At 35.6% G+C, this 72,089-nt stretch overlaps 4 protein-coding genes and 1 pseudogene across 4 annotated transcripts; 2 read left to right on the forward strand and 3 right to left on the reverse strand.

Annotated features, from left to right (window-relative positions):
- Positions 1-6,634: 6,634 nt before the first annotated feature.
- On the forward strand, positions 6,635-19,615 carry LOC116131404 (annotated as a pseudogene).
- A 3,568-nt stretch (positions 19,616-23,183) lies between these two features.
- Positions 23,184-24,589, reverse strand: LOC116131405 (floral homeotic protein PMADS 2-like). Its single transcript, XM_031417050.1, has 2 exons — positions 24,406-24,589; positions 23,184-24,118 (listed from the first exon to the last, which is right to left on the reverse strand). The coding sequence occupies exon 2, from the start codon at positions 24,108-24,110 to the stop codon at positions 23,184-23,186; it is 927 nt and encodes a 308-aa protein (XP_031272910.1). The 5' UTR covers positions 24,111-24,118; positions 24,406-24,589.
- Positions 24,590-26,546: 1,957 nt separating this feature from the next.
- Positions 26,547-27,297, forward strand: LOC116131406 (WAT1-related protein At1g68170-like). Its single transcript, XM_031417051.1, has 3 exons — positions 26,547-26,699; positions 26,796-26,947; positions 27,168-27,297. The coding sequence occupies exons 1-3, from the start codon at positions 26,547-26,549 to the stop codon at positions 27,295-27,297; spliced, it is 435 nt and encodes a 144-aa protein (XP_031272911.1).
- A 3,236-nt stretch (positions 27,298-30,533) lies between these two features.
- LOC116131347 (floral homeotic protein PMADS 2-like) lies at positions 30,534-32,070 on the reverse strand. The gene is made up of 2 exons (XM_031417007.1): positions 31,888-32,070; positions 30,534-31,600 (listed from the first exon to the last, which is right to left on the reverse strand). Exon 2 carries the CDS (start codon positions 31,590-31,592, stop codon positions 30,666-30,668), a length of 927 nt encoding a protein of 308 aa, XP_031272867.1. The 5' UTR covers positions 31,593-31,600; positions 31,888-32,070; the 3' UTR covers positions 30,534-30,665.
- A 790-nt stretch (positions 32,071-32,860) lies between these two features.
- LOC116131457 (WAT1-related protein At5g64700) lies at positions 32,861-36,251 on the reverse strand. The gene is made up of 7 exons (XM_031417108.1): positions 35,876-36,251; positions 35,722-35,784; positions 35,508-35,624; positions 33,758-34,013; positions 33,491-33,649; positions 33,253-33,404; positions 32,861-33,132 (listed from the first exon to the last, which is right to left on the reverse strand). The coding sequence occupies exons 1-7, from the start codon at positions 36,049-36,051 to the stop codon at positions 32,967-32,969; spliced, it is 1,089 nt and encodes a 362-aa protein (XP_031272968.1). The 5' UTR covers positions 36,052-36,251; the 3' UTR covers positions 32,861-32,966.
- Positions 36,252-72,089: the final 35,838 nt, after the last annotated feature.

A 72,089-nucleotide genomic window follows, 5' to 3' on the forward strand; every position in this document is an offset into this window, starting at 1 on the left:
ACCGGTTCCTACCTCCACAAGATGATTGCTTCGCAGCCATATGCTAGCGAAAAAGGGGTTTCTGAGGTAGAGATTCTTGGAGTTGTCCTGTAGGCTCACAGGAATTCAGGAAGGTCGTCGGCCCAATTTCTCTTGGTTGCACCAAGTTTTGCCTTTAAAGTGTGCTTGAAGGTTTTGTTGACAGCTTCAACTTGATCATTTGCTTGCGGTCTTGTGACTGAGGCGAACTTTTTGTGGATACCAAGCTCTCACAAAACTGCTTGAATTTCTCGTTATCGAACTGCTTCCCATTATCAGATATGAGGGTATGAGGAATCCCATAACGACACGTAATGTTTTTGAAGACAAAGTCCTTGAGCTTTTTGGTGGTGATTACGACTAATGGCTCTACTTCAACCCATTTGTTGAAGTAGTATATTACGACCACCACATACTTGACTCCCCCTTTACCAACTGGCATGGGACCAATGAGATCGATTCCTCACATGGAGAATGGCTAGGGGCTGGTCATGGTTATCAGTTGGTGAGAAGGAGATCGCGGTATGTTCTCAAACCATTGGCACTTGTCACACTTTTTGACAAAGTTGTACGCGTTCTCTTGGATCAGGGGCCAGTAATACCCTTGACGAACAACTTTGTTGGCGAGAGATCGTGCAGCCGTGTGATTACCATAGATCTCTTCATGTATCTCTCGCATGATGTAGTCTACTTCTTCGTCGGTTATACATCGGAGAAGGGGGGCGCTAAACCCTCGCCTGTACAATTGGTCTCCTATTAGCGTGTAACAAGCAGCTCTTGTTTGCAGGGTCCTTGCTTCGACTTTATCGTTGGGCAAGAGCTCATCTTAGAGATACTGAATATAGGGGTCATCCAGGAAACTGATTCTACTGTATTCATGGCCTGTTCGATCAAGCTGATACTAGGAGCCTCCATGAACCGAACATGAATACTTTCCGGTGTCTGAGTTTAGCAATGAGGCTATCTTTGCCAAGGCATCTGCCATAGAATTGCTATCTCTAGGAATCTGTGTGATCATGAAGTACTTGAACGGCTCGAGTGCGGCCTTAGCTTTCTTCAGATAACTGATCATATTTTCTTCCTTGGCCTAGTATTCCCCCAAAATTTGGTTGACAACTAGCATGGAGTCGCTGTGGATGCTGATCACGGTTGAACCCATTTCTCTGGCCAATTGCAACCCAACGAGCAGAGCTTCATACTCAACCTCATTATTGGTCGCTTTGAACCCAAACCGGAGAATGCCATGAATACGAGTCCCCTCAAGACTTAAGAGGAGAAAACCTGCCCCGACCCTCTTCTTGTTCGATGATCCATTGACGTATAGGCTCTAGGTCGACAGATTCTGGACAGTATCCTGGTTGATTTCGCTGGCTTGTTGCTCGGATTTGCTGGTCGAATGATATGAGAATTTCGAAATAAAATCAGCAACAGCCTGCCCTTTGATGGTTGCTTTCGGTCTATATTGTAGATCGAACTGACTTAGTTCCATGGCCCATTTAAGCAATTTACCCAATGCCTATGGTTTCTGGAGGACCTGCTTGAGTGGGTAACTTGTCATTACATTGATTGTATGGGCGGGGAAGTAAGGTCGTAACTTTCTGGAAGCGATCAGCAGGGCATAAGCTAACTGCTCCATTTCTAGATACCGTATCTCGGCATCCAACAGGCGCTTGCTTGCGTAATACACTGGCCATTGAACCTTGCTCTCCTCCCAAACTAACGCTGCACTGACCGCGTACTGAGAGACGGATAAATACAGAAGCAGAATCTCTTGCGGGAGAGGCTTGAATAGAAAAAGTGGCTTTCCGAGGTACTCTTTAATGCTCTGAAATGTTTGTTCGCATTCGGAGTCCACTCAAACTTCTTATTGGCCTTGAGAATGTTGAAGAACGATAAGCAGTGATCTGTTGCCCTCGATATGAAGCAACTAAGCGCTGCTATTCGCCCATTGAGACTTTGAACCTGCTTTTTGCTGATCGGGCTCTTCATGTCGAGGAGAGCTTGGATTTTCTCGGGGTTGATCTCTATTCCTCGCTGGTTAACCATGTACCCTAGGAATTTTCTAAAGGATACCCTGAATGATCATTTGAAAGGATAGAGCTTCATTCTGTATTCCCAGAGGATGTCAAACATCTCAACGAGATATGTTATAGATTTGAAGCCACATGCGACTTGACTAGCATGTCATCAACATAGACGTCGATCGACTTCCTGATCTGCTCAGAAAACATTCGGTTAACCAACTGCTAGTAAGTTGCACCAACATTCTTTAGGTCGAAGGGCATAACTTTATAGCAATACAGCCCCCAATCTGTTACAAAGGAGGTATGTTGTTCGTCCGATGCATACATAAGAATTTGATTGTATCCCGAGTATGCATCCATAAAACTTAGCAGCTTGTGCCCGGAGGTGACATCAACGAGCTGGTCGATCCTGGGCAAAGGAAAGCTGTCTTTTGGGTAGGCTTTGTTGAGATCAGTGAAGTCAACACAGGTCCGCCACTTGCCATTGGGCTTCTTTACTAGAACTGGGTTGGCAACCTAGCTCGGGTAGAGCACTTCTCGGATGAATCCATTCTGAAGGAGGTTATCTACCTCGATTTTCAAGGCAGCATACCGCTCTGGATCCATCGCCTTTTTTTTTTTTACGGGCCAGTTTGGCTTCACTATCGATGTTTAAGGCATGGCAAATGATGTCCGGGCTGATCTCGACCATATCGACATGAGTCCATGCGAACACATCAATACTTTCTCTAAGGAAGATGATCAGGTCGTTAGCAAGCTAGGGGTTGAGATTGCTTCCAATCCTCAACACTCTGCTCGGCTCGCTCTGGTCGACTGACACTTTCGTTAGATCCTCAACTGGACCATTGGCAGGGCATTCTTGGATACAGAGATCCATATTATCCTCGGTTGGGCCAAGCTGTGGTTCGATCCGATTGATTGCCATTACCTGTATGGGAATGCCACGCGAGATGCCTTTCCCCTTTCACGCCATCTACACTACCTTCACATAGCAGTTGCGAGATGCACACTGAGATCCACTTACTTCCCATATCCCCGTCGGGGTAGGAAACTTCATCTTGAGATGGTAGATCGAAGTGACTGCTTTGAAGTTTCTCAGTAGAGATCGCCCTAGAATACCATTGAATGCGGATGGGCAATCCACTACTAAGAATTCAGTTATTTTGGTCACCTCGTCAGAGTTACCCAACGTGACTAGAAGCGAGATCGTTCCTTTGGGGATCAGGTGATCCCCTGTAAAACCATATAGAGGGATCGAGGCGGGCTTCAGGTTGGCCTCGTCCAACTTCATTCTTTTGAAAGCTGCCTAAAATAGGATGTTCACAATGCTTCCGTTGTCCACCAACATTCTGTGGACGTCAAAGCGCCCTATTTGGGGTGTGATGATGAGAGTATCATCATGAGGATGGTGCAATCGGACTGCATCCTTTTTGGAGAAAGTGATTTCCTCCTCCCTGTGAACCTTTGGTGGTCGCTGTGTCGTGTTCATCACACTGATGGGGTCGTGATGGGCTGCGCAAGCATATCTTTCTTGGGCACCTTGCGAGTTTCCTCCAAGGTGCGGTCCTCTAAAGATTATCCCCATGCTACAGACACCCTTGCGATCACGACGCTTCTTACTCGGTTCCTTTTGATTTTTCTCCCTTGCGGGAGCAGAGTCATCAACATACTCTTTGAAATGCCCCTGCTTGATAAGATTTTCAATTGCCTACTTAAGGGCTCGGCACTCATCGGTGTGATGCCTATTGTCCCTATGATAATGATAATATTTTTTACTGTTTCGAGATGAAGAGAGACCTTTCATGGGCTTAGGCTCTCTGAGCAGACGGGCCTCTTCTGATTTATTAAGAATGGCCGAAACAGATGCATTCAAAAGGGTATACTGAGTATTGTTGCGATTGCGACGAGGAACTGGAGCCTAAGACTTCTTAGGCTCGAACCGAGATTTCTTTCCTTTTTGTTGATCGTCATTAGCCCATCTGCTATCAACTCTCCTGTTTTCCCCCCGACCTAGTGCATTGCCAGAAGTGTCGGGGTTCACCGCCACAGAGCTCTCAATACGGAGGTATTTCTCCGTAAGATTGTAAAAGTGAGTCAGAGAAACATCGTCCTTTGATTGCAGCTCCTTCCACAGATCTGTCTATGGATGAACTCCCACTATGATGTGAGTCCAAACGGACTCTTCGGGAGTGTGAACTACTTTATGGAGCTCTTTGTGGAACCTATGGATGTAAGATTGAAGGGATTAATTCCTCTCTTGCCTTATGTTGCTGAGGTAGCTCAAAGGCATTGAGAACTTCCTGTTCGCCTGGAAGTGTCTCAAGAATGTTGAGCTCATCTGGTTCTACGAGCTGATTGATCCCGTCGAAAGCGACCTAAACCACTGCTTGGCATGAGATGTAAGACTTATTGCCAAGCATTGTCATTTTGCCAAATCAGAAACTTGATGAAGTTCCATCAGGTTGTTGAATTCGTATAAATGATCCTACGAATAAGAATTTCCATTGAATGCCCGCATATTGGGCATTCTGAATCTGGACGGGAAAGGGGCAGCTAGCACAGTCGGAGAAAATGGAGACGCTTCCGCGACCTGCCCTTGCTCATTTTGCTGAGCTTTTAACTTATCCAGCGCTCACTGTAACTCCTCAATCTAAGGCACCGGAGCCATCTGGGGATTACTTTCCCCTATACGGGTTCGACCCTCGCGATTGCGGTTGAGAAAAGTCTGGAGGTCAAATTCCTCCTCGCTTTGGCCGGTAGTTCTAGCTGCTCTCGACACACACTGGCTAGAGCCGTGTGATGGCGATGAATGGTGCGGGGAATTTTCACGACCTTCGCAGTGGTACGAACCGCCCCGCGGAGTGTGGGAACCTCTTGCACGATGATGATCAAGATCGTTATTCTGGTGGTGATAAGAATTGCCCCGTCCAGCACTTTGGTGGGAGTGCTCGTGCGATGTGGCATGGGACAGCTCGGGATGCGACCTGTTACCGAGCCTTAATGCCACGGGTATTCTACTCGGGACGTGGTCGGTGTTCGCTAGCCCTTTGGAGCCCTTAGGCCATCTGTTTGCCACTTGCTTACCCTTCTGTTAACGCACTACAGTGCGCGTAACATGGGCTATCGCCTTTTTTCGCGCCTTCATGCAACCTGCAGGCGATTTAGGCGATGACACCACCTCATTCGATTCGGGTGGTGCAGCCCGATCCAAACAGTCCAACCTTTGGTTGACCATTTGGAGAGTATCGTTGAACCTCTCCAGGTAGCTCATGACGGCTAGGTCAAGCTGTGAGCTTGAAGGAATATCCCCCATGAGGTTTTGCGGAACTAGGGGGACTTTGGGAGAAGTGCCCTCTTGCACCTAGGGGACTTCCTCATCACCATGATTGGTTTGCTCAGATTCGAGTCCGTGAGCCATTTGCTGTTGTAGGACCAGTTAGTTAGAGATTCTCCTGATGAAGGACGAATACTAAATCAGGCCTTCTTTCTAGCTTCAAACTGTTGATGCGTGATTTTGATACCAATTAAACGCACGTGTGAAATGCTAAGTTGACTCAGAGAACACACACGATTGGGGGTATGATAATGGATAAAAGATGGAGAATGATGCTTAAAGTGGTTTGGATGCTTTAACAAACGACTCCTATGCCCACTGATATTGTATTAATATACTGAGGTCAGGTCGCGTTCAGCGAGCTGACTTACAAGTGATTACAAAGAAAAAATAAATAAGCTATTACAGAGAAAGATTAGCTAATCCCACAAACGGAAGAGGAGCACTCTATTTATAGTGGGATGAAATCACGTAATGATTAATAAATCCGTGAATGGGTCAGATTGCCGTGCAAATCCTTCCTTGTGCCCCGTTATTCACCTGCTTGCGTAATTCACTCCAGTTTTGCAGGGATTGGACACGTGGATCACCTCTAGCCTTTCGTTAGCATGAAGCGCACCTACTACACTGGTAGGAGCACGCTTCTTGCGTTAGCGCGCGACGTGGCTGCACCTGAACGGCACCTGGACTTACCTAAGCTCTGACCACTTGCGCTAACAGTGTCCTGCGTCAGCCCTACTTTTCCAAGCATAACATTTCTCAGTGACAGACATCTGCATTTATTTTTTAAAATCCTGATTCAGTGTTCATGATAAAAGTTACTTTGAATAAAATATATGACTCTATAACAAACTTACATGTATTTATATAAATGTTTAATATATAAAGCTCTTAAAATTCAAAATTCATGAATTTCATTAATGATATATATCTTCATAGTGAGTTTATAAAACTCATTCATGAACTTTATAAATAAAAACAATTCATGTATCTTGTTTATTATATAGAGTAATATAATAATATAACTTCTAAATAACCGCATAATTTAATTTATATATAACGAATCTAGAAATTGTGAAATCCAAGAAAATATTATCCTCTAACAATTCTCTTATGCATCGAGCCTTAGAATTCCTTTTATATATGGCAGTAAATTAAATCAGTGCACACGGTCTGAATGCTGATACATGTAATCTTTATACAAAATATATATAACTCAGACTTTTGCCTTCTCTTCCAAACACAAATTACGGAGGCAATGGCTAACGAAGTTGTTGGTGATCTGAAACCAACGATAGTAATGGTGCTAGTTCAATTCATAATTGCATTAGTAAATATTTTCTACAAACTGGCCTTCAATGATGGGATGAACGTCAGAATATTGATAGCTTACAGATTTATATTTGCTACGGCTTGTGTTTTACCACTTGCCTTGATCATTGAGAGGTAATTTATATAATTTTTTGGTGGATATAAGATATTTTAATTTACGCTAATTTTCTAATTAGAATGTTTACAATAATTCTCTAATCAAGGCATTGGAATATAATTTTGTTAGGTTCATACATATATATCATTTTAGTTCAATGAGATAGACTAACAGTATACAAACAACGTCCTATAAAATTAATATCAGGAACTAGAGAATTACCGTTTTTAATTTAATTAGAGTTGTAAATATTGGAAATTTGTAATACGAAATTATTGATCTTTCAGTGATTGATTAAACTTTAATGTTATCATATGTATCTTTAAGGAAGAAATTGTCATGCTCCAGGTTTTCTTTTTTCGTAATTTAAAAAAAAAAAAAATTAGATCAGAAACATTTAGAAAATAGAAAATACTGGGAATCCAGTTTAGGCCTAGCCTTAATGAGTGGCTCCTTCTTAAAATATCATATTAAATATTATATATATGCAAAAAATTAACGGACTTTTTATATACTGGTCATCCCAGATTTTAAGTTATTAATGATACAGTGTAATTTTTATTTTAAACTAATTATTTTAGATTCCAAGGTTAGAAACACGTTTTTAATATAATACTTTCCTTTTATTTGCCACTTATTTCTCTTTTCTCTGTCTCAATTTTTTAAAACCTAAATCTTACTAATTAAAACTTTGTTTTAATATGTAAAACTAATCTGTGTTATTTCTTGTCATATATTATTAATAATAAATGATGTCAGATTTTTTTTTTTTAATATATAACTTTAAATACTATGTTTATAATTATATAATTTCCAATTAATATTATGTTTCGGCTACCTTTCAATCATGATTGGATCAAGGTCTAACTTCATCTTGATTGGCTATTAATTCATGTATACTGATTTTGTATTTACAGGAAAAACAGACCGAAATTAACATGGACGATTGTATTTCAAGGGACTTTATGTGGGCTATTTGGGTGAGAAATGATTAATGATTATTATATTTTTATATATAATAAACCGAGAAAGCATTGGCTGATGCTTTGAAGAATTAATTTCTTTTAATAATATTTTTACAAATACCATGAATTCATAATATATTAGTCTCATGGCATTCAAATTAAATAGATGATTAATGCCACATGTGTGACATAATTTACACAAATGTTGGTAGATCACACGATTCTTAATATTTTCATGTTGTGTTGCAGGTGTTCTCTCTCTCAGAATTTAATGATCGAAAGCATTGCCTTAACATCTGCAACATTTGCTACTGCCATGGCTAACCTTATTCCTGCTCTTACATTCATATTGACTCTCTTGTTCAGGTGATTCTCTTAAACTTAGAAATAAAATGAAAGTTTTTAACAAGCAAACAAGAAAGATCTGGAAAAACAAGAAATAAACCAAAGAAAAAAAAGGCGGGTTAACGATTCACCAGAAACACGTGAATGTATATTATGTTTTTGTTAGTTTGTTACAAAGGAGAACGATGACTTATATAACAGATATTTTGTTATATTACACAAATCTAAAACATCATCGTTTCTTTATTATCTTTTTTCTTTGTTTTACAAACACAACCCTTCTATGTTTCCAACATTACAAACTCAACCCTATGTACATCATATCAGTATACTGAACTTCAACAAGCTGTCTTCTATACTAATATCCTCCCGTAAACTGAACGGCCTTCCTTCAACTACCAATTACCAAGCTGACTTCTTATACTAACATCCTCCAGTAAACTGAACAATCTTCAAGCTTTCCACTCCTAATTCTGTCAGTACTGTACTTCTAGCATTTGATCACAAAAAATACAGAAAAGCAGAGTAACACTAGTGACTCTTCATATCACCTTTTCATGAACACCTTGCAACTAACACTCCCAAGCTGACTTCTTAAACTATTATCCTCCCATAAACTAAGCAGTCTTCAAGCTTATCACTTCTAATTCTGGCAACACTATATTTCCAGCAATTGAACACGAAAAACAGAGTAACACTTCCGTCATATCACATGTTTCATGAACTCAGTTAATTAGAGTTCTTCATTTAGACACTTCAGTACTAGCACTAGTGTCATCACTTGGTAAAGTATTTGTAACATTTATCTTGTCCTGGAGCATAGCAAATCGAGAACTAGGAAGTGCTTTGGTTAATATATCTGCCATTTGACATTCTGAAGCAATATATTGAACCATCAACAATCGTCTTGTAACCAGCTCTCGGACAAAGTGCACATCAATTTCAATATGCTTTGTCCGAGCATGAAAAACGAGATTAGATGAGAGTGCTCCAACACTCATATTATCACACCAAATCACTGGAATGTTACTGATTTGAATGCCAAGTTCCTTAAACAAATTTTGAATCCATACTACTTCAATGGCAGCCTAGCTAAGTGACCAATACTCAGCCTCAGTTGAAGATAAAGAAACTACTTTTTGTTTCCTAGAAGACCACTGAACAAGATTACCTCTTAAACAGATAGTATATCCACTGGTGGAAAGTCTATCCATTTCATCTCCAGCCCAATCTGCATCAGCAAATGCTTCCAAGGCAAAAACCTTCTTCCTGGTGAAAAGAATACCATATGTCAGAGTGCCTTTCACATATCGTAGAACACGTTTACAGGCAGTCCAATGAACTTCAGTGGGCTATTGTAAATATTAACTAAGTTTATTTACAGCAAATGCAAGGTCTGGCCTGGATAAAGTCAAATATTGTAACCCCTCGACAATGCTTCTATATAGAGTGGGCTGATCAAACACTTTACTATCTGTTGTACCAAGTTTGTGACCAGTGGCCATTGGTGTAGAACAAGGCTTAGAGTCTGCCATCCCTGCCTTTGTGAGTAAATCTTGAGCATATTTGGTATGTGTAAGAAGTAAACCAGATGAATTTCGATTGACTTCAAAGCCTAGGAAATATTGGACTAAACCTAATGTCTTTAGAGCAAACGTAACATTCAAATCTGCTATTAGTTTGGAAATCAGATGATCATCATTGCCAGTCATCAATATGTCTTCCACATACACAAGTAAATACATAATAGTAGAACCTTGTTTATAAAAGAAGAGACTGACATCGGATATTGAATTAACAAAGGCCCAACCAATCAGCATAGATTTGAGTTTATCAAACCAAGCTCTAGGAGCTTGCTTAATGCGTTATTCACATCTAGCTACTGAATATCCCACCTTTGATGAACTGCCAAGGACATCATTACCCTAATAGTAACTGCTTTAACCATTGGAGAGAAGATGTCAAAATAGTCTAGTCCAAGAGTCTGTTGAAAGCCTTTGGCTACCAGCCTGGCTTTATATTTTTGGAGGGTACCATCAGAGTTTAATTTGGTCTTAAAGACCCACTTACTTCCAACAACATTCATTCATTCTTCATATGGAACCAACTCCCATGTATCATTTTTCAATAAGGCTTGATACTCAGATGGCATAGCTTGTCTCCATTCTGGAATTTTTAATGCCTCAATAACTGATCTTGGCTCTGGAAAAATGGCAGTTGAAGACAACATAGCTGGATAAGCAACATGCCTTTGGATAGGTCTAGTACCAGTCTTTGACCTGGTTAGCATAGGGTATACATTCAAGTCTGAATTTGAATCAATAGGAACCAGATCAGAGGTAAAATGATTAGGAGCTGAAGTTTCTGCAAGAGACAAATTATGTTCAAACACGTCCTCAATAGAATGGACAAAAGCTACTGAAGAGTGTAAGTTAGGCTCAGACGGAGGATTATTTGGAACTGATGCTGCTGCAGGAAATACATTATGCTTAACCACGTTTTCAATAGATTGGTCAGTAGCTACAGAAGAGTTTAAATTATGCTTAGAAGTAAGACTAAGTGGACCTGATGCTGCTGCAGGAAACACATTATGCTGAACCACGTTTTCAACAGACTGGACAATAGCTGTAGAAGAGTGTAAAGTAGGAGTGCCATTATACTCTAAAGAATCATCTGTTGGATTAGAACCTGACAACTCATGTGAGACCACTGGTACTTCAGGTAAGTCAACTGGTTGATCATGAGAACAAGTAGGAAGAACAACAGATCTAGAAAAAGCTTCTGGCAACTCAGACAAACCTGCTGGATTTAGTGGAAGGCTCCAGGATGAAGAAGGTGAACTTGCAACCATAGACTCACTCTCTGCCAGTGTCACATTCTCAGAAGTAAAGCCACTTTTGAAAGGGAAATCAAGCTCATTAAATCTCACTTGCTTGACAATATAAATTCGACCTTTTGAGTTTTAGGCATAAGTAACCTTTGTATGTGAGGCTATAACCAAGAAAAGCACATTTTTCTATGTGAAACGCAAATTTGTGCTTGTTATAAGGCTTGAGATAAGGCTAACAACTGCAACCAAATACTTTGAGTTCATTATAGTCAGGCTCTTTATTGAACAAGACAGCATATGGAGATGCAAAATCAAGGACTGACGTTGGTAGTCTGTTGAGAAGGTAGGTGGCTATACTAAAAGTAGCCCACCAATAAGTTAATGGCATCCCAGTATGAGCCAAGAGTGAGAGACCGAATTCGGTGATGGATCTATGCTTTCTCTCCACCCTTCCATTTTGTTGGTATAGATATGGGCAAGGGTGTGTAAATAAGGTTCCATGATGTTGAAGATAACCAGTAAAAGCTCTGAATTCACCTCCCCAATCAGTTTGCAGTGCCTTTATTTTGCGGTTTAATTGCTTCTCTATAAAACAATGAAATTGAACAAAGGCTGTGTAAGCTTCAGACTTGCGTTTTAAAGGATATATCCATGTAAAACGACTATAGTCATCAACAAAGATAATATAGTATTTATAACCTTCTTTGGATGTGGTAGGAGTTGGTCCCCGTAGATCAGAGTGAATTAACTCTAAAGGAGCTGATGCTTTGGAAGAAGATGCAGGAAAAGGACATTGTTGCAGTTTTCCATACTGACAAGCCTCACAAAAAAAACTGTTATTACATTGCAACTGTTGTTTTACATCCAATTTGTCTAGCACAACATGAAGAGTTCGACTATTGGGGTGTCCTAACCTTGCATGCCATAGCAAAACTAAATCTACACTTGTAGATTTATTTAATTTTGCAGCAGTATAACACGCATCAGTAGAGCTAAGAACCTCATTATTTGATTCAAAAACATTCTCACTATTATCAGTATTTGAAACAGAAACTGCACCAACTTTATTCAATTCTTCAGTAGCATTACATACACCAGATTTATTTAATTTTTCAGCAGTATAACATGCAACAATAGAGCTAAGAATATCATTATTTGATTCAGAGACACTCTCACTATTATCAGTACTTGAAACAAAAACTACAACAACTTTATTCAATTCTTCAGCAGCATTACATACAGTAGTAGACTGATAACTAGCCACATTTGAATCTAGAGCAGCTTTATTATCATCAACACTTGAAACAGAATTAGCTTCTGATGAGGATAGAAACGCAGTAGCAGTAGAACCAGTGAATTATGGAGTGGAGGTGACAGATGAGAAAGTTCAAGTTAATACAGTCGATCCTTAACAGTGCCATGAAACAATATCACTCTACTACTTTTGTCCTTTACCAAACAATAATCGACATGAAATTCCACAATAACATTATTGTCTCTAGTTATTTGTGAGATGCTTAGCAAATTCTTTGCAATTTTGGGAACACATAGATTGTCTCTAAGATGAATCAATCTATGAGTATCAAAAGAGGGAATCAATAACATACCTGTTTGTGTAATTGGAATAGCTTCCCCATTACCTACTTGCACCTTGGAATTTCTAGGGTAATTGGACTTAACCATCAAGTTAGATCCATTAGCTACCATATGATTGGAAGCTCCAGAGTCGATATACCAGGACTGATCACAGAGTGTCTATGGAGTAGCTGTAGGTTGCAGATGAGAAGCTGAACCAGAGAAAATATCTTTGACATTTTGCAGTGGTAGATTACTAAAGGCATCAAGGTTGAGGTTATGATAAGTAGGTACAACCGAGGATTGATTTCCTACAGTTGATGGATAGAAACCAATAGAATTAGGTTGTATTAGTGGACCTCCTGACGCAGATTGATCATGAAACAAACCAAAAAAGGAAGAGTTCTGCACTTGTGGATTATTGGATGTGTAACCAGGAAAGTTAACATGATTGGATGCATTTGCAAACAAAGCCTAAGCTGGAGCATTAAAACCTTCATTAGAGACATTCGAAGGAGGAACAGATGAAGTGTAGCCAATTGGTTGTGGTTGAGAACCACAGTTTGAACCAACAAATCCCTGATACTCTTGATCAAACCGATGATAGCATTGTATGGCAGAGTGTCCTGTTTTCCCACACACTTGACACACTAATTTTGGTTTGAAAAATCCTCTACCTCTACATCTTCCCCTCATTGGATTGTTATTCAGCTGAGCACCTCCAGTAAAGAACTGTTGTGCATTAGGGAAGTGGTAAGGTTTACCAAAAACTTGGTGGTTATGAGAACTGTTATTCCCAAACTCAACACCTGTTCCTGTAGAATAACTCGGTGCTCCTACTATAGTGCTATTATTAGTACCAAGCTGATAACTATAGCCTGATATTTGAGGATAGTTGGATAGCAGTGGCTTAAGTTCAAATACAGGTGCAAGTGAGTTACTGGATTCCTGTCTAGAAGCAAATAAAGTAGATGTCATTTTTTCATGAAAATTGGTCAGACTATTGTGCTGCCGTTCCAGTCTTATCTCATGCTTATGAAGCATAAATTGAGCCTCCTGAATACTTGCTGTACTACTGTTGTAAGTCAAGTTAACAACCACTGCATCATACTCTGGACCAAGACCATTTAGAATATACAACAAAAGCTCCTCATCACTAAGATTAACACCACTAGCTACTAGCTCATCTCCTAACTCTTTCATTTTCAAGACATACTCGTTGATGCTAGATGAATCTTTCTTAGTAGTTTGTAACAAGTTTCTTAGATGTAAAGTCCTAGCCTTTGAAATAGATTGAAAATATAACTCCAAGGTGTTCCAAATTTCATAAGAGCTCACACATTTTGCTACATGTCTGAACATAGCTTTAGATATTGACGAAAATAACCAGCTTACCAAACATTGATTAGTTCGTTTCCAATTAAAATACTTAGGGTTTGGCCTTTTTATAATATCTTCAGAATTATTAGACTTTTCAATAACAAGCATAGGTGGACATATTTTCTCACCAACTGTAAGTCCATCAAGATCATGAGATGCAAGTGCTGGAAGAATTTGAGAACGCCAGTGACTGTAATTCTTTTCTCCAAGCTTTATTGGAATCGTGGGAAGCGATGACTGTATATTTGAATTGACTCCAGTTCCAACACAGGTTGTTCTATCTCTGATTTTGAAGTGAAATTAGAGGATTCAGGAATTGATTGAGCCATTGACGTTTGTTTATAGCTTTGATACCTTGAAAGTTTTTAACAAGCAAACAAGAAAGATTTGGAAAAACAAGAAATAAACCAGAGAAAAAAAAAGGCGTGTTAACGATTCACCAGAAACACGTGAATGTATATTATGTTTTTGTTAGTTTGTTACAAAGGAGAACGATGACTTATATAATAGATATTCTGTTATATTACACAAATCTAAAATGACATCGTTTCTTTATTATCCTTTTTCTTTGTTTTACAAACACAACCCTTCTATATTTCCAACATTACAAACTCAACCCTGCGTACATCATATCACTATACTAAACTTCAACAAGCTGTCTTCTATACTAATAAATATAGAAGGACGGACTTTTAAAACACTATTTTAAGTTTAGAATGAATTAAATAACCACGAAATTTTCATCGCTTAAGAGATAAACTTATAGATAAACATATATCGCTTAAATGATGAGCTTATATGGCTTAAACGAATGGTCATTTTGTGAAGAATTTCGAACTTCATGACTATTTAATTAATTCCAAACTAAAATGGTATTTTAATTAAATTTTTCATAGATTCAAAAATTAATTCTTGGCAAGTCTCAGTTTTATGGTTCACACATTAAAAACCTCTACACATGAGATTGATTATATGTTTTATACATAGAGGGCCTTACATTCCTGGTCATATGTATTAAAATTAATGTTTTAATCCTCTTAAATAATCTTCAGGTTGGAGAGTTTATAAATAAGAAAAATGTCCGGAATTGCTAAGGTGTTGGGGACTGTGGTGAGCATATTTGGAGCGACAGTTCTCATTCTTTATAAAGGAATGGAGATTAATATATGGTCAACCAACATAAACATGATTCAAAACAATACAAATCACGTACAACCTTCACACTGTAAACTTAGTAATCAAATTCTCGGATCATTATTGGCCATCGCTGGTTGTTTATCCATTGCCGTTTGGTACATAGTTCAGGTAAGTTTCATCTATATATACACTCCTTTTTTCAAGTTTCTGAGAACAATCTATCCATTTATTTCATCCATAAATAATAATATTCTAATGGTATAGCCTCACCACCTTATTCTACTGATATGGTGAGATCGTCCATTAAAGCAAAGACATATATGTGTTGTTAGTCTGCGAAACCATCCATTATGATGAAAGTTATTGATGAATGATATAAGGTAATTACTGAGGAATCATTAATGATAGTTGGATGAAAGAGAAAATTTTGTATGTGTGTCAATAAATTGAGGTGGAAAAACTTATTAAGCTTGAGAAGAAGAAGAATAAATTGAGGTGGAAAAACTTATTAAGTGCGAGAAAAAGAAGAAGAAAATCTGTGACGAAGAGAGAGAAGGAAGAATAAACTGCTTTATTTATCTTGAGAATAACAAAATAGAAGCAGGCTATATATATAGCCACTATTACAATGAATTAATTATAACATAAAGTGTAATTAGTGAAGCTAACTAACTAACTAATCTGTAACTAATCTGAAGATTAACAACTAATCAGTATTTACAATATTTACACATCCTAATACTCCCCCTCAAGGTGGTTGGTAAATGTCTTTTACAGCCATCTTGGACAACAAAGAAAAAAACTGAGTAGAAGGAAGGGGTTTAGTAAACAGGTCAGCCAATTGGTATTGAGATCGAATGGGCAGCAATTTGTGAACTCCCAAAGCAACTCTTTCATGAACAAAATGGCAATCTATCTCGATATGCTTAGTGCGTTCATGAAAGGTTGGATTAGAGGAAATATGTATTGCAACTTGATTGTCACAATATAGCAAAGCAGGAGAATCAACTGTGACCTGAAAATCTTGAAGAAGTTGCTGCAACCAGATAAGCTCACTGGCAGTAGAGGATAGAGCTCGATCTTCAGCTTCATCTGAGGATCGAGAGATGGTGGTATGCTTTTTTTCCTTCTAAGAGACTAAAGAGTCTCCAATAAAGATACAAAAACCTGTAACGGAGTGTCGAGAATCAGGAGATGATCCCCAATCAGCATCAGAGAATGCTTTATGCTGTAAGGAAGAATCAGATGAGAACAACAACCCTTGACTAGGACTGTTCTTGAGATAACGAAGTAGATGATGCACCGCCTTGAGATGAGGAAGGCGAGGTTGGGCCAAGAATTGAGTGAGCTTGTGAACTGCAAAAGTGATATCTGGGCCAGACAAAGTGAGGTAAAGAAGTTTCCCAACAAGTCGTCGATAGTGTGTTATATCAGGAAGCAATTCACCTTCAGTAGCAGTCAAACTGAGTTTTGGATCCATGGGAACAGCAGTAGGTTTACAAGCCAAGTAACCTGCGTCCTCAAGTAATTGTAAGGTGTAATGACGTTGAGAAAGTGCAATACCCTATTTGGACTTAACAATCTTAAGACCAAGGAAGTACTTGAGACAACCAAGATCCTTTAACTTAAACTGTGTATGTAGAAACTGTTTGAGCTCATCAATAGCTTGAGATGAAGGGCTAGTAAGGATGATATCATCCACATAAACTAGAAGAGCAATAAACAACTTTGAGATGGAGAAGACTCCCCCTGTCTAGGATAGCCTAGAAGGAGAACCATATAGACTTCCTCAAAAAGATCACCATTTAAAAAAGCATTATTGACAAAAGCATTGGAAATAGAATTCAAATAATGAACATTAAGAACATAGAGATCTTGAACTTTGTCACCCCTGCCAATCATCCTCTTGGTGGATAGATCCTGGATAAACAAAGCAATCAGGGAGGAAACTCACCGTAAGGGCAAATCCAGTTACTAAAGCACTGACTGAGATCAAGTTGAATTTGAATTGAGGAACAACCAGTACATCCTTAAGTACAAGGTCAGAATGCAATTTAACATCACCAGCAAAATGAACCAAAATCTGAGAATGATTTGGCAAAGTAACTGTTGTGTGATGAATAGAATGCAGGGAAACAAAAGCATTGGCTTGTGAATAAATATGTCGAGTAGCTCCTGAGTCTACAATCCAAAACTAATTGGATGAAAATAAAGGACTCAAAGAGACAGAGAAGCAAATATCTGCGAGATAATTGGTTTGAGCAGGATCAGGAGCATTGGTGACCTTTGCTGAGCTACTCAAATGTGTAGAAAGCATGGACATTAGCTGCGGATATTGATTGGAGTTCAGATTCTGTACAAAACCTCCAAAAGAATTAGAGTGATCTGATCTATTATCAGTAGTAGAAACTTGATTAGGCAGTATTATAATTGTTGTTGGATCTGAATTTATATCCAGGAGGATATCCATGGATCTTGTAGCAACGATCCACAGTATGTCCAAGAATCTTGCAATACGTGCAATAAGGCCTATCTCTTTTCTGATTCTTAGGAGCACTGGAATTAGAATTCTGAGAATTTTGAGCTCTAAAACCACCAGACTTAGCAACATCTATTTTAATAGCAAACGCCATTGTGCCAGTAGAATTATTAGAGGAAGGATTAGTCCTCCTTTGTTGTTTCTCTTGAACAATAAGAGAGAAAACACGATTGATAGGAGGCATCGGATCCATGAGAAGCAACTGACCACGAACTTGAGAGAAAGAATCATCAAGTCCCATTAAGGACATTATGTACTCCGTTTGATGATGATTGTTAAGATTTTTAACTCCATCACAAGTGCACTTTCCACAAGAACAATTAGGTCGGTAATTACTCAGTTCTTCCCATATAGTTTTCAACTTTGTGAAGTAAATGCTAACAGAACTCTATTCTTGACGCAGATTCATCAATTCACGTTTAAGCTAAAAAATTCTAGGTCCGTTCCTCTGTTGAAAACAATCCCTAAGATCTAACCAAATCTCTCGGGCAGAAGAAGCAAAAATAATATTGGCAGAAATTTCCTTTGAAACTGAATTTAAGATCCAAGATATAACAATATTATTATTGTGAATCCAAGAATTGAGTAGATTATTGTTAGTACCTTTAGGTTCAAAAATAGAACCATCAACAAATCCCAATTTGTTCTTCATAGATAGGGCAATTAACATCGCGCAACTCCAGCTGGTGTAATTTTCATCACTGAGCTGTTGCGAGACAAGCACTTGCCCAGGGATGTCAAAATGATGAAGATAGTAAGAATTCGAAGGTTCATCAATGGCAGAGTGATTCGAATTGGTACGCTCGTCAGAATTGGAATCATCAACGTTCGAGGACAAAGTGGCCATATTGAAGAGGACAAGAACAATCAACGTAGGAAGAAAAAGAAACAAGCAAATTTGCAGTGGATCAAATACGCTCTGATACCATATTAGGCTCGAGAAGAAGAAGAAGAAGAGCTGTGACGAAGAGAGAGAAGGAAGAAAAAACTGCTTTCTTTATCTTGAGAATAACAAAATAGAAGCAGGCTATATATATAGCCACTATTACAATGAATTAATTATAACATAAAGTGTAATTAGTGAAGCTAACTAACTAACTAATCTGTAACTAATCTGAAGATTAACAACTAATCAGTATTTACAATATTTACACATCCTAATAAAACTATGTCATATAAGTTTTTTCTTTTTCATATCAATGTTTATGGACGTTACTGATGAGGTGATATGACCGTTCCTTAAGATATACTCTTTTATCCTAACAATATTTGTGTGTCACAGGCCAAGATGGTTAAGAAATACCCTTGCAAGTACTCTAGCACTGCATTGATGTGCACAGCAGCAGCAATCCACTCAACAATTTATGCCCTTTTCACTGAGACAGATCCATCCAAATGGAAACTCGGTTGGAACATCAGGCTCCTTAGTGCTGTTTATACGGTAATTAAATTAATTAACATTGCACTTCAGTAATGTTGATGCATTTACCATTTGCGATTGATTAATTTTATTCTATCAATTTGCTTGTGCCTCCAGGGAGCTGTGGCCACTGGACTAATGGTTGTGGTTATGGCCTGGTGTGTTCGAATAAAAGGGCCATTATTTGTGTCAATTTTCAACCCTCTTTCGCTTGTGTTTGTGGCACTGATTGGCTCTTTGATCCTGAACGAAAAACTGCATATGGGAAGGTTAATTTATTAAATGCACTTACCTAGAGTAATTCTCTAATCAGGACTCTTGAATGCAGGACCATACTTAAACACCATTAAATTCATTTATTGGACTGAAATGATATGATAAAATTAATATCAGATGCTCTCACTACTTCTTTATATCTTCATGCAGAACATAAAGGATCGATCTATGTGTAAAGTATATAATATTTGTTTTCTCTTCTTCTGATGACAGCATTATAGGATCTGTTTTCATAATAATTGGTTTATACGCGGTGTTATGGGGAAAAGGCAGAGAGATGAAGAAGAAGACTGATCAACGAGCTTTAGATTTAGAATTCAAAAGCTGCAGTTCCGGCGTTTGAAATTCTGGAGACTGATAATATGACACAATCTGGTGATGATGATGATCAAGTTATTACTTGTAGTTCAGTGTTTGTAGTTCATAATGCTCAAGGCATTGAAGATAGGACTAGTATTGAGGCATCCATAGTTGCAGAGAATCAAAAATATTTAGAAGTGAGATTCAATTGTTCAATTTCACTTGACCGTGGAGCTATGATTTCGTAGTTTGTTTTGGTACCCTTATACAGTAATTAGAAAATGACCATCCGGTTATATTATATATTGTAATTTACATGTAGACAATTTGAAATTTTGTTAAAGATCTTTTGAAATTTACATGGATTAGTTATTCATCCATCTGTATTATATTACTAAGATTTTATCGAATGAATATATGACAATAATATGATTTGTTAACTCCAGGGGATTGGTCTAGCGATTAAGGAGGTTTGCTTCATTCCTTGAGTTCCTGATTCAAACTTTGAGGCCATTTATCACACTCTAACATACCTGATCCTTTGGGCTTGAAGGGTGTTCAATAGATTTCAGGTATTAGTTGAGGTGCGCACAAGCTGGTCCGGACAACCTAGTTACCAAAAAAAATTATTAGTAATAACAAATTATTCATTCCTTGAGTTCCTGATTCAAACTTTGAGGTCATTTATCACACTCTGACTTATCTGATCCTTTGAGCTTGAAGGGTGTTCAATAGACTCCAGATATTAGTTAAAGTACGCACAAGCTGACGCAGACACCCTAGTTACCCAAAAAAATTATTAATAATAGTAAAATGATGTGTTTATCTAAGTGTATAACAATATATGTTAATGGAGTAGAATGACTGGTTTGTGCTGTAACTCCCGTTAACTTTTTGAAAAATATTTGTTAATTGTTCGAGTTAAATATATAAAATTTGGATGTAGGGGAAATAAAAATTTAGTCCGTGAGGTTTGGGTTAACTAATTTTAGTCTTCTAAAATTTTTTAGTAATGTTTTGGTTACTGTCACTAACTACTTGGTTCATGTCGTTAGCAAACATAACTATTTTAGGGACCAAAATGTAACTGACAGAGACCATAACGTTATTAAAAAGTTCTACAAAACTAAAGTGTTACTTAAACCAAACCTTAGAACGGTATCGTTATTATCTTGGATGTATGACACATTGTAAGCACATTATTTAGAAACACATTATGAAAAGAAAAAAAAAAGGAACCGAAACACGTGACACTGTTCCATGTGAATTTTTCTCTAAAACTAGACTTTGGTTGACCCATATGAAAAGGAATTAATTCATAATAGAAAAAGGGAATTATTATAGGCAAAAAAAATCAATTTTGATTTCATTTAAACAAAGAGTAATTATAGGGATTCTCATTAATTATTTAAGTTGACACAAAATTGATAATAGGAAAATATGATTCATATGTTGGATATGATATATATTTCTCTTAACCTTGACAGGTTGTCTGCCTACAATGACTCATTCGGGGGTCCCAACAGGTTGGATCTGTGTTGGCGGGGTGGCGAGACTAGGCACTTCACGTCTACGAATGGTGTTGGATCGATAGAGGGTTTACAAAGTCCCAATTTAGGGTTTCTAGTTATGTCCTAATTCAAATTCGATTTTTACATATTTGGGAATAAAGTTGTGTTTGTCATTTTTACAAACTAGTAATTTTATATAACCCCAATGGTTGTAAAACTATCACATACCCCCTTTCCATTCGAGGTTGTTGACGCTCATGAGCTTGAAGATGGGACTAGTTTTGAGGCATCTATAGTTGCAAATATGGAGAATCACATATATTTAGGAGTGAAATTTAATTGTTTGGTTTTAATAGACCATGGAGCTATGATTTCGTAGTTAAATTTTTTAGCCTTGTAATTAGAAAATCATTCGATTATATTATATGATGTAGACAATTCAATGTTTCGCAAAAGAGTTTTGAAATTTACATGTATTAATTATTCACACATCTATGATATATACTAAGATTTTATTGAATGAATGATATAACAATATTATGATATGTTTATCTTAGTATATAAATTAATGTGGGTTTGACTTTTATTTTGACTCCCTTAAAAGGGGTTAAATAGTATTTTAATAGTTTGAATTACTTTGTGCGGTTTTGGGTTTTGGACCAAACTTTTTTATTGTTAAAAATTAATTGTCACCCAGTTTGAAAAGAAATTATTATAGGAAAAAAAGGAGATATCGATATTGATTTCATTTAAACAAAGAGTGATTATCGGGATTCTCATTAATTATATGAATAATAATATTTCAGGTACAATTTTAATATAGTTATTTTAAAAATAAATTAAAAGAAATTACATAACAAGTATTCAAAATTGTTACATCAATTTATATATTTATTACTAATACAGTAAAACCTCTCTGTAGTCATAATGGTGAGATTAATTAATTTTATCTTTATAGGAAAGTTATAACTTAATAGAGGTGTAGTTAAAAAAATTATTGTTTTGATTTATTATTTTATAAGTCATGTTTTAGTAATACAGTATTAGGATTTCAATTCATATTTTAGTAGTATTAGGATTTCAATTCAGCGCTTCAATTGCCTACTTTGAAATGGATAGAAGATCATGTGTTGGAACCAGCAAAGATAAGTGTCATTGATGGAACTGTAAATACAGTTGATGCATGATCAATTGATGTGAAATCATAAACAATTACCAATAGTTTTAAGCACTGCAAAATTAAGACCCCCGAACCTGATGTCGATGAATTGTAAGTTACAAATGAAGTGGATGAGGAGAATAAAAGAGTCATTGCAAAATTGAGTGATCAGATTCGACAACTTCTCTATACTAATCGAATGGATATTAATTTCTTCCTCGATCATCCAAATGAGCAACAAATTGTATATGTTTTAGCTAAAGAAGAAAATATTGCTGTAATTAGACAAGAAAAGAAAGAAAATAATCCTGAGGATAATGGTACAGAAATACAACAAGTTTCGCGCCTTGAGACTCTAAACATGTTTGAGAAGCTAAAAATATTTTGGCTTCAACAAGAAGGTGTCAATGCTAGCGAATTATTACGTATTCGCAAATTAAAATATGTGATAACAACTCTAAAGCATAAATTATTGTCCCAACAATTTTAGAAAAATATTTTATTTCATCTTAAACCTTTAATGTAACATAAAATATTTTTTTTGTAATATACATATAATTATTACTATGTTGAGATAATTTTCCTCAAGGCGAGAATTAAAAAAATTATGACTTATTACAATGTGGAGTTTATTCTTATTTATAACTATCCCAAATTTGGATTATAATTTTTATTACTATGCAGAGCTTATTCTTATATAGATATAAAATATTACTATAAAACCCCTGTATATATCACCATATATTTTATAAAAGAAAAATAAAAGAAGTATTTCTTATAGTAATAATAAAAATCATTATAGGGTGAACAACATCATCCATTAAAGACAATCAACAGTTAATAGTTAATTAAAATCCTTATAATTGTAAACATAACTACAAGAATTAATCAAACCTTAATTTATTACTTCAATAGTTCATCGAACCTGGATCTTTCAATATCTACAGCCTTCTTCTGTTGCTATTGGCATCAAACTGATTCATGTCAAAATGGAACTCAGGATTAAACTGAGAGGTATGTTGATGCTGCATTTGAGATGAGTTATTTTGTAGAACAGGAAACCGCTCAAAAGGCGGCAATGGCTGCAAACTTGAACCAAAGAAATTCACAGGCCTTGGATTTTCTAGCAATGCAGCCATTGGGTCATAGTAAATTGGTTTCACTGATTGAGTGTAAGTATTATATTGAGGTAGAGATAAGTCACCGCCGTTCATCATCATTAAATTCATCGAATTATCGAGAGGATGAAGATCGAACGGTCGCATTTGGAGAGCCTGATTGGTAGGATAATATGGAAGATTAATTTGCCTGTTATTAATTACTTCTACTCCTTCCATTTTATTGTTCTGAAACAAAACCTGAGCATTGTTGCAGCCGTCCATCAAAGCTTTTTCTTCCTTTAAAATTGCAATCTTTCTTCTAGCAACTTCAAGAATGGTGTCGAATTTGGCAAGAAGATGATTAAGTTGATCGTCGGAACAATTTTCTAAACGATCACTCCAGCCACAAGGGAACTTTGCTTCCAAATTATCCTTCCGAATTTTCTCAATTTTTTGTTCAAGTTTTATTCTCCGATTAGCGAAGAAATCAAACAAGTTTAGAGTTTTCATCTCGCGATCAGATAAAGTTGTTTTCTTTCTAAACAAATCGAGAACTTTCAGAAATTCCTCTCTTTTCTTCGGAAAAGTTTCCATCTCTGCCGGGCGATTGTTGAGCTTTGGCATATAGATTATCATGCACGTAGGAACTCCGCAAAGAGTTGCAAACTCCTGAATTTTCTTCTCCAATCCCTTCTTCCTTTTTTGATAAGTTATCATTCGAGACTTTTCTTTTTTAATCAGTTCCATTGTTAACTTTCCGCGGCCCATCGTTTGATCTACAGTGGTAAAATTTAGCCTAACCCAATTTAGAGAAATTATGGAGACAAACAGCTTGAAATCCTGAGAAATTGTCTCGAAGCATTTTTTTTGGTACAAAAAATATTGGTTAAAATAAAAACCCTATTCAACATAGGTTTGTCATTGATATGCATGAAAACAAATTAAAATTAGAGACTAAGAAGAACAATAATAAAGGAAAATTTACAGGAAAAATAAAGGCAAAAGCATTAAACAAACAAGTTTTTACTATAAATTAAGAGGATAATTAAGACTGAGGAAGTACCTTAAAGGTAATGGCTTCTCACAAGGCGACTTTGATCTGGAGCAAGAACGGTAATAATAATAATAATGGAGTTATTTGATTGACCTTTATAGAAGTATGGGATTGAGTTGCCATGAATTAATTCAAAGTTCTTCTTACAAATATGGAAAGCAAATAAAAAATATTCAATTTATTAATTACTTGCATTAATAAGAATCTTAAATAATCCTAATTTTACTTATTTGGCTTTTGAGTAAATAGGAAAGTGGTGGGAATATAAATTCATTATATATATATGTATTTGAAATTTTTTAAAATATTACACACTTTGATTAATTAATATTACCTTCTTATAGGAAATTTTATGCATTAAGGTCCTGCATTGAGTTAAACTTGTAAGAATATTGTTAGTTTATTTCAATGAAGAATAGACATTACGAAAATTTATTCTTTTTATAATTTTTCGTCAGTTTTATTAATCAATATTTTATAATTTTATGTGACATATTATAAGTCCTCACATTTTATTTTAGTGTTACTAATTTTAAGTTTTCTATTTTTTAAAAATAAATTTTTTTAAAAAAATGTGAACTTTTTTTCTGCTCCTATGTTGAGTTGGGCCGCCTGGGGTTTACACAAAATTTGAATCAAAGCCCAATGGTTCCTATCAGCTGTAGCTAGAAACCCAAGCCCATAAATTAAATTACATTTACAAGTAAAAAAAATAATAATAATAAGGCGCTCATGAGCTTGAAGATGGGACTAGTTTTGAGGCATCTATAGTTGCAAATATGGAGAACACTATATTTAGGATGAAATTTAATTGTTTGGTTTTAATAGACCATGGAGCTATGATTTCGTAGTTAAATTTTTAGCCTTGTAATTAGAAAATCATTCGATTATATTATATGATGTAGACAATTCAATGTTTCGCAAGAGTTTGGAAATTTACATGTATTAATTATTCACACATCTATGATTATACTAAGATTTTATTGAATGAATGATATAACAATATATGATATGTTTATCTTAGTATTAATTAATGTGGGTTTGACTTTTATTTTGACTCCCTTAAAAGGTTAAATAGTATTTAATAGTTTGAATTACTTTGTGCGGTTTTGGGTTTTGGACCAAACTTTTTTATTGTTAAAAATAATTGTCACCCAGTTTGAAAAGAAATATTATAGGAAAAAAAGGAGATATCGATATTGATTTCATTAAACAAAGAGTGATTATCGGGATTCTCATTAATTATATATAATAATATTTCAGGTACATTTTAATATAGTTTTTTAAAAATAATTAAAGAAATTACAACAAGTATTCAAAATTGTTACATCAATTTATATATTATTACTAATACAGTAAAACCTCTCTGTAGTCATAATGGTGGATTAATTTTTTATCTTTATAGGAAAGTTATAACTTAATAGAGGTGTGTTAAAAAAATTATTGTTTTGATTTATTATTTTATAAGTCAGTTTTTAGTAATACAGTATAGGATTTCAATTCATATTTTAGTAGTATTAGGATTTCATTCAGCGCTTCAATTGCCTACTTTGAAATGGATAGAAGATCATGTGTTGAACCAGCAAGATAAGTGTCATTGATGGAACTGAAATACAGTTGATGCATGATCAATTGTGAAATCATAAACATTACCATAGTTTTAAGCACTGCAAAATTAAGACCCCCGAACCTGATGTCGTGAATTGTAAGTTACAAATGAAGTGGATGAGGAGAATAAAAGATCATTGCAAAATTGAGTGATCAGATTCGACAACTTCTCTATAATCGAATGGATATAATTTCTTCCTCGATCATCCAAATGAGCAACAAATTGTATATGTTTTAGCTAAAGAGAAAATATTGCTGTAATTAGACAAGAAAAGAAAGAAATAATCCTGGAGATAATGGTACAGAAATACAACAAGTTTCGCGCCTTGAACTCTAAACATGTTTGAGAAGCTAAAAATATTTTGGCTTCACAAGAAGTGTCCTAATCAGTATTTACAATATTTACACATCCTAATAAAACTATGTCATATAAGTTTTTTCTTTTTCATATCAATGTTTATGGACGTTACTGATGAAGTGATATGACCGTTCCTTAAGAAATACTCTTTTATCCTAACAATATTTGTGTGTCACAGGCCAAAATGGTTAAGAAATACCCTTGCAAGTACTCTAGCACTGCATTGATGTGCACAGCAGCAGCAATCCAGGCAACAATTTATGCCCTTTTCACTGAGACAGATCCATCCAAATGGAAACTCGGTTGGAACATCAGGCTCCTTAGTGCTGTTTATAAGGTAATTAAATTAATTAACATTGCACTTCAGTAATGTTGATGCATTTACCATTTGCGATTGATTAATTTTATTCTATCAATTTGCTTGTGCCTCCAGGGAGCTGTGGCCACTGGATTAATGGTTGTAGTTATGGCCTGGTGTGTTCGAATAAAAGGGCCCTTATTTGTGTCAATTTTCAACCCTCTTTCGCTTGTGTTTGTGGCACTGATTGGCTCTTTGATCCTGAACGAAAAACTGCATATGGGAAGGTTAATTTATTAAATGCACTTACCTAGAGTAATTCTCTAATCAGGACTCTTGAATGCAGGACCATACTTTAACACCATTAAATTCATTTATTGGACTGAAATGATATGATAAAATTAATATCAGATGCTCTCACTACTTCTTTATATCTTCATGCAGAACATAAAGGATCGATCTATGTGTAAAGTATATAATATTTGTTTTCTCTTCTTCTGATGACAGCATTATAGGATCTGTTTTCATAATAATTGGTTTATACGCGGTGTTATGGGGAAAAGGCAGAGAGATGAAGAAGAAGACTGATCAACGAGCTTTAGATTTAGAATTCAAAAGCTGCAGTTCCGGCGTTTGAAATTCTGGAGACTGATAATATGACACAGTCTGGTGATGATGATGATGATCAAGTTATTACTTGTAGTTCAGTGTTTGTAGTTCATAATGCTCAAGGCATTGAAGATAGGACTAGTTTTGAGGCATCCATAGTTGCAGAGAATCAAAAATATTTAGAAGTGAGATTCAATTGTTCAATTTCACTTGACCGTGGAGCTATGATTTCGTAGTTTGTTTTGGTAGCCTTATACAGTAATTAGAAAATGACCATCCGGTTATATTGTATATTGTAATTTACATGTAGACAATTTGAAATTTTGTTAAAGATCTTTTGAAATTTACATGGATTAATTATTCATCCATCTATATTATATTACTAAGATTTTACCGAATGAATATATGACAATAATATGATGTGTTAACCCTAGGGGTTTGGTCTAGTAGTTAAAGAGATTTGCTTCATTCCTTGAGTAATTCAAACTTTGAGGTCATTTATCACATTGTGACTTACATGATTTTTTGGGTTTGAAGGATGTTCAATATATTTCAGGTATTAGTTAAAGTACGCACAAATTGGTCCGAACACTTCAATTACAAAAAAAATTAATAATAATAATAAAATGATGTGTTTATCTAAGTGTATAACAGTATATGTTAATGGAGTAGAATGACTGGTTGGTGCTGTAACTCCCGTTAACTTTTTGAAAAATATTTGTTAATTGTTTGAGTTAAATATATAAAATTTGGATTTAGGGGAAATAAAAATTTAGTCTGTGAGGTTTGGGTTAACTAATTTTAGTCTTCTAAAATTTTTTAGTAATGTTTTGGTTACTGTCACTAACGACTTGGTTCATGTCGTTAGCAAACATAACTATTTTAGGGACCAAAATGTAACTGACAGAGACCATAACGTTATTAAAAAGTTCTACAAAACTAAAGTGTTACTTAAACCAAACCTTAGAACGGTATCGTTATTATCTTGGATGTATGACACATTGTAAGCACATTATTTAGAAACACATTATGAAAAGAAAAAAAAAAGGAACCGAAACACGTGACACTGTTCCATGTGAATTTTTCTCTAAAACTAGACTTTGGTTGACCCATATGAAAAGGAATTAATTCATAATAGAAAAAGGGAATTATTATAGGCAAAAAAAATCAATTTTGATTTCATTTAAACAAAGAGTAATTATAGGGATTCTCATTAATTATTTAAGTTGACACAAAATTGATAATAGGAAAATATGATTCATATGTTGGATATGATATATATTTCTCTTAACCTTGACAGGTTGTCTGCCTACAATGACTCATTCGGGGGTCCCAACAGGTTGGATCTGTGTTGGCGGGGTGGCGAGACTAGGCACTTCACGTCTACGAATGGTGTTGGATCGATAGAGGGTTTACAAAGTCCCAATTTAGGGTTTCTAGTTATGTCCTAATTCAAATTCGATTTTTACATATTTGGGAATAAAGTTGTGTTTGTCATTTTTACAAACTAGTAATTTTATATAACCCCAATGGTTGTAAAACTATCACATACCCCCTTTCCATTCGAGGTTGTTGACGCTCATGAGCTTGAAGATGGGACTAGTTTTGAGGCATCTATAGTTGCAAATATGGAGAATCACATATATTTAGGAGTGAAATTTAATTGTTTGGTTTTAATAGACCATGGAGCTATGATTTCGTAGTTAAATTTTTTAGCCTTGTAATTAGAAAATCATTCGATTATATTATATGATGTAGACAATTCAATGTTTCGCAAAAGAGTTTTGAAATTTACATGTATTAATTATTCACACATCTATGATATATACTAAGATTTTATTGAATGAATGATATAACAATATTATGATATGTTTATCTTAGTATATAAATTAATGTGGGTTTGACTTTTATTTTGACTCCCTTAAAAGGGGTTAAATAGTATTTTAATAGTTTGAATTACTTTGTGCGGTTTTGGGTTTTGGACCAAACTTTTTTATTGTTAAAAATTAATTGTCACCCAGTTTGAAAAGAAATTATTATAGGAAAAAAAGGAGATATCAATATTGATTTCATTTAAACAAAGAGTGATTATCGGGATTCTCATTAATTATATGAATAATAATATTTCAGGTACAATTTTAATATAATTATTTTAAAAATAAATTAAAAGAAATTACATAACAAGTATGCAAAATTGTTACATCAATTTATATATTTATTACTAATACAGTAAAACCTCTTTATAGTCATAATGGTGGGATTAATTAATTTTATTATTATGAGAATGTTATAACTTAATAGAGGTGTAGTTACAAAAACTATTGTTTTAATTTATTATTTTATAAGTCATGTTTTAGTAATACAGTATTAGGATTTCAATTCAGCGCTTTAATTGCCTACTTTGAAATTGATAGAAGATCGTTCTTGGAACCAGCAAAGATAAGTTTCATTGATGGAACTGTAAATACAGTTGATGCATGGTCAATTGATGTGAAGCCACAGACAATTGCCAATAATTTTAAGCACTGCAAAATTAAGACCCTCGAACCCGATGTCGATGAATTGTAAGTTACAAATAAAGTGGATGAAGAGAATAAAAGAGTCGTTATAGAATTGAATGATCAGATTCGACAACTTCACTATACTAATCGAATGGATATTAATTTCTTCCCCCATCATCCAAATGAGCAACAAATTGTATATATTTTAACTAAAAAAGAAACTATTGCTGCAATTAGACAAGAAAAGAAATGAAATAATCTTGAGGATAATGGTACGAAAATACAAAAAGTTTCGTGCCATAAGACTCTAAACATGTTTGAGAAATTAAAAATATTTTGGCTTCAACAAGAAGGTGTCATGCTAGAGAATTATTACATATTCGCAAATTAAAATATATGGTAACAATTTTAAAACATAAATCATTGTCCCAACAATATTAAAAAAATATTTTATTTCACCTTAAACCTTTAATGTAAAATAATTTTTTTTTTTTTTTGTAATATACATATAATTATTACTATGTAGAGACAATTTTCCTTAAGGCGGGAATTAAAAAAATTATAACTTATTACAATATGGAGTTTATTCTTATTTATAACTATCCCAAATTTGAATTATATTTTTTTATGATTATATAGAGTTTATTCCTCTATAGAGTATCACTATAGAGGGGTTTTACTGCATATATCACCATATATTTTATAAAAGAAAAATAAAAGAAGTATTTCTTATAGTAATAATAAAAATCATTATAGGGTGAACAACATCATCCATTAAAGACAATCAACAGTTAATAATTGATTAAAATCCTTATAATTATCAACATAACTACAAGAATTAATCAAACCTTAATTTATTACTTCAATAGTTCATCGAACCTGGATCTTTCAATATCTACAGCCTTCTTCTCTTGCTATTGGCATCAAACTGATTCATGTCAAAATGGAACTCAGGATTAAACTGAGAGGTATGTTGATGCTGCATTTGAGATGAGTTATTTTGTAGAACAGGAAACCGCTCAAAAGGCGGCAATGGCTGCAAACTTGAACCAAAGAAATTCACAGGCCTTGGATTTTCTAGCAATGCAGCCATTGGGTCATAGTAAATTGGTTTCACTGATTGAGTGTAAGTATTATATTGAGGTAGAGATAAGTCACCGCCGTTCATCATCATTAAATTCATCGAATTATCGAGAGGATGAAGATCGAACGGTCGCATTTGGAGAGCCTGATTGGTAGGATAATATGGAAGATTAATTTGCCTGTTATTAATTACTTCTACTCCTTCCATTTTATTGTTCTGAAACAAAACCTGAGCATTGTTGCAGCCGTCCATCAAAGCTTTTTCTTCCTTTAAAATTGCAATCTTTCTTCTAGCAACTTCAAGAATGGTGTCGAATTTGGCAAGAAGATGATTAAGTTGATCGTCGGAACAATTTTCTAAACGATCACTCCAGCCACAAGGGAACTTTGCTTCCAAATTATCCTTCCGAATTTTCTCAATTTTTTGTTCAAGTTTTATTCTCCGATTAGCGAAGAAATCAAACAAGTTTAGAGTTTTCATCTCGCGATCAGATAAAGTTGTTTTCTTTCTAAACAAATCGAGAACTTTCAGAAATTCCTCTCTTTTCTTCGGAAAAGTTTCCATCTCTGCCGGGCGATTGTTGAGCTTTGGCATATAGATTATCATGCACGTAGGAACTCCGCAAAGAGTTGCAAACTCCTGAATTTTCTTCTCCAATCCCTTCTTCCTTTTTTGATAAGTTATCATTCGAGACTTTTCTTTTTTAATCAGTTCCATTGTTAACTTTCCGCGGCCCATCGTTTGATCTACAGTGGTAAAATTTAGCCTAACCCAATTTAGAGAAATTATGGAGACAAACAGCTTGAAATCCTGAGAAATTGTCTCGAAGCATTTTTTTTGGTACAAAAAATATTGGTTAAAATAAAAACCCTATTCAACATAGGTTTGTCATTGATATGCATGAAAACAAATTAAAATTAGAGACTAAGAAGAACAATAATAAAGGAAAATTTACAGGAAAAATAAAGGCAAAAGCATTAAACAAACAAGTTTTTACTATAAATTAAGAGGATAATTAAGACTGAGGAAGTACCTTAAAGGTAATGGCTTCTCACAAGGCGACTTTGATCTGGAGCAAGAACGGTAATAATAATAATAATGGAGTTATTTGATTGACCTTTATAGAAGTATGGGATTGAGTTGCCATGAATTAATTCAAAGTTCTTCTTACAAATATGGAAAGCAAATAAAAAATATTCAATTTATTAATTACTTGCATTAATAAGAATCTTAAATAATCCTAATTTTACTTATTTGGCTTTTGAGTAAATAGGAAAGTGGTGGGAATATAAATTCATTATATATATATGTATTTGAAATTTTTTAAAATATTACACACTTTGATTAATTAATATTACCTTCTTATAGGAAATTTTATGCATTAAGGTCCTGCATTGAGTTAAACTTGTAAGAATATTGTTAGTTTATTTCAATGAAGAATAGACATTACGAAAATTTATTCTTTTTATAATTTTTCGTCAGTTTTATTAATCAATATTTTATAATTTTATGTGACATATTATAAGTCCTCACATTTTATTTTAGTGTTACTAATTTTAAGTTTTCTATTTTTTAAAAATAAATTTTTTTAAAAAAATGTGAACTTTTTTTCTGCTCCTATGTTGAGTTGGGCCGCCTGGGGTTTACACAAAATTTGAATCAAAGCCCAATGGTTCCTATCAGCTGTGGCTAGAAACCCAAGCCCATAAATTAAATTACATTTACAAGTAAAAAAAATAATAATAATAATTGCCCAGAAACAGAATTAATATTTCTATTAAAAATATCATAAAATTTATAGCAATATTATAAATAGAGCAAAACAGCCTTACAATCCCCTTTTTTTTTTTTTTTTTTTTTTCGAAGTAAACAATGCTTATTGTTGTGAACTTGTTGAGAGATTTGTAATTATTGTATTTAAAAAAAAAAAACCTCATTTTTAATATATATTATTGAAAACAACAATTTTTTTTTTTTTTAATAATTACAAGTCTTTCAAAGATCATAATAATTTCTTGTAAAATAAAGGGTAGGGGTGGACATTGAAGTAGAAGTGGGAAGAAAATACTTCAATAATTAAAGCTAATGAAGATTTTAATTATGTAATTAAGTTTAAAATAATGGTGATGATGGAGTAACAGTCGCTAATTTGAGCTGATGATCTGGTTTCTCAGCTTGAGTTGGTAAGCAACTTTTCTCCTCCAATAGTTTTTGCTCTTTGCTCTTCCCCCATAATACACTATATAGACCTCCAATTAGCAATAATCCACCAAAAATCCTGCATAATTAAACAAGCGAAAGCTGATCAGATTATGAATTATCGGGTCGATACATAATATCAATCAATTAAAGTCAATCCAACGATTGCTAATTACAAGTGAACGATAAAATTACATACCTTCCTAAAGTAATAATCTCACATAAGAGAAATACAGAACTAATTATGGTGAAAATCAAAGTTAAGGGGGTTGACATGGCCAAGAACACTGGCCCTTTCTTCTCGATAATCCATGCTTGTAAGTAAAATGAAACCCCAGTCACCACAATTCCCTGTCAAAATTTGAAAACAAAGTTTATATAACATATGCATCTTTTTAAAATACAGAAAAATTAAGTTAGAAATTTGAAAGACTTACACAATAAACCACAGCGAGGAGTCTGAGATTCCAACCAAGAGCCCACTCATGAGGGTCTCTTACCAAAACAATGGCAATTACAAAAGATTGAACTGAGCTCATAAGGCATTGGAGAGTTGTAAAGAGAAGCTTTGAAGGGTAGCTTTTCAACACACGAACCTGCATGTTTCATGACACAATAATCAATTAATTTTAAATTAAATAATCAAATCAAACCAATTTTAATTGTATAACTAGCTAGAGGTGTTAAATTAATTAATTCATTACCTGCAATACAAGCCACAAGCCCCAACAAGTGTTGGAAGTGAGCATGAGGAAGCAACCCTTTATCCAAGTTTTGCCAGAATTCTGAGCATGACCCTCAACTTCATGGCTATTATGAAAATAAAAAATGTGAAGATGGCACGCAATTTTGAACTGGGGACCATTGTAAAAGGCCAGAGTGGCTGCACCGCCAGTGCAGATTAATATTCCTACAAGTTTCGCCACCCCTGGAATTGTCCTCAACTTCAACGCCTCCATCCTGTAACACAATATTAATTTTCATATGTTAAAGATTATTGCATAATTACCCATTTCTTAAATGAAAAATATATAATTTCATTTTTTTTTTTTTTTTTTTGATTATTGCATAATTACCCATTTCTTAAATGAAAAATATATAATTTCATTTTTTTTTTTTTTTTTAATAAAAATAGAGGGAGTGGTGCAAGATTTTGCAAAATCCATGATAATGAAGTTGATACTTTTAGATTTTTTTAATTTCTATCGTATTACAAGTTTGGCTTTATCTGTTTTGTATGATTTCAGAGTGTGGATCCTGTGCTTGTCTTTCCACGAGAGGCACAATTAATACACAGAACAGAAAATACAAGCTTCAATTAATTTTTCATGAAATCAAAGATAAAAAAAAAAAAGAAAAAGAAAATAAAGCCACTCTTTTAACACATGAAACACTGTAGACGATTAAATTTCAAATTTATGGGAAATTTATGATATTCTATATATACTTTTCAAATATATTTTTTTTCTTAGGTTAGATAAAAAAAGAATATTGCAATTAATAATATTATATATGTTCAATTAGGAACTGATTATTGTTTATATATATATATATATACAATCACATGCATTCTTTAATTAATTATCCTTGCGACTTTGAAAGCATTAGTATTAATTACCCAAGCTGATGATTTGCTTTATAATTAATCAACAAACAATAATGAAAGGTGTCCAGCTTAACTGTTTTTCCATTTTTCTTTTCTATGTTTAATTTTCTATCTTCTCTATGATTCCCTAAAAAGAGGTCTCACAAATCTTTGTCACCTCAATTAATTAATGCAACGATCGAGCAAGTGCTTACAGCACAAAAAGCTTTCCCTTTTTCTTTTCTTCAACCTCTTTCTCTATAAAAAAAGTCCATCGATCTTAATTTAATTACCAAGTTGAATATATATAATATACATGCACCTACAATTAAAAGAAAAAAAAAAACTTTTGGACTAACAACATATAATATCAATTCATTTATCTAATAAAAAACGCAAACCTCGTTAAATAATTTTAGTATATAGTTTACTAATACAACATAACATTAAAAGACAAAGGAATTTTGTTTCAGTCAAACTTTCTGGTATCAAACTGTATTTATTAGTCAATAGATATGCAAACAACATAATACTCAATTTCATGCTAAAGGTATAAGCAATGAAGGATCGATGTACAAGTTCAAACATGATGCTTCCCATGAAGAATTGCACAATTTAAAAACTCAACAAATTAAATTATCTTTAAAGTGGAAAGTGCTCAATTCATGTGTGAGTGTGAGCATATAGAGTTAAAAATATTTTATCTCTAACAAACAAGACACAAACTATCTTTCTCCGGGTCTCCTTCCCATGAAGGAATATCTAAACATGCGACTCACACACCATCACCACATGAAACAGTTTGGTTCTTTGCAGCATAATTTGGAATGACAATTCATAAATGAAAATCAAAGCTTAATTTAACTTACCCGAGAAGAACTGCCAAGAAGAAAGTTATGACAGGAAGACAATTTGTAGTTGCAGCAGCCAAAGTTGCAGAAGTGTAAATCAAAGCAATACCGTACAAGTCCAAGGTCAAAGTTATCCTGAAAATTTAAAAACATAAGGCTTGCATTAAGTAATTTTCTTCCAACTGTCGAGGTTGGTTTCTTGCTCTTTAAGTCGAAAAATGGATATGCATACCCAAATAACGAGAGCATAAAAATCTTGCAAAAGGTCACAAATGATAGAGGAGGAGCAGTTTTCCTGGTAGAACACAAAGAAATAAAAAAATCATAATTATGCAAGAAACTTAATTAATTAAATAATTAACATGGAAGTTTTGATTAATATTTACCACTCTATGAACATGGAGAGAGGGATTAAGAAGACAGTAGCAGCAGCTTGTCTGTAGAAGATGAACACAAAATTGTTCATACCGCCATTGAATGCCGCCTTGGAGAGCAAGAACATGCCTGCATAAATTGCTTGAACAAGAACCACAGCCAAGAAAGGCTTCTTTAACCTTTCCATTAGTTCTTAATTAAAATTTTCTTTGTGATTGATCAAAGAAACTAGTCTCACTCTCAAATAACAAAGTTAGAAGAACAATAATTGGCGAAGGTTTATATAAGTTCACTAAACCATGGGCAATGAAGAGAATACTCACTGAAAATTACAAGTTTTCTCCTATTGGGACGTGTGTGGTGAAGATGATAGGTTGCTTTACTATGAAGGGACCACTAATTTTTGCTTAGCTAGCCATCAAGTGATCTCTATTTATAGCCCATCCATCCATGCAAATGTTGAAAATGTTTTTTATAAAATGTATTTTGAAAGCAACACTTTGATGAATTGGTTCCCATTTTGACACCTTTTAAAGTATATACTCATTTGCTTTTTCTAGCTTGCTCCACTGTCCATTTCCCTGGAATTTCTCAGGTTAATTCTCTACACTGAAAAGTATTTTAATATCATATTCCAAATGAAAACAACGTGAGATTTAAGCAGAAGATTCAGGCTAGCTAGTATTCATACTGATTCAGAAATTTTTTTTGACTTGAATTTCTATTCAATCATATGTTTAATTCTAATCTAATTAAATGTGTAACACGTGTATATATATATATATATTTCGATTTTGAAAGTTAACCTTTTGATTAAGATGGATGATTAATTAACACCTACCCTAGCTCACATTATAAAAAGAATTTTTAAACTCTTAAACCTTAAATTAATATTAACCGTTTTAGGAACAGTCTTGTGTACTGCGCCATAAAGGAATTATTAAATCTTAAATTTATATGTTGGACCCTTACCTACTAATTGTTTAACGTTTTAGGTTAAATATTGGTTATATAATATACACTTTGCTTCATTCAAAATGTCACAGATTGGAGTTAAATAATTATCACAAAATAATTGGTTATCCCCATATCTCCGTACCATTGAGAGAACCACAATCACACAAAAGATAGACAAAAACAAATATTGTAAGACAAACAAAATACATTAGGATCGTTGTCGTCTTCTGATGGATCTTTACTGAACTTTTTATCATGTTTATAACTGTAATTAGAAAATCACCGTTGGGTAAAGAGACGAAAAGTGAACAGGAAAAAAATAGTTAATTAAATATATCACTTCATTTTAAATTAGTTTACTTAATAATTGTAATGGGTGAATTCATACGTGTAATTATCACTTGTCATTGCAGCAATGCCATCCCTTCACTCTCATCACAATTATTATTTTATGTATTCTTTATAAAAATCACAGACTGTTCTGTTCCTTGGGCCTGTCGGTTCTTTTGTGCTGGGGTAGTTTCCTTTTTAGAAAGTATTCTTTATTCTTTTATAAAATTACCACCCCCCAAAAAAAAAATCACAGACAATATTACTTTTATTATTCAATAATTCATTGACATATATATTAGATAATGTTCTAACAATATTCATCGACAGCTATACTAAATATTTAAAGTAGACGGTTCGAATCCATGAACAATAATTTCATATTCATGATAAGAAATTATTAAGAGAAAATTTCATAAATAATAAACTGCAAGTATTTGTATTTAACATAACAAATCTGTTTATAATTCAATGATGGATCTGGGAGAAACGGTGCTACGTTAATCTTGATATCTTGATACTTCCAGATATAATTTAATAGGAGCTTGGAGCACTAAGATCTTAATTAATTAATAGAACTTTTTTGGAGGTGATGTAAACGCATAATTTAATGAACAAAATCTGGGAAAGTAAAGAAATTCTCCTTTAGTTTCTGATATCCTTTTAATTGCGTCCACTATCATCTTCTTTAAGCAATTAATGACTTGTTTAATAAAAATTTCTCAATCAAGCATCACAGAAAGAACTTTACATATTCGAAGCTAAACATTCACCGACTTAATTTTAGAGGCTTCAAGAACAATAAAGAGACTTAATTTTTGTTCGTCGACATGTTGACCAAGAGTTTGTTAATGTATAATTTAGAGACCCTGGGATTCCCAAAAAAGAAAAAGTATGATTTTTGTTAATATTTTAATTTATTTTTGTTTGGTCTGTCTCGTTTCTTCAGTAATGGCATCACGTCTCATTTCCCACTTCCGCAAAAATAATATTATATTGAATAGAACAACCGATTCAATTATATAGAGCTAGGGAGGAGTTTAACTTGCGTAAAATGCAAAATGTACACTCAGACTGAAATGGGTAGAAACGATTTCTCTCGTTGATTCTCAATTTTATAATGTGATTTGGAAGCCTTAAGAAATGAGCGACCATTTTCACAGATTAATTATATCTGGTACAAGGGATTTAATCATTTGGTCAGTATGGTTGGTAGATTTGATCTATAGAGTAATTCTTTAATTAAGACGTTTTGATATTACTTATGTCGAATCATGTTTGTATATAATTAGATCCATGTCATTAGATTAAAATGACATTTTACTACTCAAATCTAATGATATATATCAGAATATCCTGATTAAAGAATTATTCTTGATTTAATATAAATGCTGATAAAAAGTGGAGAATGGATATTTTAAAAATATAGTATACTATATATTTGATTAAAAAGAATTGTAAATTCATTACGAGAGGGTTCTAGTGTCCAAATTCAGAGCAAGAGAACACAAATGAGAAGGTGTAAACATGGAATATGGTCCCCAAATCTTGATTGAAATGTCACAATTTTCAACTATAAATGTTCAATATCGATCAGTAATTCAACTAAAAATATAAACCACGTGATCTTCTGATTCACTACTACATTGAATCTATATGGTTTAACTGCGAGCTCAAGAGAGTGCATCGAGTCCAGTAAAAAGAAGCCGTATTTGGTCAAAAACCATGAGAAACTTAATTTGTTTTTGGTGCTGCAAATCACATGAACTGTTTGAGGATAGAAATTAAAATGTATACAGTCTTGACTTGAATTCTAAAGCGTCAAAAAGTTGGAAGTGAAGGTGGCTATGTACGACCCGTTTGGCTATAAGAAAGTTAAATGCATGTTTGCAATTTATATGCTTTAATTTTTTGTCATTATTGACCAATTAAGAAAGCAAATGTGTCCCTTCTCTTTATTAAGATATGCACGCTTGTGTGTTTTTAGTCACACAACTGGAATTGAGAGAGAGAGATATATATATTATTAACAAATATTATCTTATACCTAAAATGATGTTCCCATAAACCCTAAGGAGGTCAACGAGTACTCATTTTCTTAAGTTCCTGAGTTCAAATTTTGGGGTCATTTACTACAATAATATTGTGAGTTACGTAATTAACCACCACTGGGTAGCTTATATGTTAACTAAGATTTTTGGATATATTATTTAAAAGGTCTTAAGTTTGATTCACTTGGGTTGCTTATATGGTTGGCCATTGATGAGATTTACTTTGTTGTTAACTTCATTGAAATTAGTTGAGGTACGAGCAATCTAGCCTGGACTACTACATCTTCTTAAAGTGAACTTATTCCTTATTATTAATTTCTCATTGTTAAGAAATTTACACATGTTTCGGCACATTAATTTTTTTCTGATCAACAATTAAAAAATACATGAATAACCATCGTTTTAGAACTTGTTTTAAACTAAGAAGAAAGCTGCAAGTGGAATGCAAATTTATCATGAAAATGATACATGACATCCACATCAATATCTAGTTATATATTGCTTTCATTTTTAATCAAATAATGCATTTAAAAAGCAGTTTCTGCTTTCGGAGAAAGTCTTCAGTATATCAGGTATATTTACATTGAACGTCTTCCCAACAGGAAAAAGAAAGAAAAAATAGTGTACACATGTCTATTTGTTGTTGATTTAATAATTGACATGAGAATGACGTTACTTTTCCTACTTTACGATACGTTTGTAATTGCATGCAGGTTTTGATATGGCCTTCGATCATGCAAATATATACGTAGGTGTATATAATTGAAACCGGTGGTCCTCGATGAATATTTGCTTTTGAATTCCATTGCTATGTTACGTTGCTTTAGAAACAATGACAAGCCCTTGATTGGTTTGATTACAACTAGCTAGAAGTTGAGTTATCAACGTCTTCTTTCTTGCTTTTTCTGCCCCATCAAAAGATGTTAAGTATACATCAAAATGAATGAATAGTGAATCGCTGATCACATAACAAAAGCTAGAACAATTCAACTTTGATCTTATTATTTCGGAATACATCAGTTAGTTGTAAAGCAAGATCCCCTGATTGCAACACATTTATATCTTGATTTGTTTCTTTGTGATTTTGTGGTCTAGGTTAACCGTCCATACTTTGTGTTCAATCATTCATCGAAAGGCTCGTGGTTGCGTCGAAGCCATAAGAATGTAAGGATCTTCCTATGAAATAAGTTGACGAACATTGGCTAGTTCACTTCATGTTCTCATTTTTTACGTTGGCACTTACATGAAAAAATTATATACAAATTAACTATTTATATAAATTTCTAAAATGCAAATCTCGTTAACATATGACAAAAAAAAACAATTTACTGCTGTCAGAAAAAAAACTTAATTTAATTTTTGGCATCAAAAAAAAAAAAAAAAAAAAAAAAAAATAAGTTGTCTTTCAGGGGATTCTTCACATTAAAATTCTGGTCCTTTTTAAAAAATCCAACACATTCACATGTAAGAATTTTCATGTGCGTGTCATCTTGCAGATTTACGAAATGTTTATGGTTCTATAAAAACACCTAAAACAAAACGTAAGTGTCAAACAAGATTTTACGTGATTGAGTAGATCAAATGTTGAACGGTCGAATTACCCGGGTCGTCTTAAGAACATTTGTGACCCTAGCAAAAGTTACTTTTGGAGCCTTCTAATAATATAAGCAGATTTAAAAAAATTATTTCAAATTTATTTTTCTTACCTTTTGAGATGCAAAATCACTAAAGAGGTGGACGATGACTGACAGATAACGGAGTCAGTTGGTGGGGGGTTTTTTGGAGAGCAGATGCTGGGAAGTGATAGGTGGTGAAATGGGTGATTTCCAATGCTAGGATTGATCGGAAAGACTGAGAAGTCACGGCCCAAAGGTATTAGTGGTCGACAATTGGCAGAGTAAATGGAAAGTATGATAGGGGTTTTGGTGAGAAGGCAGAGGGAGAGATGGTGGTTTTGGGGAAGCCAACATGCCAAGTACATGCCGAAAAGACCGGAAAATGGTTGTCACACGCGTTGGAGCTAGGTTGCGAGATTCATAAAAAATGGCCAAATCGAGAGCTATCAGCTGGAAAAACACTAGGAAATGATAAAGTGATGGTTCCGATCGATTTTGGTGAAAAATTCAACCGAAATCAACTCCAAATGGCCGACGCCCGGAAGAGGGGTGGAGTGATTTATGTGAATGTTAAATTTTGGGATTGAATTGGGATGATTATGGATATGTATGACCATTTTAGCCTTTCATTATTAAGAAAATTTAAGTGCTGATTTAGGGGCCAGGTGTAAATTAAAATATATAAAACTAGAAGACAAACTTACCATTTCGTCAACTTGCACGGAATATATGTAAAAAGTTAATAATAAATTTGAGCCGTTTGGTTTTTTTTTTTTTTTTTAGGCCCCTTGATTGGCTAGATAAGAAATTATATACTTTTTATTTTTTTATTTTTGTAATGTATTAAAAAAATTGGCCCTTTCCGGCCTATTTTTTGGGGGCCCTAGGCAGTGCCTCACCTGCCTACCCCTTGAGCCGGCCCTGGAATTAACCGCTGGTTGACCTAAGAGTATGAGCAAGAAGTATCTCATATGATCTCCTAAGTTCGAGTCTCCATAATAGTAAAAGAACATAGAAGATCTAACATGATTTTCCAATATTCGAGTCTCCATACCCTTAATAGGGGTGTCTTGGAGCTCTTTTTATTAGTAATTCCAAGGCTCCCGAAGATTAATTAAAGTTCGTCAGTTGGTCTGATAAACCTCAGTCATACAAAAAAAAAAAAAAAAAAAAAAAAAAAAAAGGTCGAACGTTCTAATCATGTTGTATCAGTTCAGTATGAACCAGTCACAAAATAGATGTGTTTCAAGCCAGTAACTAATGGACATGATAGGACACCCCCCAAAAAAAACGCCAATGTTTAGCTAGCTAGTTGCCATTGTTGAAATATTGTCTTCTCTATTTCGCTTAATTTGAGAAAAAAAAAGGTACTAAAAGATAATCCTTATATCAGAAAGTAAACATTGGATTAATTATTTCAATCTTTTCATATATGGATTCTTAAGACTCAGTCAAAGAAATTATGTTCATTGCATGCGAGAAATTAATTGATTGATTGGACTCGAAAGCAATGAACAATCGTGCAATATTATTGTATTTACACATCATTCTCAATACAAAGAAAGCAAATGGATTTTGCCTACCCTTCGCTCACTTAGTATTATTATTTTGATTGATTTTATGACTTTTAAGCAAGCATATTGACAAGAATGTTCCATAGTTAAATTGATCTAATAATATTAATTATTAAAAACATGCTCTTTGTTAATTACTTCAGTTATTGAATGTTTTTATCATGATTTATCTCTATCAACAATAACAATAATTATATATGGTAATCTCCCAGTGGAACAAATGAGCCGGGTTAGGCGGGTCAACCCTAACCCGGTCCGTATTAGAGAGGGTTCAACCCAGACCGCCTTATAGGCGGGCTGGGTCATGCCAGCCCACAGGCGGGGGGTTTCTATATGGCAACCCCAAACCCGACGGTTGCTATTTGTTTGCATTAGCCAACCGGCGGTTGGCTTGGCCCAAAAAAAATAAAAAAATTAAAATTATTTTTTTCAATTTCCCCCATTTTTTTAATTCTTTTAATTAAACTATTATGATTGAACTCTTACAATAATTTTACACATAATATTAAACTATACTTCTAAATCTAAATATAAAATATATAAACTTCGTAATATTTGACATATGTTATTATTATTTTTAATGGTACGTAAAATAAAAAAAAAAATACTAAAGTCTTATCTCCAATTTCCATGTCTTGTATAATATAATTCATTCTTCTGCTAAATTTTCATCAATTGAATGAACAAATCTAATTTTTCTTATACTACAATTTTATTTATTAAAATTGAATTAATATTTGAAATGTTAAGAAAAAAAATTAATTTAATTGAATTATTGATATTTGAAAAGTTAACTAAAACAATTACATTATTCTTTATAAATTGTTAATTATTTATTTAAAAAGTTAAATAAATAAAACAAAATAAATAAAAAATAAAAAATAGGGCTAACCCGGCCCACCCGCAGCCTAACCCGGGGTAAGGGTTGGCGACCGGCTGGGCCAACATTTCCCAAAAATGGCAGGCCTAACCCGCCTGCCTTTGTTGCAGGCAAGTTAGGACCAACCCACCTAATTAAGTAACCCGTCGCAGGCCAGGCCGGGCCAGGCGGGTTACTTTTCCACCTCTCCCTATTACTTCATCGATTATTTAATGTCTCTAAAATTAAACAACTAATTAAAAGCTAGAAATATATTAAATAATAAATAGTTAATAATATATATCTCTTTGATGACATAAAAGTGATTAAAACATCACTTACAAAACATATATATTAATGTATTAAGAGGCATAGTGGGGATTTGACACAAAGGACACACTAGTTTTGTTCATAAAGTAATCATAAATAGTTAGTCACAAGTGTATTTTTCCATGAGAATTCTCTAAATACGCCTTTATCATATTTTTTTTTTTTAAAATAAAAATCTCTTTAAACTCTATTTAATACTGAAAATAATCCTACTTAATTAGGTTTAAGTAGGTATTTTATTCACTTTTCCCCAATTCCAAACCTAATTAATTCTTTTGTTTATACCTCTTCTTTCCAAGTTCAAATTTAAAACTTTTCTTCTTCAAATTTATATTCATTCCATTGTGTGGCTACTTTCTCCATAACTTTAGTAATATATTTTCATCAAAAAAGAAATATTTGAAATAAAAAATAAAATACTTCAGTGATTTAGAAAATTTTGAGTTAAGGTTTATGTAAAAATTAAAGGTTAAAAACTAAAACACAAATATAAAAGAGAGTATAAGTGTATTTAGAATTACACTATATAATTTTTAATAATTTTCATTAACCTTAAAATTATCAAAACAGAAAGATCATTTAAAGTGGGGACACAGATAAATTTGATGGAGGCTATAAATCACTTTTTATAAATAAAAATCATCAAAGGCCTAAGGCCGAAGTAATAAAGCCCAAAGCTCTATAAAATATACCAAGGCAAGAAAGGTTAGGTATGATAACGACTCACAAAACTAGAGATGGTAATTCTACCCCACCCCGTATAGGACAGGGATTCTTCGAAATAAGCGAGGACGGGGATAGATATCTCCCTACCCCTTACCTGCCCTATCCCCCCTTTAGGTATCAAAAATAACAAATTACCCCTAACAAAATGTGTTGTCAATGAATCCATGTTTATTTTAAGTGGCCACGAGTAATTAAGTAATTGCAACTATAGATGTAATAAACTCTAATCTCATCCCTATTCATTTTCCCTTTCGCTGCACATCTCCTGACGGCCACTCTCATTCTTTCTTCCCCCACCATCTCTCCTCTTCCTACTCCCACCAACAACCCTTCCCCACTACTTCATCTTTCCCTAGCCACCAATATGTTCTTCCCCTACCGCATCACCTCGCCAGCTCCACCAGCAACTCCATTTCTTTCTTCCTCGTTGTCTCACCTCCCCCAACCCTAACAAACCCGATAAGACTCTTTCGATCTTCCAAGATCGTCACGCTGACCTCAAGCAAGGCCCAACTATGGCCTAGAAAGAGAGAGCCACCCTTTAACCACCGATATTTTAAGTAAGTTTATTTCCAGTTAGTTTGTTTTTCAACTGTTGCTGTTAGATTTGTTGTATTTTTTTTGTTACGGTGGATTGAATTTGTTCTTGGAAGCAATGAATTGGTTGAAAGATATTTTTTTGGGTCAATTTTGATTTGTTGTGGTGGTGGTGACCTAGACTAAGTTCAAGGTGAGGTGGGGACGGGGGTCAATATTTCCTCGTGGAACGAGGACGGGGGTTCCTCGTCTTCCCTGTAGCAGGGATAATTACATAATCAATTAATTGGGACAGGGACAAGGATGAGGAAATCCAGCCCCACCCCGTTGCCATCCCTACACAAAATGCTAGTTCAACTCTATATGCACTTCATTTTGATAGTCACTTCGTATTCTCAAATACAGATTGATGAACTCAACATCAAAGAGGACACAATGGCAACCCTACCGACACCCTTTCTAACATTATATTTACTCTTTGTAGTAATATGGGAAGAACTCAGCTTAAAGAAATATGATATTCAAATTTCTGCTCAATAATAAAATAGTTAACCCTAAGGGGGCGTTTGGTTGGGGGTTATATAGGATTACTAAGGTTATGTTATCTTATATTATTTGATTACCACATTTGGTTATCAAGTAATATAAGATTTCTGTAATCTTCCAATACCAATAGTAGTTACTATTGCTAATATTGGAGATAATCTGATAACCTCTATTTTCTTAGGTATTATAAGATTACTTAGTTATCTTATTTTTGTTATAATTTTAGCCCTTACTAATAAAAATTTTGGACAATAATGCCCTTGTTTTAAAATCAATTTACATGAATCTACCTTTTACAATTTTACCCCAATTAATTAACTTTTTAAACAAAATTACCCTTGAATTCAAAACAAATTGCAGCCCCACCCCAACCACCTAGCGCTGTTGGTCCGTTGGCAACCACTGCCGATCGCCAGCAACTGGCAATCTAACGGCACACAGAAGGCGGGAATGGCCTCCTTAATAGCCTTGACAACCAAATCGATGCATCTGACTGAAACTGACCAACTTAGATCTAGTTTTTCTTGGCCAGATCTATCACGATATGGCCATTTCCGACTATATAGCTGGCCGAAATGGCCATCAACACATAACGCCATTTCCCGCCTTTCGTGCATCGTTGGTTTCCAACTGCCGGCAATCGACAGTGGCTGGTTGGTGGGGGTGCATTGTTGATTTTTCAAACTTTTATTATGGGGTTGCTTTTACTAAGTTTTTTAAATGTAGAGGGGTTAAAAATAATCTAAATAATAATATTAATTAGAGGATAATTCAGTAATTTAAATACATATTAACCAAATATTCCTCACAACCAAACATATAATATAACATACCCATCAATTTATTTCAACCAACTAAACACATTTTCCAAACATTCCCGTAATCTTCAAGTAATCTTATTTCCACTAATATAACATTCTCATAATACAACGTCCAAACCAAACACCACCCAAAGTAAGATTTTACCTGGTGTTATATCTATAGGTAGGGGTGGGCGGTTCGGTACCTACCCAAAATGTCGAAACTAGAACGGAACCTGTTGGTTCCAAGATTTGGAACTAGAATCGGAACCGACAGTTTCGGTTCTTAGCACCCAAAACCGGAACCTGTAACATCGGTTCCCATTCTAGGTACCCTAGACATTACTGTTACCCCCTAGAAGTTTAAAAAATGACAAAAAACTCCTTAAAATTTTACAAATACCAACCCCCCAACCCCACCCCACCACCCCCACCCCCCCCCCCCCCCCCCCCCCCCCCCCCCCCCCCCAAAGACATTACATGTTTAGATGAAAAAAGGAAAGAAATGAAAATTTGACATAGATTAATCAGTCAGATTAACTAAATAATAAGAAGTAAGACTTTACAGCTGCTGAGTTTTGCATCAACACTGATTTGACTAGTTTTTATTGACAGGAATAAGAAGTACTACATAGTCCTTGCAAATATACAAACATTAGGGATGGGTGTGGGTGGCTCGGGCAGGGACGTCATTCCCCGATATCTACCGCCATGTCCCGCCCCACCCCGTAGGGATCGAATCACTCTCATCCTCGTCCCAACCCAACCTAATGAATTGGGCTTCGCAAGGAAATTCCCCCCACAGGGATTTCATCCCCGAACGAGGATTTTTGCCTCGTAGGGATTGAAACTTTTTGCATGTTCCTACGAAAATAATTTTAAATAATTTTAATTATTTTAATTGTAAGAAACTAGCACGTTGGTAGGTACTATATTTGACAATTTGACTGTTTAATTTTAGTAGTTAATTCATTAAAAAGACAGAATTTAAGGTAAGAAAATATAAAACCAACAATTCAATCTTAATTTTTCATAAAATTAATATAATTAAATTCAATCTTAACATAATTTACTAGGTAAATTGATTACTTATTTAATTGTATGAAGGATTAGCTGCTTAGGCTTAATCAACCCTGTTAATTAAATAATTTTTCATAAAATAAATATATCTATATCTAATCTTAACATAATTTATTAGGTAAATTGATTAATTATTCAATTGTATGAAGGCTTAAGCTTAATTAGCCTTGTTAATTAATTAATTATTTAAAAAATTAATATAACTAAATTCAATCTTAACATAATTTACTAAGTAAATTGATGAATTAATTCATAAAACACTATCTTCACTACAACTAATAAAATTAGTCTATTTGTGAAAGGGACAAATCTCATTATCCCAAGTTCCCAATATTGATTAAGTTTAACATCATATTTAATTGATCAATTAATTAATTACAAGGATAATTAAATTTGTGTAATTTGTAAGTCGTTAATCAATTGTGTATATTCTTATATTGGTTTGGTAAATTGTAATAGACTAATCAAATTTATTTTTGGGTCATGTATTATTATTTTGTAAAATTCACAAAGTAATAATACATATATTTAATTATTAGATTTCCTCGTTTAAATTATATTTTCTATAAATTTAATACAAACATTAAAAAGTATTATAAAAGTAAATATCATAAATTTAGATATATTACTTAAAACCATGATTTAAACTCTAACTTTATATACAATCTCGGAAAGGAAAAAAGAAATTCTCAATAAAAAAAGGCGGGCCGGGGTTGAGGTCTGGGGCGGGGATTGCACAATCCCCTCCCTGGCCCGTCCCCGAGAGTAGGGATTTTTCTGAGGATCATCCCCGGTCCTATCCTCGATATCTTTGAGGATTCCCCGCCCCATTCGGGCTAGGTCGGGCCAGGGCAAACGCCTATCCCTACAAACACAATCATAATTTGGATGGCTTGATGGTGGAGTCACTTTTAAGATTAGGATTAAGCAGTGAAGTTAAATTTCTATGATAATGATGGTGGTGTTAGTAAACTATTTGACTAGATCATTGTGAGATACTTTTAAAGAACTTATTGATCCAAATATTGGACAACTGCTACCCATTCAAATTGCTTAAAAAATGTTTCAAATTAATGTTCATTCCATTAGGAATAAAGCAACATGAATTGCTTTTGCGACCGCACTTATAAGCATTTGGGAATAAATATTTGTGTGACTAGGCCCACGCACACGCGGCCTTTCATTGTTCAATTCCTAAATAAAAAGTTTTGAAGTATCAAATGCAATCAATGTGGCATCTATAGTCTATAGTTCATGAATAAATATAGAGCAGCCTTCTAATATCTATTGTTGTTGTTGTGAGAAAAGAAAGCAGATTTTGAACGAAGTTTCTTCAATTTTGCATTTAGGTGTGAGTCAAATTGGGTATTTTAGTTTGACGAATTTAAATTTTAATTGTAAAATTTCATATAATCCCCCTAGATTTATATGTTATTTATGTAAGTTTTGATTCCCAAGTACCAGTCAGTTCATACCAGGTGGAACCGAAACTGGAATCTCACAATGTCGATTCCAGTTTTTTGGAACCAAACCTACCTGTGATAGCCGATTCCGAGTAGGAACTAGAACCGGACCCCGGGTGACAGCCGGTTCCGGGTAGGAACTAGAATCGGACCCCGGGTGCCTGCCAATTCTGGTTCCGACTTGTTCTTTTGCACACCCCTACTTATAGGTCACTTATATAATGTTTTAATTTTTGTTTCATTTTCCTTCTTAGGGCTGATAGATTTATGTGGATGAAACATCAAGCTTATCTATATCATAATTGGGTTATTTTATTTTTTTTATTTTTTATTTTTTTAGCATGGAGTAATAAATCCAAAAACTTTGATCAATCTACATCTTTACATTGAATATAAACATTTAAATTATCTTATTGTACGACAAATCGATAGCTTACCAACACCACATGAGATTCTCTCACAACCCGATTTATTGAGTTAGTAACATTATCGAATCGATATTTAATCTTTCCCTATATGCTACTAAAAACAAGAAGAAATTAATTAAGTCATACTAAAATGGGCATCTCTTGGGCCTAAATCACACCACCAAATTTAGACCAAACTCGACCCGACTGGCCCAACTTGGCATGGCCCAAATTCATACCTAGAGGTGGCACGCGCCGACACGACCCACAATTTTTTTTGGCCTACCATGAAAATTTTGCACCAGCCATCGCTATGGGCCATGTGGGTCGTGTCGTGGGCTTAGGTTTTAGCACATGGGCAGGCATAACACAACCCACAAATTAAAAAAAATAAAAAAATTAATATTTTTTTAGAAAAGCCTATGCGACATGTGGGTTGGCCCACGAAGGCATGGCATGGCACGGCCTAGGGCCATGGGCCTTAAGTTTGATTCTTTGGCACGGCACGACATGACCACATTTTTGTGACTCGTGAAAATTTGGCCTAGCACGACTCACCTACCGCCACTCTATCATACCCATCGCGAGTAAAGCTACAGTTACATCACACTCCTACCATTCTCTTACCCATGACATGGCAAATGATGTGGTGTGCCACCTCAAATGTCATGCTAGCGAGTTGCCACGTCACCCCCAAAATGTTAAAAAAAAAAAAAAAAAAAAAATTGCTGCCACAAATTTCAAATGCAACTTTTCCTAAAACAAAACCGTAAACAGTTTCAATTTCCCTCAAAAACAAACCCAGCACAATTTCTCCGTAAATTTCTTTCAATCTTGAAAACCATAGCCAGCTGATCACACCCGACCAGGACGTCGCCCTCACCATCCCAAACTGGTTTCACTTAAATATCCTTTCACTACCACCACCAATCTCAGTCGCCGCCCAACAAACGTAGCATTCCACGTCGGCTGAGTTCGACATCATTTGTGTGTTCTTGTCATGTATTTGTCGAATTTGCAGGCTGTTGGGGGCTTTCGACAATATATGGTGGCCTAACATGGCAAAAACATAAAGGAAAGATGAGTTAGCACTTCTTCAGCTGTGGTAAGAGACTACTCAAATTTAGGAAGATTAAATTATATTCAATTGGTTAGTAGCCATGCCGTTCTAAGACAAATTGAGGCACAAACTTGCAGCCATTAGTTGCACAAAGGTGAGAATAGACTTGTCAATGGTAGTTGCATGAAAATTGATATGGTTCAAATCCATGTGACTTGTCTATGTCAGAGGGGCAACCGCTATCAATGAAAAATTCCTACTCAACTAAGCCATTATGTTTTTCTGATTATTCTTGAGCTCTTGTTGCATTGTAAAGAATCTACCCATAACTTTTCGAAATTGTTGCGAAGTTTCCCCATGAACAAATTGTTTTACCTCGATAGCGCTATACTTTTCTTTCCCATTGCAATAAAATATGTTATGGTTTGTGTTATCAGGTGGGTTGCCTGCTTGTACTTTCTAGTAAATATGTTGTAGATAAAGGACAAATTGAATGTTATGAACTTTACTGAAGCATAACTACTTTGTGAAATCAGGAACAACAGGAGTTGAATGTTTGTTTTTTTGGTGAGGGAAGACAGATCATAGGAAGAACTGCAGATTGTATTTGAACTGGATTGTTGATGGAATACAAGATTAACATGCTTATTGATTCGTTTGGAGTTTGTTTGGAATGGATGGCAACATGTTGCTTTGTCTTTGAAGACCTTCAATGAGAGAATTGATGTAATTGAGACAAGTTATACATAGTTGATTAGATTTGATGTTCAGCTTGGCAGTAGCTTAACTACCCTTTTTTTTTTTTTTTTTATGGCCTACAATATCTGGTTAATTGGAAGATAACTGATGTGTTCACATTCCGTTTATTTAATTGTTGGTTACTGGTTGGATTTGTCACATTATGTATTTTTTTTTTTTTAATGCTAGTAATTGCAGTGTTGTTGGATGGTAGTAATTCTAGTTTATACCAATTGCTTATTAGGACTGTAAACGAGCCGAGCCGGTCGCGAGTCGGCTCGGCTCGGCCGATAAAAGCTCGTTAGAGTCGGCTCGATAGGCTCGGTTCGACTCGATCGAACTCGATTCGTTAACCGAGTCGAGTTCGAACACAGTGAAGCTCGGTCGTGGGCTCGCGAGCCGGCTTGGCTAGTGGGCTCGCGAGCCTGGCTTAGCTCGTGGGCTGCGAGCCAGGTACGGCTCGATTAAGCACTATACTTCACAGGGGTTTTGCTGTTTTTTAAACTATAGTATTAGTATTAAATGCTATTTTATAGTGAAAAAAGTTTTAAAAAATGACAGTTTCCCCCCAAAGTGCAAATTTCAATAAAACGATATTGCAAACAGAGCTTCAATTTCAGTTCTTGCCCTAAATCCCAAATACCCGAAATCCCAAATAGCGAACCAAACACTCTGAAATCGGTATCTCCGCACCATCTCCGGTCTCGACAACCGGAAAAGGAGGCCCACCACTCTGAAACTTCCAGGTTTATTTTATGCTTTAGAGAAGTGAAAATGATGTACCGCAAATATGTTCGATGAGTTGGTGGATGCATTTGCTATAAATTCATTCTTGCTTTACAGATGAATCAATTCCAATCAGACTATGTGAAGTATTACTTGAACTTGTTCTAGTTGATGAAGAGGACCGTCGGTATTTTAAGCAGTAGGAAATTACAATTTATTGGCTTCTAGAAACTTCTAAATTGTTGCACATGAAATCGGCATTTCATCCTTGTGAGAAGAGAAATAATATTAGCTGCTTCATAAAACCTTGTTAATCTTGAAAGTTGAGGATGCAAATTGCTGGAACGGGATTGTGGTTCATACAATGGTTGTATACTTCACTTTGAAATTCCATTTTTGACTCTTGAGTTTCTTGTCTGTATATATGTACTCTGTGTATATAGTACATACAGTGGACATATGCTGCTTAAACACTGAAGAGTCTGCCAATATTGAATTTTTTGGTTGATTATCTTTGTCACTGATTGAACTGATTAGGTTGAATAAAATTTATGATTGTCTTAATAACTCTCGGGTTCTGGTTGTGATGTTTTTTGAGTGTACTTATGTACTTGGTTGTCTCTTCATTGGATTGGTAAATGGTATTATGGTATTGGTTGATTATCTTTGTCACTGATTGAATTGTAGGTTGAATCCAATTTATGATTGTCTTAATAAATTTCCGGTGCTGGTTGGTGATGTTTTTGGAGTTACTCATGTACTTGGTTGTCTCTTCTTGGATTGGTAAATGGTAATTATGGTATAAGATTGTAGCCCTCAAGTATAGCTGTGAAAAAAATACGGGCAATTTTCTCAATTATGCTGTGAATTCAGAAACAAGTTAGCGTAATCAGTCAGAGTTTTCAATTGAGGATGTTTCCACTGATTTATGCATTTCTCATCTTTTTTTTGGCATGCATGAGATGTTTTGAATGCACTTTGTAGGTTATATGAGGATTTTCAAATGTGCAGAAATATATGTTATGCGATACATTTATGACAACATATTTGCTCTTTGAGTTGTTCGTTTACATTTGATTCTACTAAATGGTTTGCAAATGTCGGTGTGATTTTGTTTTGCTGTATGGATTTATTTAATAATTATCACGACATAATTACTAGTATAGGTGCTCTAGGTGTTTCTTTCATCATAGCATCTCTCTCTCTCTCTTGTATCTCTCTCTCTCTGTCTCTCTCTTTCTATTATATATATATATACATACATACATAATATATGTATGTAATGTACATATATATGTATGTAATCTATATTGTATACATACTATATATCATTACATATATGTGTGTATATATATATATACATACATATATATGTGTATATATATATGTATACATACATACTGTGTGGTATGTATATATATAATATATATATATTATATATATATATATATATATAAGTTGCATTGATTGAAGAAACCATTTTGGGTATATATTTTTGTAAAATGAATATATTATGTCAATATATGTTATTTTAACTTTATGATATGTCTAACGATAGCGGTAATTCATTTTTCAATTGTAGGTATGGCATCGCAGACAGTTCTTCAGCACCCCTACATTGGATGACGTCGACGATTGTGTTATGGTAAGAGCAGTTGATCGGCGTAACATTTATGGAAGCACAGGTGGTACCGAGCAAAGTGTGAGTAGCCCGAAAATGTTGAGAATGACAATCAACTAGAGAGGAAGAGAGAGCGAAAACATCAGTTGTTGTGGTCAGAATTTACGGAGGTGGTTTCCCTGGTGGTATAAGGAGGGAGAGTGCATTCATTGTAAAAAAAGTTGAAAATCACTGCCAGAGGAAGCACAACACAATTCAACAGACATTTGAAAAGGTGTGCAAAGAGAACAGCTCACTTGAGGCAACAACAATAAATCCCCCATTCTAATTCTCAGGGTGGCTTAAGTCCTGCCTGCTTACGGGGCCAATTCAGTATGTTGAAGATGAGGGAATTTATGCACATCGGGTGCTGATGCATGAGCATCCATTTTCTATTGTGGAGGAAGAGGGGTGAACAAATTGATGAAGTACGGGATTCCTGAATGGACTCCAATATCCCGTAATACTTGTAAGAATGATTGTATGAAAGTGTTTGAAAGTGAGAGACAGAAGTGCTGACCTATTGAAGGGTGTTAGGAAGATAAGTCTGACCACAGATCTATGGCCAGGCAACCAGAGGATGGAATACATGGTTTTGATTGGGCATTGGATTGATGATCATTGGAAGTTTAATGACGGTATTGAACTTATTCATTTCCTCCTCCCCATTCTGGTGTTGCCATTGCTGATGCAATTTTCAAGTGTTTGTGGATTGGAGAATTGAAGCTAAGGTCCACACGATACGTTGGATAATGCTTAAGCAATGATGTGCAGTAAAAGTGTTGAAAGATAATTTCTAAGCTATGGGGAAGCTCATATGTGGGGGCAAGATGTTTCATGTGAGGTGTTGTGCACATATCTTGAACCTGGTTGTTCAAGATGGTCTTCATCAGATTAGAACACTTATTGAGGACATCCGTGATACCGTGTCGTATATCAATTCATCGGAGAGTAGACTAAAGGTGTTTAGAGATTGTTCAACACAGCCGATTGCCATCTCGCAAGCTTATTCTTGATTGCAAAACGCGATGGAATTCAACATAGATATGTTGACAACGGCAATGCAATTAGGCGTGTTTTCCCTTGTTTGAAGGGAGGGATTTGAGTTATCATTATTGTCCCAGGAGGAAGATTGAGACAAAGTTGAGAAAATTTGTCCTATTTTGAAGGTGTTTAGTGCTAGTCGAACTGATACGGGAGTGATTATCCGACGTAAATTGTTTCTAAAACAAGTTTGTACAATAAAAATTATGTTGGATAATAAGAGTCGGGATGGAGATCAGTTTATACAGACCATGATTTGGAAAATGAAAGAAAAGTTTGACAAATATTGGGAGAATGATCTACTGAGGGTGTGGCTGCTATCTTAGATCCAGAGAGATGAGGGTAATTGAATGGGCGTTCCTAAGATGTATCCTCAGGCTGAATCGCGGGCAAATATGGATGTTGTTCGAGATGCCTTGTATGAGGTATATAGGGAGTATGTTGATGCCAGTAAAGCATCGACAGCCGCCGCTTCTGCATCTACAGGGGGGGCAGTTCAAGAGGTGGGGAGGGGTCAGGGGCAGCGGTAGAGATGGCGGATGATTGGGATGATTTTAGTGGATGGGGTTGAGACGGTTGAGCCAACGAATCAGAGTTAGACTGTTACTGGGAGAGGGATGCCATAAATGTGTTGGGGACGCTACGACATTTGATGCTTTTACCTGGTGGAAGGCTAATTCAACAAAGTTCCCTATTGTCTACCATGGCTCGTGGCAATTAGCCATTCCTATTACTACGGTTGCTTCTGAGTCTACTTCAGCACCGACAGTAGGGTTGACACGTACCGACGTCGTTGGCTCCCAACACGGTGGAGTGCTCTTATGTGGATGTGATTGGAGCAAGACATTGAATGGGGTGAAGAAAGGATGTAAAGTAGGTTACATACTTATATGAATATTGTTTTTATTAAATTAGTTATTACTTTATATTTATACTAACTAAACTTCAATTACTCCTCTTTGTCATTTTCAGGAAGAGTAGCAACCGTTGGAGATCAACCTCCTATCCCATAAGTTCCTGGGATTCGTGCATGGTTTGGCTGTGTAGGAGGCATGCATAGGTAAAACTTTTATTTCTTTTGTCTTGTTTCAGATTTACATATTTTTTCTTGTATGTTCCTTAAAAAATACTTATTAAAGAACATTTTCTAGAGGTAGGGGGAAATTGTGGTTTTCATCGAAGATAGGCCTACTGCAGACTACTGGTGAATAGTGATTTTGATTGGTGGATTGTATATGTACTCCTAAGAATGTTATTTGCATATATTCAGAACTGTTTTTTGATTTCGTAAGGTAATAGACATTTGTAATGTTCGAAACTGTCATGGTTAATTCAACATTGGATGTAAATATGAAATGTTGTACGCAGGTAAATTGCTGTAAAAAAGGGGAACTTGGCTCGATCAACCAGATAAATGGTGGTTTGATCGAGCCTTATCGAGCTCGATAAGGCTGGGAGCTCGCTATCAAGCCGGCTCGAGCTCGAGCTCGAGTCTCAATTTTGAGGCCGTCAGGCTCGAGCTCGAGCTCAAGTCTCTTTTGAGGCTGTCAGGCTCGAGCTCGAACCGAGCTCGACACTGTGTAAATGAGCCGAGCTCGATAAGCCAAAAGCTCGACTCGGCTCGGCTCGTTTACACCCCTAGCTTATTTCCACCATAATATGACTTCAATTACCTGCCCGACAATTACAAATGGCTCAATTTTTTGTCTGAAACTGTTAGGATTATTTTAGAATTAGGATAATTATGTTAAGTCTTTATAGTTATCTTTTATATATATAAGTTTTTTATAACTATCATTTATAATTAGCATATCTATATATGATAGAATATGTTATCTTATTAATTAGATAGAATATCTTATTAGATTTGAATTAAACAATTAAAGTCCTGAGGAGTCATTAGAGTCAAGAGTAAAGCTATTTAATAGCCTAATTCTAGATTGTGGTTATCAATAAAGAATTTTGTCTAAATTTCTCTATCTCTTGTTCTTGGAGTCTCTGCTCCTCATATAAACAGATCTTATCCAAACCCATCATTGGTGCTCTCGTTCCATTCCGTGTCTGACCCTTCTCGCCTAATGGTTCTGGAAGAACTTGTCTCTCAACATGGAGCCAGTTGGACGCTCAAGAGGCCAAACTTGACTCCCTAGAGGGTCTTTTGATGGCTATTACACAAAACTGACTGCCATTGACGCCAAGTTAGAACAAGAACGAAGACAAAAAGAGCTCATGGAGGACAATGATGCAAATGGCGATGGTACTCCCCCGCCAAACTTGAGTTCTCATTCTTCTGGGTCTGCACCACCTTTTAAGCCTTTTCGATTGGAGATGCCCTGCTTTGATGGCACGAAATTGTAACTCACGACCTTCTCCCTAGAAACCAAAGTCATTCTCAAGTGGGCCCCATCAACCATTCTATCTATTATGTCGCGGTTGTTGTCAGCCACAAGTCTACTGTTGACCTTCCCTTGGTCCCTCTGCGTCAGAATAACAACAATCCTCCACCACTACTACCAGCCTTCACCAAGCCTCCCACGCGTTCCGATCTCTCTATGATGTCACTATCTGGCATCGTGTTGGCTCACGACAAAGGAACAAGCGACTTCTTTATCGTGCTGATTTTTTACCCGGGTGGTGGAACTTTTGTCATCTCTTTATTGCCTTGGAATTCATTTGCGTCTATGATTTCTTATGGTGCAATATCTTGCAACCTTAAGGACAAGATTGAACCAAAGGGGAAGGCAATGTTAGGATTATTTTAGAATTAGGATAATTATGTTAAGTCTTTTATAGTTATCTTTTATAATTATATTAAGTCTTTTATAACTATCATTTATAATTATGTTATTATCTTATTAGGATAGAATTAGGATCATCTTATTAATTAGATAGAATATATTATTAGATTTGAATTAAACAATTAGAGTCCTTTTGGGAGTCATTAGAGTCAAGTATCAGGCTATATAATAGCTTAATTCTAGATTGTGGTTATCAATAAAGAATTTTGTCTCTCTTGTTCTTGGAGGTCTCCGTTCCTTATATAAACAAATCATATCACAAACCTTATCAGAAACTTAAAATGAAAAATACATTAGATGAACCATAGCCGCAGCATTGTCATTCAACATTAATTTGTTCAATTGCATACGTTACAAATGGCTCAATTGCATTATAAAAACTTGTACATAACATACATTACAGCAGCGAGAATATAAAGTGATGAACTTGCTGTTTTGATCAGTATCAATTCTATCCTCCGATGAATATGTCGATTTATTTTTTGTGGCATATGTTATCAAATTGATCCTGGTCGTCCTCTTCCAATGTTTTCTCCTGCTGAAGATTTACGACACTCCGAATAATTCATTGACATCAAATGAACTAGTTAACAAACAAAATTTCAAAAGTATAGTCGTCATACAATTGATTTTTTCAAGTAACAAAAGAAAATAATAAATAAATGAAGTACCAAAAACCAATCACCATGATATAAGAAAATTTAAATTTTACTCTCTAAATATTTGTTTCACGGGCAAATCAAAACTATTAGGCACATGCTTTGATCAAATATAAATCTTGGACTTATGTTGAATAGGTAGGTGCATGAATCAATGAGATGAATTTGTTCAATTTTAATGGGACCAATTCAAGAAACTTTCACCAGGATTGATCTCTAAACAATTACTCTCATTGACATTTATCAAATCTGATGTTGTTATGCCTAAAGAACGCAAGGCTAACGTAAGGTCCAGTAAGCGTACAAAAGTCAGAGCCTGGGTACACCCGCAGCCGAGTCACGTGAGGAAATGAGCAGCATGCTTTTGTCAGAATAGTGGGAGCGTGCCAGGCCAGCCAGAAGTTGTGGTGATCCCACGTGTCCAATTCCTACGCCAAATCGCGTAAATCACTCTAGAAGGTGGGCAATGTGACATAAAGAAGGATTTGCACGGATAATCCCACCAATTCACAGATTCAGTAATGATAACCTTAATCCATCCCACTATAAATTGAGAGCTTCTCTCTCATTTAAGGGATTAGTTACTCTCTCTCAAGAATATATAGCACTCTCTCTCTTGTACTATCATTTGTAAGTCAGTCCGCTAAAGCGACCTGACCCCTATCATTAATACAAACATCAGTAGACGTAGGACTTGCTTCCTTAGCATCCGAACCACTTTAAAAGTTGTTCCCATTGCATTTACTCTCATTTTTTCTTGCATTCACGTGTGTCTTCTGAGCCAGCTTAGCATTTCACACGTGCGTTTCGTTGGTGTCAAAAGCACGCATCAACAGATGCCAATAATTCAAATCTAACCAATAACCATGCCCCATAACTAAATCAAAATCCTTGTTCCCAAATAGGCCACCAATTAGTACCATTGAAAGAGTCTCTTCGACACCCAAGTTACCAGCCACTGGCACTCCTACAAAAAAGCTAGTTAGACCTTTTAAACTAAACGACATATTTCATTACTAGCGTTTCAATTCGAACACCCAATTCCTATCAAACCAGAAAAATGATACACATATAAACACATTAATTAACCAGAGCAAACACCAGATTAGAACTTGAGTTTTGTTTAAGGGGTGGTGGTGCGGTGGATAGCGGTTGAGATTGTCATCAAAATTCCGATATCGCTTAAAAATCCATTCAATATCATTGATAGGCCATTGATTACAAAATAAGCATTCCATTTTAGAAAATCGGATAGTTGACGACCTGGTGCGACTCGGCAGGCACTCGTCAAACTCAGCCGACATGGAATAGCTACTTTTGTCGGTGGACGGCGGCTGAGATTCACGATGGTAGTGAAAGAGGAATATTTGAAGTGAAACCAATTTGGGATGGTGGACGACGGCGACCTAGTCAAGGTGTGATCGGAGAATGTAGTGCCTATGGTTTTCAAGATTTAAAGGAAATTTGGGGAGAAATTGTGCTAGGTTTGTTTTTAGGGAAATTGAAATTGATTTAGGGTTTTGTTTTAGGAAAAGTTGCAGAGGAAATTTAACTCTTCGGACCTCCCAAGTTTGCATTTAAATAAATGACCCTAAAAATATTTTTGAATTTTTTTGAATTTAGAAAAGCTGACGTGGCACACTTAGGATTCATTAAACATTTAAAATGGGTTAAACTGAAAAGATTTAAACATATGTGGGTAAAATCATAATTAACGAAATTTTGTTTAAATTTTGAAATTTGAAAACGAGCCCCCACCTTCAAAATCGCTTAATCGAGCCATATACCCAAAAAATGACCAATGAACACATTTCATTTCTCTACGATTTCCAGCAACGATAGTGCCTTAATTCCGACAAATATTCGATCCTAAAGCTTCCCTACACACAACCATGGCTAACATTCACAAAGAGAAGGAAAACCTAACCCCACTCCGAATCCTAGAACCAACAGTTCAAAGGCTATCGAAGAAGACGCTCTGGTGGATCATCCAATGAGTCAAGGTGGTCCAGAGGCTAAGGAGACAACGACGGCACAAGAAAAGAGAGAAAAATTGGGAAATGGTTTTGAAGAGGAGGACGCTGGCGAGAATTCAAGTGAAGAGGAGGAGGACGCTGAAGAAAGGGTACGCTTTTTACTTTCTTTCTTTTTTAATTTGATGAGAAATTCGATTGATTTGTGCAAATTTTGGGATATGTAGTTGGTTTTTTTGTTATGATGGTTGTGGCGTTTTGTCGAACAGTTGGCAGGCATGGGGGGAAGGGCTTTGTTTGGCTTCCAAAGGATGAGGGAAGGCAAGGGAGATGTAGGGAGGTTGTTTGTGGGAGGTTGGAGGGCTGGGGATGGCAGGAGGTGGTGGAATAAGGGCAGCCCTCCAACCCCCTTATTCTGGCACCTCCTACCATCCTCAGCCCTCCAACCTCATGGAACCTACCACAATAGGCTCTGTATGGCTTGCATTGGCTTCCCCGATCCTGTCAAGGCCAAAAACATGCACTCCCCGATGCCCTCGAAGGCTATATCCCCCAAATTGTCAACTTATTGGTTGTTTTGGCTTTTTTTGCTGATATTTAGTTTATATCGTTTGTGTAGATTTTGCAAAGTGTAAATTATAAAGACTATGGGTTGGAGATTGTAAGCGATAAGGTACCATACTTCCCCGTAAGGGTGACAGTTATGTCAAGTTGGCAAGTTTTTACAAGAATATTGGAGATTTTAAAGGAACAGAAGAAGTGTATGGACCGGTTTAAAGAGAGTTGTTTCGGTCATTTTGTGAACATCGGAGAAAATTGGAAGAAGGCTTTCTAGGGGCAGGGAGTGCATTATATGTTGCTGCACTCAGTAAAAACCCAAGAAAAAAAAAATGAAAGGTGGTTCGCAGTGGATGGGAAGCCACTATGATTTAGGATGATGGAATATGCCCTAGTGACAGGCTTAAGATGCAAGGCATTTCTAGATGCGGAAGAGCAAGAGAGAATAAAAAAGAGTAAGGCAGCCGATAACTTGGCTAAAAAGGTTTTGGGGGGGAAGACGTCTATTACGAGACGTAATTTAAAGGAGAGGCTAGGAGAAGTTGGGTTTACCTCTTTAGACAAGTTCAAGATGTGTCTGGTATGATTCGTTCATTCGATCCTAATTAGGGATGTATACGAGCCGAGTCGAGTATCTCGGTACTCGAGCTCGACTCGTGATGAACAGTAGCGAGCTCGAGCTCGAGCCAAGCTCAATCGAGCTTTAATATTCCTGTTCGAGCTTGAGCTCGCAAGTCTGAAGTGGTACTCGAGCTCAAACTCACAAGTCTGAAGTGGTACTTGAGCCTAACTGAGCTCAATAATTTATTGTATTTTCTCTTTCTTCTTTTCACCTATCAATATCATCTCATTTTTTTTTTCTCTTTCTCCCCTCATTTTCTCTTTCTTCTTTTCACCTATCACCTCATTTTGTCACCTCAACTTTTTATTTCTCTCTTTCTCCCCGTCTCTTCTCTTCTATTTTCTTACTTCTTCAAATCTTCTCCTTCGTCTATATTTTTTTTTTTTCCTTTCTCCCTATTCTCTTCTCTTTCTTCTTTACTTCTTCCATATTCTCTTCTCTATTCTCACCTCCTCTTCTCTTTCTTCTTCTGCTCCTTCAGATTTTCTCCTTCATTATTTTTCTTTCACATTCTAAGCTCAAATGGAACCGAGGATGAATGAAGGTGAAAGAGATGAGTCTTTGTTTGAGCTTTGAAATGGGTTTTGAGTTTTTGTTTGANCCATATGAATGATGGTCCTAATGGTAACTGATTTCTGCAGGATTGCTATAGCTAAAGGAAAGTCATACAGCTACATACTTCAACTTGCAATTTCTCTTGGCCAGCTCTACGGTACTGCTGTATACTTCATAACTTCTTACTTGGAAGGCGATAAATTTGCTGCAAGCCCATATTACTACTATGCATACTACGTTGCTGCCAATGCCTCGTGGGTTGTAATACCTTCACTCATATGTATCCGGTGTTGGAAAAAGATATGTTCAGCTGTTCAGCTACAAGGCCAGAAGAAGACCAAAGTTCGCTGAGGTAGCATCCAGTATATTTCATTTGGGAACGTGGTAGTTTGGGATGACGTATTTCATTGTGTTGTTATTTCATATGATGGTAACGTTCTTAATTTATTAAACCTCAAGTGGGTTTATGTTGAAACAATAATTTATGACAATCAACCAGAGGTGCTTCTTTCCGGAGGAAATTTAACGAGAAAATTTAACTCCTTAGACCTCCCAAGTTTGCATTTAAAAAAATGATCTTGAAAATATTTTTCAATTTTTTTTTAATTTAGAAAAACTGACATGGCATACTTAGGATTCATTAAACACGTAAAATGGGTTAAAGTGAAAGGATTTAAACATATGTGGGTAATATTATAATTAACGGAAGTTTGTTTAAATTTTGAAAATTAAAAATGACCTCCACCCTTCAAAATCGCTTAATTGAGCCAAATACCCCAAAAATGATCGACGAACACCTTTGATTTCTTTGCCATTTTCGGCGATGAAAGTGCTCTATTTCGGCAAATATTTGATCTTAAAGATTTCTTACACAAAATCATGGTTGATATTCAAAAAGAAGAGGAAAACTCAACCCCACTTCAAATCCTAGACTTTGGCGGCGGCGACAGTTCAAAGGCTGTTGAAGAAGACGCTTCGGTGGATCATCCAATGCGTGAAGGTGGTCTAGAGGCAGATGAGACAACAACGACACAAGAACAAAAAGAAGAATCGGAAAACAGTTCTGAAGAGGACGTCAGCGAGAATTCAGGCGAGGAGGAGGACGCGGGTGAAGAAAGGGTACGTTTTTTACTTTTTTTTTTTTTTTTGAATTGGATGAGAAATTTGATTGATTTGTGCGAATTTGGTGGAGATGTAGTTGGTTTTATTGTTATGGTAGTTGTGGCATTTTGTCGAACAATTGGCGAGCATTGGGGGAGTGGCTTTGTTTGGGTTTCAGAGGATGAGGGAAGGCAAAGGAGGTTGTTTGTGGGAGGTTGGTGGTCTGGGGATGGCAGGAGGTGGCGGAATAGGGATGTGTGCGCTTTGCGTGGCCAGCCCTGCAATATGCAGGGCAGCCCTCTAGCCCCCCTATTCTGCCACCTCCTATCATCCTCAACCGTACAACCTCATGGAACCTACCACAACAACCTCTGTAGGGCTTGCATTTGCTTCCCTGGTCCTCTTGAGACCAAAAACACCCACTCCCCGATGCCCTCGAAGCCCATATCCCCCAAATTGGCAGCCTATTGGTTGTTTTTTTTTTTTTTTTTTTTTTTTTGGTTTATATCGATTGTGTAGATTTTCCGAAGCATAAATTATAAAGACTATGGGTTGGAGGTTGTAAGCGATAAGGTACCGTACTTCCTCATAAGGGTGACAGTTAGGTCGAGTTGACAAGTTTTTACGAGAATAATGGAGATTTTATGGGAACAGAAGAAGGGTATAGACCGATTCAAAAAGAGTTGTTTCAGTCATTTTGTGAACATCAAAGAAAATTGGAAAAAGGCGTTCTGGGGGCAGGAAGTGCATCATATGTTGTTGCACTCGGTTAAAAGCAAAAAAAAAAAAAAAAAGAAAAAAAAAAGAAAAAAAAAGAAATGTGGTTCGTGGTGGATGGAAAGCCACTACGTTTTGGGATGATGGAATATGCCCTGATGACAGGCTTAAGATGTTGGGCATTTCCAGATGCGGCAGAGCAAGAGAGAATAAAGAAGAGTAGGGCAACCGATAACTTGGCTAAAAAGGTTTTGGGGGGAAGGCATTTATTACAGGACGCAATTTAGAGGAAAGGTTAGAAGAAGGTGGGTATACCTCTTCAGAAAGGTTCAAGATGTGCCTGGTATAGTTCGTGCATTCGATCCTAATGACTATGACTCAACAAAAGCTGTTAATATGGATTGGGTGAAGTTTGCAAGCAACATGGATTTCTTTAATGCTTATCCGTGGGGACGAGTATCATTTCAGCTAACCATGGACTCCTTGTAAGGAAAAGACATGACATTAAAGCAGCACCAATCTGTCGAGAAGAATAGACCGAGCACGTACAATTTGTTTGGCTTCCTATGGGTAATGCAGGTAAATATTAATAGCTTTTTGTTATATTTTTTGTATTATATGTGTTTTAATTATGATATGGACTATTTTTTTACAATGTAGGCTTGGATGTATGAGGCTGTCCCTGTCCTAGCTAAGGCGGGGGGAGGATGAAGACTTCGGATGAGTAATCGCAATTTCCTAGGATGTGCCAATATGTATCTACATTATGCCATCACCGATGTAGCCTTTGGCCAAACGCTAGTAACTACTGTTAGAGTAGATGCCCTAGAGCCAATTAATTATTGTAGAATTGACTCTTTGTAATAATGTTCATTAATCAATAAAAGACATTTTATTCTATACCGCGTAAATCATTATTATTGCAATATGTATTGATATATGTCCTTAGAATGGTAGAACCATGACGAGGGTATCAAGTGTTTCAAATCTTGATAGTGAGAACCCTATGAGCACATATGGTGGCCATTCTAGAAACGTCCGTATCCCTAGTATTATTCTGAAGTAAAGGCATAGAATATACGGTAAGGCTATCATAGTGTTGAACGACCCTGTCGAAAGGCAGTGACTGATCTCACTTGTCAAGGTTGTTTGGTGACAACCTGGTGCAACACATGTGTGCTTGCTGTAGGCGAAGACACCGCAGCAAGTTCACTGGACTGACCCACCAGAGGATTTCATATGGATGGTAACCCTAGTGTCTATGGAACAAATCCTCTAATGAATGGTGGTACATGTGATCCTTAGACTTGAGATCACTGGAGCTCCTTGTGCACCGATTGGTGCAGTTTGACACTAGCCTAACGCAGTTATGTTCAGAGCTGTCAATACGGTGGTGATTGGCTGCATCAAGAAGTGTATCAAGACTATGGTGGATTGACAGAGGATTCATCACTCCTGGGTACGGGAGAAGTTATCTCAGGGCGCAATTCAGTATATGGCAATGACACTAAAACTGTGGCCACAGTGGGATTGAGTTGTTGCTCTATCCGGATTATAATACAGGTCGTTGGTCCAGAAACTAAATACATAATATCGAGAGTAAACGAAGGTTGAAACTATTTCTATGCCTTCGTCTTGTCGAGATAACAGATGATGAAAGGATCGAATTGTACAGTAACCATATCGTTGATAGGTAGCTACTTTGCTGAATCTGAATCTATCGGGTGGCCATGATGCCTTGCTAGGGGCCAATCTTGGTCTGTGTATTAGTGAGACGATTAATTGGTGTTAATCACGATACTATACACTGCCGGTATGATGAGGATCCTATGGGTCAAACACATAGAAGATAATTTAAGATCCAAGAAGATGGAATGGCGTTTTCGTCTTTTTAAGGCGATAGGGTATTTTGGTAATTTCACAATGCAATTAAATTTGCTGAAGGTCATAGCCTTTATTTAATTAGAAAAATTAAATAAGTGAAATTACGTTTAAATATGTGTTCACATATATTTAATTAAATCATCATTATTGTTAAATGTTAATATATAGATTAAATATATATTAATTGATTTTAATTGAGATAATGATGAAATAAAAATTAAATATCTAATTGTGAGTGTTTGGTAACATAAGGTGTTTAGGTTGGAGCCCAAGCCTATTCCATATTGGAATAGGGTAACTAATTTTTACTATAAAAGAAAATTGTTTCTTTGTAAAATAATGAGACTTTTTCATTATTTCATTCTCTTGAAAAACACAAACATTGTAGCCCCATTTCTCTCCCACGGCAGAAACCCATTTTGCCTAAAATCAATTCATTTTGATTTCATTCTTCTTTAATCTTAAAGCCAAAGAGGATCTAGCAAATCTCTCTTTGGTTCTTTGTGATTGTCTTCGTGTAGACTACGTCAGTTCGATCCTACGCTTGGGTCGGTAGCAAAAACGTTCAAAGACAAACGTGGTGGAGCCTCCAAACGTGCGTATGATTCTCTTAACTCATGATTAACCTTTTTGTGCAGATTTTACTTTAATATAAATTGTAAAATTATACCCTTGATCTTGGCTCATGTAAACGATCCTTATATTATATTTTTTTTGTTTCCGCTGCGTATATGGATCATTTACTAACAACTACATATGACAGTGTAACGAAAAAGGCCATTGGTATAGGTGCAACAAGGGGAGGCAAGCAGAAAAGATTGGCCACAGATGACTTCGACGGTGTCCTTGATGATTTTTAGTTTGATGACAGGATGATGTAGTATGTACGGGGGGAAAGGCCCAAACATGGCAATAGTTGGGCAAACATTAAAAGAGCATACTGCATTATGAACATCAAGGATATACATTAGATAACCGTCATCGCGCTACTAGAGGAGGGCTTGCTGTAGATCCTTGACTGCAACCCCAGTATTTGTCGAGAGAGGCGGTTAGAGACGGAGTTGCAGCCAATGTGTGTATTGTTCCCGCGGTTGTTGTGCGATAGCCGGATGTTTCAGCACTTGGGTGATGAACTACTGATGGGAAAATGGCCACTCAAGCGCCTTCTCGTCCCGACAAATGACTCAAGGTAAATTTTGTATAAAACTTACATAATACAATTGTTTTATAAGTTGATTCTAATGCTAATGTCTTCCTCCTATTGTAGTGCTGATTGTGGGGCATATTCACTGAAATTTATTGAGTTCCACATGACCAACACCCCGATGCACGGCTTGAATGACGAAACAATGAGCAACTGTCGGGAATGTTGGGCTGTTGAGTGCTTTTATGGGCATATGGATCCCTTTTGACCGACGATAACCCAATCCAAGTCATTGTTGATGCTATCATCAAAAGGTATGGAATTGGACTTAGAATTTTGTAGTTTATATGATGCTGTCTTATTGGGTTGTCTTGAATAATTGGATTGTCTTGAATTGGATCAGCTGGTGTTGTTAGGAGTCAGGTTGTTGATACTTGGGTTGTGGTGCTACTGCTGATGCTGATGCTGAAGGTGTGCTGGATAATTTTGGAGTATGGGGAAGTGGCTGAAGAGAATGATGAAGAGGAGGGATGGAGGCGGCCAGCCCTACTTTTGTTTTGGGTGTATATAGGAGATTTATTTGTTGTATATAATGTTGTAATTTAATGTAATTGACACATTTTAGATTAATACAAAAGCAATTCAGATTTCTCTCACTCTTTTGAGTTTGAGTTTATTTAGTATTCTTGTTACATGACATTGATGTGTTGATGCAATTAAGTTGTCAAATTCAGGAGAAAATAGGGAATTAATATGTGTTGGTGATTTTAGTTTGTCAAAATTCAGGAGAAAAGCTGGAAAAAATATGTATTGCCCATGATTGCTTAACCGATATATAAGCAACTACATATATCGCTTAAGCGACAAAGGGTTTTCTATAAAGGATCGCTTAAGCGAGACAATAAATCGTTTAAGCAATCATGCATCTGGGTAGATGTTTATACTGTCATGGAATTGATCACTTAAGCGATTCAAAATCGCTTAAGCGACCAAGGGTATAAGCAAAGAATCACTTAAGCGAGACCATAAATTGCTTAAACGATCGTGCATCTGGGCAAATTTTGATTCTGCCTCAGACTTAATCACTTAAGTGACCAAGGGTAAAAGCAAAGAATCGCTTAAGCGAGACCATAAATCGCTTAAGCGATTGTGCATCTGGGCATATCTCGATTCTGCCTCGGACTCGATCGCTTAAGCAACCAAGGGTAAAAGCGAAGAATCACTTAAGTGAAACTATAAATCGCTTAAATGATCGTGCATTTGGGCAGATCTTGATTCTGCCTCGGACTTGATCGCTTAAGCGATACCAAATTGCTTAAGTGACCAAGGGTAAAAGCGAAGAATCGCTTAAGCGAGACCGTAAATCACTTAAGCGATCGTGCATCTGGGCATATCTTGATTCTGCCTCGGACTTGATCGCTTAAGCGACCAAGGGTAAAAGCGAAGAATCGCTTAGGCGATCGTGCATCTGGGTAGATCTTGATTTTACCGGACTTGATCGCTTAAGCGACCAAGGGTAAAAGCGAACAATCACTTAAGTGATCGTGCATCTGGGCAAGTGTTGATTCTGCCTTGTACATGATCGCTTAAGTGACCAAGGGTAAAAGTGAAGCATCGTTTAAGTGATCTTAACTCTTGCTTATACGTGATCGCTTAAGCGACGGTACCATATCGCTTAAGCAACTAAGGCCATACACAAGATCGTTTAAGCGAGAAATGAAATCTCTTAAGCGATCCAATGTATTCGGATTATTTTTATTGCCTTTCACAAGATCGCTTAAGCGATTCCTTTTATTTTATTTTTTTGGAATAGGTTGTCCCATATTAAGTGACGTTAATGTGAACTTCGGACGTTCACAACATCACATGATTATTAACGTTAATGTTAAGCGACATCGGTTAGTAACACTTACTAAAGTCAATTAAGAAGGTTTATTTGCAACCTAATTCCATCAACACATATTAAAGTTACAATCGTATGATATATGGATGAATGTCATAGCACACTAGCATGACATGTTAGTAGAAACGTACTTGATTTCACAAATATGGATGATGTATTTGAGAATAATTAGATTGAAATAAGCTTCAATTTTGATTGTACGATTAGTTCAGTGAACCATGATCTGTCTTGTGTCAATTGATTTGATTATTTATATCACTTAATCGATTTTTTTTAAAATTATTTTTTAATTAAATTAGTTCTTTTACGTTTGTACTTAAACATGGTACATAAACATGGAAAAGAAATATTAAAGTATAGAATGTTTTTAAAATACCAAAGTTTATTACCCTTAATCACTTAAGTGATATATGGGGTTGCTTAAGCGATCCCATCTATTTAGCCTTGGTCGTTTAAGCGATATATGGTTTCTTTTAAGAGATCCTGTCTATTTAGCCTTGGTCGCTTAAGCGATAATAAATCGCTTACACGATCTTGTCAAAGGTAGAATAAAGGTCATCTGACTATAGTGGATCATTTAAGCGATCTTAGGTCTCTCTTAAGCGATCCAGTATGTTCAGACTTAGTCGTTTAAGCAATCATGTCTAGGCGCTTAAGCAATCACGTACAAGCAAGGATCAGGATCACTTAAGCGACGCTTGACTTTTACCCTTGGTCGCATAAGTGATTAATGATCGCTTAAGTGATTAATGATCGCTTAAGCGATCATGTACAAGGCATAATCAATACGTTCCCAGATGCACGATCGCTTAAGTGATTGTTCGCTTTTACCCTTGGTCGCTTAAGCGATTTGGGATCGCTTAAGCGATCAAGTCTGAGGCAGAATCAAGATCTGCCCAGATGCACAATCACTTATACCCTTTGTCACTTAAGCGATTTGTGATCGCTTACGTGATCAAGTTCGGGCCAGAATCAAGATCTACCCAGATGCACGATCACTTAAGTGATTTAAGGTTTCACTTAAGCAATTCTTCACTTTTACCCTTACGATCGCTTAAGTGATTTTTCACTTTTGGCCTTGGTCACTTAAGCGATTCTTAATCACTTAAGCGACCAAGGTTATTTTTCTTCTTATCTCGCCGATCTTTTGATATTGTGCATGTTTGAGTGAGAAATTATATTCCGTATTATGGCTGAGCTTTATATTCAGTCATAACCATTTATATTTATGAAATGAGGTATGTTTCTACTAACATGCCATACTCGTGACTAATTCAGTAAATTGATTGATTGTCTTGATACGGCAATGATGTTGATAATATTTATTTTGCTTGTCTTGCTTCTTTGAGCAGCTATCAGTGCTGTTCAGAGGTAATATGCGAAATTTTACTAACTTAAACCCTTTTTAAAATTGATGAAAATGAAAAATAATTAATTTGATTTAATACGTTATAAAAGATGATTTATTCAAGGTAACAATAAAATTTAAAACATAAAAAATTGAAAACAACAACTCTTCAACGGTTGGCTTTGGCAACTCTCTCGATTTCATCATTCTTCTTGATGACATAGCTAGAAATACAAGGACATAAAATCAGTTTAATGCACCGCAAAAGAGAAACATAATAACTTCATCAGATCGCTTAAGCGATCTGCTTGTCAGATCTACATATAAGAAAAGATCACTTAAGAGACCTTACGTCGCTGAAGCGATCTGGTGGCCACTAGATCTGATTTGAGCAGCAAATCGCTTAAACGATCTATTGTTCAGATTTGCAAATAGCAATCTTATGTAGTTTAAACGATCCAATCTTATCTGCAGATTGCTTGCTTTCTTGCTACTGATCAATTCGAACCTAATTTTTTGGATCTGCATGTGATCGATTCTGGCAACTGCTTCTCTTGTGGCCAGCTTGCTTGCAAATTGAGCACTTATTCATCCTCCGGGGAACCTTAGAGGCTGATGAAATACGCTTAACTCTTTTTCTTCCCTATTCAGTCTTCTTGAATGGCGGATGGATGATAATGTGAACCAACTCTGGTGGCACCACCCATTGCTCTTCTTGAGGAACTAGATATATCATTTTCGAATAAGCTAGCATGTAGTAATTTGCCATATAGAAAGGGGAGCAAAGTTCCATGTAAATTCTTAAACCAAAATCTAGCTTCCGTTGGTGTTTCAATGCTACTAGTGCATGAGGACAAGGTAAACGTTGAATGTCAAGCACTTTACAGTTGCAAGTTTTACTAAGAAGGTCAACTAGGGCAACCGAACCATAGCCGCGCACGGTGAACTCTTGAGCATTAAGAGAATAGGCAAACAATGCATTTGACAGTTCCTCGCAATAATTTTTCAACTGATGGAACAAGTGTTATGGTAAAATTATCTGACTCCGTACAATGCTCATGGAACCATCGTGACAATGTCATCTGGATTGCATCAAAAAGGGCAACTATTGGAAACTCTCTTTCTATTAACAACTTCAAATTTATGGACTCGGCTAAGTTCGTGGTCATGACATCAAACCTTCTTCCAGGAAACTAAGTTCTACTCCATCGCTTAAAACCAACATCATGCTCAAGATACTTAGCAATTCTATCATCCTTGATTCGGATTTGACAGAAGTGCTCCTCAAACTCATCAACTCAATAAGCTTTTGCTGCCATGTAGTATGTCTGAAGGAGGCTAGCACACTTAAACTTTTGTTTTATGTTCTCACCAAGGTGCCTCATATAGAATCCGTGATGTGCTTGAGGGTAAATAATGGCAATCCCCTTCTTTATAGAGTTGTGCCTATCAGATATTATGCATAACTCGTCACTGTCAGGCACTATCATATGTAATTGCTAAAAAAACCAAGTCCACGACTTGACATTCTTAGAGTCAACCACACACCATGTAACAGGATATGTGTGATTCTCGTTATGCTGTGCAGTGGCCACCAACAATGTATCTATATACTTTCCCATCAAAAAGCAACCATCAACAGCCAACACCTTTCTATTGTTTAAAAAACCCCTTATAGAAAAACCGTAAGCAACAAAAAAAATATTTAAACCTCATATTCTTGTCCCACTTCAAAGCTGTCTTGCTACCTTGGTTTATCAATTCAAGCATATAACGGTATGCTTCTAATATTGCGTACCTGTGTTTCGGCGTGCCCCTCACAAAATCTTATGCATGTTGTCTCCCTTTCTAGCATTTCTAGTAACTAACAGCACATCCCAACTCTATGCGCACAAGTCTCTGAATGTCTTTAAGAGATGGACCTTTCTCTTCAACGAACTAACTTTTGACAAATTGTCCCATAACATCAGTGGAGACTTGTCAACGCTCACCTGAAATATGTTACAAACCATATGTGTTCTCACAGGTATATGTGTTAACAATAAATTTTCCGGACTCCGTCAACCTTCTACAATAAACCCACCACTTGCACTTTCGGTCAAGACATGCAACCGTCACTACCAATGAATTAGACTTTTTGGTGATGAACTCAAAATTACCTCTCACGGCAACAAGTTTTGGCTTCCTCGCCACTTCCTCTTTGTTGTCAAATAAATACCCTACGCATAAGTCCGATCCATCAGCAAAAACATGAGCTGATTCACTACTACCTGTAATTTCGCCTCTGAACCTGCATAAAGGACCATAGTGTTCTCTTCCTCACAAACTACACCTTTACATAATCTGTATTTAAAGGAATCCCTACATCTACGGGAACATGTACGAGGTCCTCCTCATCAACATTTTCATTCTATTGCATATGACCAACCTCTTCTACAGTGTCCTTCTCACCACCTACT

The sequence above is a fragment of the Pistacia vera genome, unplaced genomic scaffold (genome assembly GCF_008641045.1).
Source record: "Pistacia vera cultivar Batoury unplaced genomic scaffold, PisVer_v2 Contig233, whole genome shotgun sequence".
Lineage (NCBI taxonomy): Eukaryota > Viridiplantae > Streptophyta > Magnoliopsida > Sapindales > Anacardiaceae > Pistacia > Pistacia vera.

Bases quoted from the DNA above. Each gene is read 5' to 3' on its own strand.
- LOC116131405 (XM_031417050.1), bottom strand. From the start codon at position 24,110: ATGGGCCGCGGAAAGTTAACAATGGAACTGATTAAAAAAGAAAAGTCT.
- LOC116131406 (XM_031417051.1), top strand. From the start codon at position 26,547: ATGGTTAAGAAATACCCTTGCAAGTACTCTAGCACTGCATTGATGTGC. The intron at 26,700-26,795 runs GTAATTAAATTA...TTGTGCCTCCAG, and splicing joins TCCTTAGTGCTGTTTATAAG to GGAGCTGTGGCCACTGGATT. The intron at 26,948-27,167 runs GTTAATTTATTA...TTCTGATGACAG, and splicing joins GAAAAACTGCATATGGGAAG to CATTATAGGATCTGTTTTCA.
- LOC116131347 (XM_031417007.1), bottom strand. From the start codon at position 31,592: ATGGGCCGCGGAAAGTTAACAATGGAACTGATTAAAAAAGAAAAGTCT.
- LOC116131457 (XM_031417108.1), bottom strand. From the start codon at position 36,051: ATGGAAAGGTTAAAGAAGCCTTTCTTGGCTGTGGTTCTTGTTCAAGCA. The intron at 35,785-35,875 runs GTAAATATTAAT...GTGTTCTACCAG, and splicing joins CTCTCCATGTTCATAGAGTG to GAAAACTGCTCCTCCTCTAT. The intron at 33,650-33,757 runs GTAATGAATTAA...TGAAACATGCAG, and splicing joins GCTTGTGGCTTGTATTGCAG to GTTCGTGTGTTGAAAAGCTA.